Source organism: Empidonax traillii, unplaced genomic scaffold, assembly GCF_003031625.1.
Source record: "Empidonax traillii isolate 1590-97213 ecotype Southwest subspecies unplaced genomic scaffold, ASM303162v1 scaffold47:size1546949, whole genome shotgun sequence".
In the NCBI taxonomy this organism is placed as follows: domain Eukaryota; kingdom Metazoa; phylum Chordata; class Aves; order Passeriformes; family Tyrannidae; genus Empidonax; species Empidonax traillii.
Window position 1 is genome coordinate 1,148,743 of NW_020955240.1, and position 72,089 is coordinate 1,220,831.

Genomic DNA, 72,089 nt, shown 5'->3' on the forward strand with positions numbered 1-72,089 from the left:
TTCTCTGTTTCTTAATTACACACTGTAGCTTTTTGACGTATGGTAAATAATCTTTGGAAAGGTTACCTCCGATTTCCCTGCACAGTAAGCCAATTCACTACTCAAACATAAATACAAATCACGTATCTCAGGGAAAAAAAGAATTGGTTTTCTTGCAAAGTGTTGAAGAGAGGAGCCATTTTTCCCATGCTTGGTGGGTGCACTGGCAGCAGTGACCCCAGAAGTGACCCCAGCAATAGCCTTGTGCCCTGCAATACTCCTCACACACGGAGAAAGCATGCCAGAGGGACAGACCAGCCTCCCCAGTTGAAAGAAAATTGCTCAACAAATTTTAAGCTAACATATGTTTTAGTATATAGTGAAAAGCAAGTGGCCAACACAAGAAGTATCCATTGAAGAGATGATGTTAGAGACATCTGCAAGTATTAAGCCTGTACAGATGCCATCTGCAGGTTATTGAGCAGGCAGGTCAGGAAGGAGACAGCATAGTTACACCCAATCTGCTCTTCCAGATCCTCATTTAGACTTACTCATTCCATACCTACCACACTTGAAAATAACCTATGAGCACTCAGGCCTTAGCAGAGAGTTGGTATTTTGCTTCACTGAGGCAGGATTTTAATCAGTAACAAACATAGATGTTATTACTCTTAGGAGGTAAACCAAGCCTGGAGGGAGGATAAGGGCATATTCTGCTTACACAAAACTGCAGTCAGGTGCTCCTCTGTACCTCCTCCTGTTGTGTCAAACCAAGCACTTTCAGCAAAAGCTGCATCTCTGCCCACTGCATTAACCTATGTACCACTGGATACCTGGGCCTTTGTGCCTACAACAGTGTTAAACTTCTAGGCATTGTATCCTTTAACAGAGAAGGCAGAAAAAACAAAACATTCCACAGAAAATGAGATGGGTCAAGAAGAAACTAAGGACCAAAACACAATTTGTTCTCAGAGTCCTTATACAACATAAAAATTTCTATATATATGCATATACACATACATTTATATGCATTGGTTTTAAAGAGTTTACTGTGGGATAACAAAAAAGGAATCAGCAAACTTAAAATGTATAAGTATTTTTAATAGATTTTATTATGTTCTCACTACACCATTTCCAAAAGAAAGTTATAAAACGTTTTACTAGAAAAAGACTTTGATAATTCAACTGAAGAAAAGTACGTTTCCTACTTTGTCTCACCTCCAGAACCTACTGCATGCTTACATCACATCTTGCAGTGACATTTATGAGATGGTTAGTTAGCTCTCTTATATTTCATCTTGCTCTATTGTCCATCCACTGCACACCCAAGTGTCTTCTTCAAAGCACCTGCCTTCAGTCCTAGCAGCCTAATCCCTCATGTTTTGGTCTGCTCTGTTTATTCTGTCTTTACCAGTAGAGCAATATAGACTACAGAATGTTCTTTCCTATAAAAAGGAATTATTTGGGCCTGTCTTACAGGCAATGAAAATAATTTTATGGGTCTGGAGCTCTCAGAATTCCCTGTGCTGCACAGTCCTGCCTCAAGCACTGCTACACAGCGATGTCATCTGCTTACAGTGCATGCAAGGCACCGTGCACGCCCCAACTTGTGCACCATCACTGCAAACATCAACATGTGAAAGATATAATCTGCTCTGCCTCTGGCATAATCAGGAGAAATCCTCAGGTTTGAAACACTGCAGGATATTGCTGCTGAGCGAAGGGAGAATTGAAATGTTAAAGATGTTTTTAAAAGGCAGAAAAAGTAATTGAAGGAGTGGAAAAAGATGAGGGCAAAGGATTTCTTTTAAATTACTCTTTGCAAGTGTATTTTAGGGTATTTTTGGTTTTTTAAAGGAGCGAAAATCTGGGCTGTGATTTAAATGGTGAACAAAGTGGAGACTTGCATGAGAGATACAGCAAAAACTCTTGTGTGGGCAGATGAAGGAATAATTCCACAACTACAGAAGTAACAAGAACAAGACCTGTGGATTTAATTCTACATTCTTGGATGGATACCTGCTGTTTTCCAAGGAGCTGGAGACAACAGCAGGCAGCTTTATTTCACTTGGACCTCCATGAATCCCCAAAGCCCTACCATAAAAGAGCTTTGTACTGTGTAGGTGCATGACCTCCATTACACATACAGCCCTTGATTTTTATTTATAGAAATCCTTAAGTAGCTTTCTAGCCCCACACATCCCTATTCCCTACAGCAGGATGTTTTGCTCACAACTACAAACAAATGTGATCAAGACACTAGAGGGCATTTAACTGAGAACACAAACACCTGCAGCATCTCCTTCCCAAACAGTGTGATTACAGAAGAAACTGGGGAGGAGTGCTGTCCATCTCTCGAGCAAGAAGCAGAGTATCACCTCTCATCCCAAACACAGGCTAGCATGCCAATACCTGTTATTCCCTAACTCCCTTAGGTCTGGATAGCTAAAACAAATTAGCTTTTAATTAGAAGGCTAAAATCAAGCTGTGAAGTCTTGTTTTCAGCCACAGTATCTGTTACTCCCATTGGTGAACAGGAATGGAGTTGCTCTCCATCTTTGAAAAATGAGGCAATTACATGTCCAGATAAAGGCACTTAATGCTAGGAACTCAGATTTAAAGATTTTTGTCCAAAAGCCACAAAAACTTGTTGTGCTTATGGGTTATTTCCAACAAGAACCAACTCATTCCCATCAGCACCAGAACTGCAGGGCAGGACAGAGATTAAAACTTCTTACAAAAATCCAGTGGAAAAGAAAACTCCTTGAAGTGAGCTGCAAGTTGCAGACTATAAAAAGCCTCTCACGCTAACTCTGAAAAGAAGCAATCTAGCTGCAAATACAAAAATGAGAGCATGGCTCAACTATATCTTTTCTGTCCTCTAGTGTCAGCTTTTTGTAATGAACAGAATCAGAATAAGCCTTTTTCTGTTGTCCATTTTAACTGCCTTTTTTTTTTAAAAAGCAAAGAAGTACCTGTCCTTTTTGTGAACACTGAACACTGTTTAGTACATATTTGAAAAGAGGCCAAATTCTGACTGAAAAACATCAGTCTTCCCCAAACCTAACTGCAGAGTTTCACACAGCATCATTGCAGCACAAGACTGCAACCAGCAAACCTCAAATAGGGGATCCACTCTAGGGGAGAATCACAGCAGAACAGATTTTGCTCCCATCTTTTCTTTAAACAAATGTTCTTGTACACAGAGTTTTTGTAGCTAAAAATATGTCAGAACTGTTGCTCTCCTCGATCCACAGTAGATCTGTACATGCAGACTGTTGTGCTTAAGAACTTCTCTAGCAAATCTCCAGCGAACAGCAGGCAGCCATTTCAGGCAGACATTTACATCAGACTACAGGCATAAATTGTACCAAAATAGAGCAGTTCTATGAACAGTGCAATTTTCTCTGCATTTAGATGTTGGTATTAAAGTATTAGAAAAGCCTAAAATACGTAGTTACACTGGTTCAGAAAAAACGAAACCAGATTCACAATAGTTGCATGAAACTGTAATAGAGCAGAAGCAAAGAGCAGAGCGAGCCGAAGATCTCCAGCACCACCTCCTGGAGCCTGCAGACACCTGCACAACTAGAAAACCTTGTGGTAAAGTGCCATCGGTGGACCCAGGAAATTAATACACACGTAGAGGGGAGCTATGGGATGCTAGTCCCCTCAGCAGCACTGACCTGTATAGGATATCTATATTCTATCATGATAAAATTTTGCCTATTGCTCCTCAGTCTGTACATGCACTGATACCTGACATCGCTGCTGCTGGGCACCCCCAACGTGAGCAGTGTTTGGAAACACCTTTCCCCAGTCCACACACACACACCCCCGCCACAGGGCTCACTGCATCCCTGGTGGGGCAAGGGCTCAACCCAATCACCATCCACCTACCCCACGTCAGCTCTTCTCGAAAAAGCCAACACTACTAGGACCCTTATCACCTCGCAGTTCTGCCAAGATTGCCACTGCTTCAAAGATAATCAACAAAGTGTCTTCTTTGCTGAGGCTTTCTACGTATTAGTTAACCATGTCCACCCATTCTAATTTGGTAAATCCTAAATCACCTCACATAGCAGAGATGGGTTTTATGACTCTTTATTAAAAAATTAACAATGAAGCAGTTGCAGAACCAGGCTCCCCTGCTTAACTCCCCTGCGTCCTCCATTCACACACCACTGAGCAGCTCACTGCTCAGCCAGCACAATTTCACCCACATTTCCTCCACTTGCTTCCACATTTACCCTTTGACTGGGCTTGAACACCATTAAAGTACTCAGACACCAACTCACTCACCTGCAGGTATTTGCTGCCTACACCAGGTATGGGCTGCCCTATGAAACCCTCCAGCTCAGCCTGGAGCTTTAAGTCCCCACTTTCCATCGGTCTTCATCCTCCTCCTTGCAGCTTCTCCTCCCTAGGCATATTTCTGAATCCCCCTAACCTTAGTGAGCCTCCAACCCCATGGCTCCTGTTGCTCCTGCAGCCAGCACAGCACTAAGGAGTCACTGACTACCTCTCCCCCAGGGTGCTCCCACAGCCCCACCAGGCAGCTCAGTCCCAGCTTGTGACCCACAGCTGCAGCACTGCCAAAGCCCCTCTTCAGCAGAGCCAAGTTGACCATCCTTCACTTTACTCAGCTGTTTCTGCAGAGTTCTCTTCACTCTTGGTTACTACTTTTCTTTTAAAATTGTTTTTCTCTTTTGATTAGAGCAGTTTTTGCTCCAGCCTTCTCTCTCCACCCTCACTGCTTGAGGCCAGCTCTACCTGTAGTTGCTACCTGCTGCTGGTCATGCAGGGGAAGAACCCAGTGAGTCCTAGTGGGTGAAGGTGTCATGTCTATGTCCTGCTGCCTTAGCCCAAGCGAAGCAGCTTCTGGGCAGGTCCTTTTCCTATGGACTCGCTGTTTCTGCACCACAAAATCTACCAAAAATTTGAAGGTGAGGCAATCTGCCTTTCAGAAGTCTTAATAGCAGCCAGACAAAAAACAAACCAAACCAACCAAACAACCAAAACCCCAAAACACAAACAAAAACCCACTAACAAAAAAACCCAAGCACACACACCAAAAAAACCCAAACAAACAAACAAAACAAAAACAAAACAAAAACAAACCAAGAAACCAAACCAACCCAAAACCTTAAGGAAAATGCAGATTTAGTCTACACTGTAGCTGCTCTCCCCTAATCTGGCTGCCTGCAGATGCATCCTTTAGGTCATGGCACTTCTGCACCCTGGGTTATTTGGTGCATGTACTCTCATCCTCAGAACCCACAGGTTCCCTTCAGGATTTTGCAGAAGCTCCAGCTCATTTCTAATCTCTTTTTTCATACAAGAAACTATTCTAACATCAGGACTGCCTTTGTTAACTGGCACAAGAAAGGTATTCAAAGAAAATTAAGGTCAACCTGATAAATACAGAACCTTGCTGAAAGCCAGGAAGCACAAGCCTGTGCCACCCTCAAAGCCTTGCAGGCATGTGTTACCTGTTAGTCTTTAATTGCATAAGCACACAGCATTCACCTGGCAGAACACCTGCCTTGCAGTATTTTGTTTTTACCTACTTAACACATCATCCACGCTGTGCATAGAACACAGTACTACTCCCCTCCTCTTTAACTGTGTCTGTACTCCTGTACTGAGTCCATCAAAATTAACGTATTTTTGTATCCTTGTGATCAGCCCACAGCGTGGTCCATTTTCTTCATGTAAGTAAATTACTAAGGTTAAGATAAAAATTCTCAGAAACATCCACTAAAATCAACACCTTGCTTGATCATTGTTAAACCTCACATGTGCTGACCAGCTTTATGTTCTCTCAACATTAAAGCAAAAAAAAAAAAAAAAAAAAAAAAAAAAAAAAAAAAAAAAAAAAAAAAAAAAAAAAAAAAAAAAAAAAAAAAAAAAAAAAAAAAAAAAAAAAAAAAAAAAAAAAAAAAAAAAAAAAAAAAAAAAAAAAAAAAAAAAAAAAAAAGACAAGAAATAAAAGAACCATGTCAAACCCCTATATGAACCACCTAAGATGTTGACTTTCTTATAACAAAACTGCATAATTTGGGATCATCACATGAACCAAGTGTTGGTTGTATCTTCTTGCTCAAGACAGGCCCCTAAGAGGCAGGGAGGAACACTTCCCTGGCATCAGAACACAAGACTCTCACTATACGATCAGGACAGAAACATATTGCAGACCTTTCCTTTCAGAATTATGAGCCCATGTGCTCCCATTTATCCTTGTCACTGAAATTTCCTTTCCCTCTTCTGCCATTGAGTTCTCCAGGGCCATGGCTGCCTTCAGCACATCTTCTGTGCTCTGCCTCCCAGCAGCTGCACCCCAAGTGACTTGGTCAGCCAGGGAAAACTGGTTCCACAGCATATTTGGCAGTTAAATGACAGAGAGCAGATCCTTCTACTGGAAGCAAAAGGTAGCCATAACCACAGACAGTATCACTATTTTCACCTGCAATAGTGTGTTTGTTGTTCAGCAGTTTATAAAATAGAATACTAAGAATTAAATAATACTAATTTATAGTTTACCTGAATCATTCAGATCCTTCCAAATTGCATTTTCAGAATAACTAATTCATTCATCTCAACTATGAAAATGTATTTATTCTGTACAAAGATTATTTGCGCACTTCCACTTTGGAGACAGACAATTAAAGAAATTGAAGCAAAGAAAAATAAATGTTCATGTGAGGATTTAGTAAAGTATCTGTGTAATATACATTCATACTCGAGCTTCTATCTGAAACAGCCTTCCAATGTAGACAGAAGTATTTCTCAGCTTTTGGTAATGAAACTTTGCATAAACAGTGGCTTGATTCAGCAGGCTACTTACACTGTATGTCAGTTCCGTACAGATCAGCTCATTTCCAACATTATACTTTCAAACATCATGCCTTGTTACCTAAAGTAATGTTGTAGGGAAAACAAGTGAACCTGATAATTGAGGAAAAGGCCCTTCAGCCTGGCTATATTTTAAGTCCTGTACACCCTGGGCAGGAAAGAATGTTACACTCCCGGTAAGAGCCACCAATAACACCACCAGGTACAAATGCCAAGTACAGAAAATAGATTATTGCTGGCAATTCTACAATGTCCCCTTCTATTGCATTCAAATTGTAGCAGAGCACATGTATGCAACACAGTGTGTGAACGTGTATGCTAAATTACTTAAAGCTCTATCGTATTTCACCCATCCATGATGCACTGAGCTCAGATAGGATGCTCTATGACTTGATAAAGATGGTAAAACTTCAGCAGTCTTCAGCAGGAAGCAATGGGAGATGCAAAGATTACAAGAGCCCCCAGACATCAAGCTATCACACAGGAGGAAAAAGAATCCTAAGGAAGCCACCATACCAAAGACACCACGCTCATATAAGCAGGATCAGAGCTGCATGTCAGGACCTGCTATTTGCTATACCAAGGTTACTCTCAGGTAAGAAATTTCAGAAGTGCATGTCACTCTAGGTCCTGTGAGAGCTCACACATCCATCAGATGATCTGATCTGCACAAGAGACTGTGACAAAACAGACTTTGGTAGGCACTGATCTCAGAAACAGCAGTACCCTCTCTACTGACCAACTGGTTTAAGGTATCAGTTTTTATTGAGCCTGTCTGAAGATCTTTTCCAGACTGCAACCCACCAAGGGACAGACCCTAGCAGTTGCTTACAAATCTCTGAGGAAGTGCAAACCTCCTGAGACAGAAGGGTTTTTGACAGTGCCCTGTGCCTCACCCAGAGACAGATTGCTTTGCAGATCACTGCCAGTGCTGGTTTAGCAAAAGCATTTCCGAGAGATGTGGGGAACACACCTCAGGGAAGGCTGCAGATATCCAGGGCATGAAACAGACATCATTCAGTTTGCAAAAAGCTCACTGATTACTAAAAACAACAGCATGAGGAAAGCTGACCAGCTAGTCAACACATTTATTATCCCAATGAGCCAGTAATTCTTGGTGCACAAGAGCAATAATTCTTAATCAGAGCAAAAGTTCCCTGCAGCTGACTATACTGCCTCAACCGGTGCCTAGCAGCAAAGAGAAAAGGGAAAACAAAGACATCCTTGACTAAACTCCTTCAAGTTTCCAGCAGCCAGCAGTTTAAATGTATTTACTGTAGAACAGATATTCCTTAAAGAAGAAACACTAAAGTTGAGGTCCCCCTCACAAATCAAGCAGATTTTTTTTCCTCCACAGGCAACTGCATGGGAGAATAAAACTTAATTTCCATCACATTTGGTAACATTTCTCAAAGAACTGGGATGACCATAAAAATCTTCTTCAGAATTTTGACTGGATCCAATATGAATCAGTGAACACTTCTACTGTAGTTAACACTCTTTTCAGGAAAGATAACTACACCTCTTCCTCCTTAACAGAGAGGAAGACCCTGCACAAGTCGTGATGGAGGTCTCTGGTCATTCTGGATGAAGAGTCCCAGTTCTCCACCATAAACACAGGTACCCTCGACACCAGCAGCAGGCAGAGGACACATCCCCCATCAATAGCAGATGAGAAAAATCCATGACTTATCACTCCTCTTCACTTTTGAAGAGGGTTGGAATGGGGAACCAGGAACAGATGCTTCCCTGCCAATAAAGCCAGGAGATGAAAAGAAATGGCAGGGACTGCAAACCATACAGCAGTGCCGTGTCTGCATGCAGCAATCAGCCATTACCATCAATAACGTTAAGCTCTTTCAGCCCAACACTGACAAACTATCTCCAACAGATATTCTTTACCATTCAAAACTTACCAGTAGCTACCATGGCAATGGGCAAGCTTTGTCACCACCTTCTTAAGCCTTTAAGGCAGACATTTGCTCAAGCAAAAAAAACAAGAGAGGATTTATCCTGGGAATGGGTCATGGTTTACATATGAGAGAAGAAAAAGTCCAATGAACTACTAAAATTGCCCTGGGAAAGGAACAAAGTCAAAGATGGATAAAGTTCCATTGTTACATGGTAGAGCATCAGATTTCATTCTGCTTTATCTCATCAAGCACTGAAAAAAAGGGAGGGGAACAGTGCAATAAAATGCTTTCATACATTTTATGGAAATAAGATATGAAAATCAAACATTGTTTCAAGTGACATTTCCCAGGAAAATAAAAAACTGATAAGAGTTCCACAAAGAGTGACTAAAGAAAGAGTTTCTTAAAGTGGCCCAAAGACGATGAATATACAGCTTTGCCAAAAGTAAATATAACATAAAGTTATCCAATTCCTTGGTGGAAATAACAAATCTTACCCACTTCCATACTGCTGTGAAGGGAAAACAGAAATAACAGAGCAGGCAGGCAACCACTTAAGCTAGGGACTACACAGACCTCTGCCAGGTCTCTGAACTGGCAGAAAAGACCACTGTACAGGACTAGAAATTAATCCAAAAGTATCAGCACACGCCAGTGAAGAAGCCACAGCCACACATAACAAAAAGTTACAAAGGCTGTAAAGGTGTTTCATTCTACAAAGCAAAACCATGGCCCAATTCCTGTTACCTCCTTTGCTCACAGCTCGTTATAACCATTCCTTCCATTACCAGTTTCAGGATATAAACTAGCAAAAAAGAAGTACCAAGTGTAACTAGTATTTCTCCTTTCTCTGAAGAGAACTTCCTCAGTTCCCAATTTTAAGTTTCCCAAGTCTATAAAATTATAACACAATTCTTCTATAATTACATTACCTTCCCAAAAGGTTAATTACAGAGGTAACACTTGTTACTAAACTGAATAAAGAGGGAGTGAAGGGTCTACATCCCACTCTGAGAAAACCAAGGCAAAAAAGTTTTTAGTTAGTATTAAAAGTAGCGCGTTCATATACTACTACATAATTAGGATAGGCAGAAGATCCTGTTGACAGTATGTGAAAACCAAAAAGTGAACAAACTACACCAAGGTGTCAAAGTCAGTAAAAAAAACTGCAAGAGGGAAAGAAGAAAGGTGTGTAGAGCACACAGGTAGGAAAGACTTCATTATTGATATGGCAGTTTTCTCTTTAAAGAAGAAATATTTTTATCCTATTAAATTTAGATTAGAAAATGGAGTATTTCGATACACTATGCCAAAATTAACTACATCAACATTTGCATGCCCGTTCTAATACAAAAACTGACCTCTTGAATAGAAATATCCATTTAAATTAATAAATAAAAAGGGAAACATACCAACTTTGGCCTAAATTTGATGCCACCTTATAAAAAAAAAGTAGTTTCCTAAAGAAGTATGGACAGAATTTCAACTTTATAAATATTTTTGCTTTAGAGTTCTAGATTGCAAATTATTTACTATAAGAAATAGTACAATTTAAAAATATCTTTAAGGGGAATGTCTCTATATATATGAGCTATGTTATAAACATGTGACATCACTGAGAGCAGCTGTGCTTATGAATTAATGCTACACAGTCTGTAAAACTGTGGAAAATATTTAAACAGCTAAAATAAACCAAATAAAACTATAAATAATACAATACTGGTTTTTAAATGTGCAATCATAGAGAAAAAGTTTGACACAAAATAAACAAAACGGGTGGTTATTGCACAGATATTCTTCTGCTGCTATAAAAGAAAGATCTGTGATGAAGGTATTTTCACCTCGTTCTGAAAGGCAGCCATTGATGCCAGGGTACATTTAATATAGATGAAAACAAAACTTAGCAGATTTAAAAACAATACCAATGATGCTATGCACTGAGACAATACTCTGTAAATCAGTTTATTTCCCAGGTAGTGGACAAATCCAGTCAGTGTAATGATTTCTCTGCATGTTGAATAATAAAATCACACTGATTATTTTCCCATAAGAAATGTTATCAGTGTGAGAATAAGGGTCTTACAATACCCTTTAAAGCTTTCAATTCAAAGGTTAATTCTAAAAATTTGGAACTGTAACATCAGGGTCTTTTGCCATTAATAACAACAACGACACTACAAATGGCTAAAGAGCAGTTATTTGTGGAAGTAGAAGAGTTCAACAGCTCAGTTAAGGAAAAGAGGTTTAGTGCACTTTGCTCATTTTAGCCAACATGCTACATTGCCCCTTTTGTGTACAAAGTAGACTCAATGATTTCCACTGTAAGAAAGAAATGAGTTGGAAAGCAAAACGCTGTGTCAAGCTGCCCTTTTTTCTTAGACATTTTAAGACAGAAGCTTTGCAAGACATTACACAATTCTTTGCTTTTGTTATTGAGAAAGTCTGATTTTTATCATTGTCACAATGCTAGTCAGAAATGCTTCAGTGATGAAAGTCAGTGCTGGGTCAACCCAAGGCCTCATTCTACAACATTTGTTTACAGATAAGTTATAGTGATTTTCAACACACCCAATGAAACATTCCTTGCTTCCTTCAGAGGAAAGTCCCCTCATTTTTCCTCTATTGGGCATGTTATTACATAAATTAGATTTATGGGTTTTTTTGGATAACACATCCCCAGTCTCCATGAGAACAAAACGGGCTTCCACAGGCGTTACATAAGTCTTCACACATCATCATCATCTGATGTATCACTGCTGCTCGTCTCAGAATCCTCATTCTCCAGAGCAGGTTTGAAAGTGCTGTTTTTCCAGGGGCTAAATTTAAAATTACAGATGAGGCCATTTTTCAAAATGCCATTTTTCCGAAGGCCATTTTTTTGTAACTGAAATGTGAAAACATTACATATTTAGAGAAAGAAAAAGCCAAACATAACAATATGCTGCAATTCAACATTCTCTACATCTTCATTCCTGGGCTACACTGGATCCACAGTACTACCTTTTCATATACACACAAAAAGGAGAACTCCCCTGAGCACCTTTACTTCTGGGCCAGCCACCTGTATTCAAGTACTTCCAGTTGTGCTAAACTCCTACAGTCAACAAGAGTTCACCCACTTCCCCACCCAATTTGCCCCAAAGATGCCTCCTCCCAAATGGTGTCTTATTCAATGCAGTCCCCTCTCCCACAGTGCTGCAAACACCTGTGCCAAGAAGGGCAGGGTCTGCAATAAGAAAGGGGCCTGGAAGAGGAGCAGCAGGGAGGGTTGAGTATCCCAGTCTGTCTACCTGATGCCATTGGAAAGCAAAAGACGCTGAAGAGAAAGTAAACAACTGATTCTACAGTAAAAAAGGAATCACTGCACTTCCACACATAATGCAGAAGGTGGGTAATAAGACAAGCACATGTGTAACTAGACTTATGGAAATATCAAATGTTCAGGTTTAACACCACACACGATTCTCCTTTCCAGTCCTACTCACTGACCCCTCCAGGTATACTCAACACTGCTAATAAAAAAAATAATAATAAAAAAAAATTAAAAATTAAAAAACAACAACAACAACAACAACAACAACAACAACAACAAATTAAGAAAAAAATCTAGTCTAGATTGCCTTTTCATACTTTGTTACTAATGAATTAAATGTCTCTCGATTCCCAAGAAAGAAAAATGCAGATCTTGGAGTACTCAAGGAAACTGCATAAAAACCTTGAAAGAAGATTCTCTTTCTTCAGGCTAAGAAGAAGAGCTGGAAAGCCTGTGCAATTCTACTACCAGCAATGCTGAAACTGCTCAGAAGCACTCCCTTGCCCTTCCCTTGATATTTTGTGAATAGGCCTTAGCTACAGTCAGCACTGGCACCCTGTGTTTTTAAAGCAATTTTATTTCCAAAAGCACAGTACTGAAATGATACTGAAACAGCAACATTACTGCAGATCCTCCTGAAGGTAGGTATTTAGGGTAGCCAACCACAGGTTTACGATGCAAGTTAGTGTTACCTGTTCACTAATGACTTGGAACTCCCTCATCTCATCTTCTGTTAGTGGGGCACATGTCTCATCATTTTCACTGTCTTCCTGCCAGCCCATCTCCTTTAACAATCTTTAAATTAAAAAGGACAACGTAAGGAATTTATCACACACACTCATTCAAGCTCTGCCTATATATATATGTCTAAAGAGCTGTAACAAATGCAAGGAATAATCAGTATTTTTTTAAACAAACTCTTACATAAAAGTGGGTTCAAAGCCTTGCAAAAGATACGTAAAAGTGCACAAGTTGAGTTCTCAGGTCCCTCACAGATGACCATGTTTTACCACTACATATGGTGAAAACTGCACATTCATTCTAAGGTACTTTTCCACCTGTGGCAGGTGGAAAAGCAAGAATGTATTTCTTTAGCAGTACTTATAACTCTTAATGGGGGAGCAGTGTATCCCCTTGAGAACAGAATGAAAAGACAAAGACTGACGCTGAGGCAATCTACAGCTTTTCCAGGATAACAGAGCAGTCATGAAGAGTATTGGTCGTGTCCATCAAAGGGTGCCAATTCAGGATGAAATGGCCTTGTATAATTTCTTTTTTATAGCACATGATAATGTCAAGAGTTCTGTCAGGCTTCCTTACAACTGAGTCTCAGCTAACAGCACATGCTGATATTTCAGCACAGACTACCACTAAGACTGAATTTTGGGATGAGGGGAGGAAATGAAATAAGAAAGATTCCTCTTGTAACTAAGCTTGAGATATGCAAAGGCACAATAATCAACGTGTTTTAGCTAGTACCAAAAGAGGGACAGCAGTATCTGAGCAGGAATAAGATGGTTTTACATGTGAAGATGCTGTGAAAACAGGGAGCTATCTGAGGGTGAAGACACCATTACATTTTACAGTGGCGATACTGAGTTTATTTGCTGTGAAGTTTTTGGCAAAAGAATTAGCACCTTCTTCAGGCAAACCAGGCGTCTGTTGATCTTAAACATTAAGGGAGATTAAAGCTATTTCACAAAAAATAAAGAGGTTTCTAAAATATATGCCAGAATGGACACTTAAAACTGAAGAATAGTAAATATATTAAAACAGGAAAGTAAGACAAACTCACAACTGATGTCATGTGCCAGGCATTTCATTCAGCCAGACATCAGCAAAAAATGCACTTTAACATAACCCTTCCCCCAAAAATCTTCACATCCCAATACAATGGATGTGCATTGGGCAAACTTGCAGCTGACCAAAGCCACTAATGACTTTTGTTAAAACCAGAACATAAACCTGGAATTGTAGAAGAAGGAGAATAACACTACTCTGTTTTTAAAAAAAAGTCAGCAGGACAATAATAGAAATGGAAATTGCATCCTCTGTAGCATTTGGACCAAACTGAAGTGTAACAGCCAGAAATAATTAAATCATCAGAGAGCAGCAGAAATAATATGCAAGTCATCCAAAATTCTAAGAAAATACATGCATTTTTATAGCTATACAGGAAAACACTCACAATGCCAGTTTCAATGACAGCTAGTTGAGACAAAGTTTTACTGCAAGCAAGATCAGATGTTAACATTGCATTTGGTGAAGTAAATAGTTACAGAGCTCCTGTTAACGTAAGTAAAATTTAGGGCAATGCCTAAATTAATTTTTACAACATTGTATAAACTTAGCAGTACCACTGCTGCTTTAAATTGACACTAGGCTTCTAGAATGGTTGAAAGTGTTAACTACGTCAAAAAATTAAACTTTGCATAGCAAACTTGATACCAACAGGATTACTGCATCTTGGAAACATCCCCATCCTTATCAAGTTATTTCTGGTCTGCATTTTGCCATTAACATTTTTAAAAGCCCTTTTAATTGTCCCTCACAGTACTGGCCAGCTCCATCTGTAACTGAGCTTTGGCCACACAGATTTCCTCCCTTCAATTGCAAGCAGAATCTCTGTAGACTTCCCATTTCCAAGGTATTCCCAGTTAACATCTGGCAAGTTGAAATCCCCCATTAGGACAGGGGCAGTTGATTTAGAGGTGTCCCAGTTCCTTAAAGGATAGTCAGTGTTATCATCTTGGCTGGGTGGCCTATAGCAGTTGGCTCCACCAAGTGGAGTGTTTGACATACATTCCATGCATTTCCATACATTCCAGCCCCTCCATGAGAGTTGACATCCCTCCCCCACCTCACCTGCCTGTCTATGCCCCCTGAAGGGCCTGTAACCATCCACAACGCCCCAGTCACAGGACTCATCCCACCGGGTTTCACTTATGCCGATGACATAGCATCTACAGGACTAAGCCATGGTTTTCTGTTTCCACAGCCAATGGTTTAAAAAAGGAACAGAGCAGGGATCATTGCACTTCTCATACTGATGAGGAATAAGAGGAAATGAAAGTTTCTTCTGCAGGTACTACAAAAGGGAGAGTTCTTTACTCCAAGTGTACACATAGACTCTATCACTAAAAAAGAGAAAGATCTGTCTAATCAATCACTGCAATTCTGTAGTTGCCAAAAAACATAAGAATTTGACAGAGCTCATGACAAGCTCATCTCCAGACTGAGTTTTTTCCAGTAGCATTATTCTTATCTCTATCGATCACTAGTGCAGCTACTTTAATAACAGAATAATTTAAATCCTTATAGTGAAGTTACACCAACAGTGTCAACTAGTCACCTGCAGAAATAATTAATTATTTTAATTATGACAACAAACTCAGTGGAGCTTTACATAAGATGCAGCATTTAAAGTATTACTAGTACAAATGGCAATTACGTGCACTGTTCCTCCTAAACACATTTAGATCAAAATCAGAGGGATGAAGTCACTATGCAGTTTGCCTTTTTTTTAATACAGAAATATATCAAATTTTTAGTAAGGCAAGTTTACACAAGTCTAATAGAAACAAAGTATATATTCCATGTTAAACTGGTATTGTCTGAAAGATAAATCTGACATTACTCATGAAACATTTTGTGTTCTCAGTTTTCAGATTCTGACTTCTAAACTAGTAAAAATTTATGAACATGCTCACCATGAAGGAACACACTTTATGAAACAAAATACATACCTATGCTCTGCCTCAAGTGAGCTTGAAAGAACATTTGCCTGAGGGAAAGTTGAAGACTGAATGATCTGTTGAGGTGTAACTGAAGCATTGCCATTCTCCTGTGGAATTTCATTTTCAAAGTTTCGGTTTATATCTCTCTCATGATGAGGACTGTTGCTGTTATGCAAGTTAAAGGACTCATCGTCCTGTTAAAAATAATATAACATTATGAAGTTTAAAAGTGAATTCCATCCACAAGTAAATATCCAGAAGTGCTGCAATCCAGTGATTCCATTTAGATTAAAGGAAGTTTAAACAGAGAGACTCTAAACTACTTCAAGGGTAATTCAGTTCACACAGAATCAGAGTTTGCAATACCTGCATACTACAGAAATCTTACAGTGTGCTATTGATCAAGTAATGTAGAAATCAACTTCCATGCTTTTCCTCAAACATTTTCCTGCAAAGTTTCAAACACACCTTAAAAGTCAAACTTGCTTAAGCTGCCCTTCACACTTACAGGAATAACAGGCTATTGTATGTTGAACTTACAAACAATGTTCCTAATTAAATACCAGAGCCATTTGTGTCAGGAAAAGTCTGAAAGCAAAAGAGCTTTCAAGTTTACTTAATGTAAGGGGCAGGTCACACCTACAATATGTCACCAGCATTCTCTGCCATGAGTTCAAAATGACTGGATCCTGCTCTTTAAATTCAGACAACTTCCCCTACGCACATACACTCACCGCAGCTTCTCAGGCTGTTGTGAACAGCAACTGTAAATTACTAGCCATGAAACAGGATTTAAAGAAATGTCTCTTTTTTTCTCTACTCATTCAGCAACACCTATTTTTTATTTATTAATGAGCTAAATAGCCTCAGAAATCTTACCAACTGTAAAAGCAAAGAGAAGAGTATTATTCAGTTAACAACAAAATCCCCAAATGGGGCATGTAACAGCATTATCCACAGCAGGACACAATCATGCAATTCAGTGAATTCTGCATTTGTAAGAAACCATACTTCAGAGTCCAGAATCAGGACCATCATTTCCCTCCCACTCACAGTGTTGTCTGCTTTCAGAAATTTTAGAATGCTCAGCAAGAAATTGTTAAGAAATGTATCCCAATAAACACACATTCAGCTGTTACATCATACACCTAAAGAATGCATCTCATTTACTATCAAGAAAAATCCATAAAAATATTAAATAATTTTATTTTTTTTCTGGGTCGGAAAGGACCTCTGAGATTATCAAGTCCAACTCTTGATCCACTACTATCACAGTTTCTAGACCATGGCACTCAGTGCCACATCCAGTCTCATCTTAAAAACCTCCAGGGACGGAGAATCCACCACTTCCCTGGGCAGCTCATTCCAATGTCTGATCACTCTCTCTGTAAATAATTTCTTCCTAATATCCAACCTAACCCTCCACTGACACAGCTTAAGACCATGTCCTCTTGTCCTGCTGCTGGTTGCCTGGGAGAAGAGACCGGATGCCCACCTGGCTATAACCTTTCAGGAAGGTATAAAGAGCCTCCTCTTCTCCAGACTAAACAATCCCAGCTCCCTCAGTCTCTCCTCATAGGACATATGTTCAAGTCCCTTCACCAGCCTCGTTGCTCTTTTCTGGACCTGCTCCAGCCCCTAAGTATCTTTCCTGAACTGAGGGGCCCAGAACTGGACACAATACTCAAGGTGTGGCCTCACCAACGCAGAGTACAGGGGAAGGATCACTTCCCTGCTCCTGCTGGCCACACTGTTCCTGATCCAGGCCAGGATGCCATTGGCCTTCTTGGCCACCTGGGCACACTGCTGGCTCATGTTCAGCTTCCAGTCAATCCAAACTCCCAGGTCCCTTTCTGCCTGGCTGCTCTCCAGCCACTCTGTGCCCAACCTGTAGCGCTGCAGGGGGTTGTTGTGGCCAAAGTGCAGGACCCGGCACTTGGCCTTGTTGAACTTCATCCCATTGGAATCAGCGCAATTCTCCAGTCTGTCCAGGTCCCTCTGAAGAGCCCTCTTCTCTATATAGGGAATAATAGCTTCTTTCAAGCATGATTCAGCATCTGAGCATGATTTGTCTCATTATTTCAGAATTCTGAACCTCTAGAAGGTATTTCCCAGTATCTTTTTAATCTTATAACAAAGTATTTGTCTATTTCTTGAACACATGAACAACACTACCCCTATTACCCACCTCAGGGTGCTCAGCTCCCAAATGCATAATGAAAGGATGCAGACCTTTCTTAACTCACACATACAGCTAAGTTGTACAGTCCCATTACAACAAATTTTATTTTGCCTGAAACAGGATCAGGGTTAGACAAGTCAATCTTACTTTTATAAAATGTGCACTGGCACTGTTTCTTTTTTTCATATCTCAGAATCCTATTAAAGATTCCACAAAACCACTCGTTTATCTGGCTGATTTGTATTTTATGATTTTTTTTTAATAAAACATTTTCCACCACTCATTTACAGCAAACATGCTTATAATCACCTAATTCTGAATAATAAAATATTTATCTTCACTTGGACTATGTGTGATAACTCATTGGTGGCTGGTAGCATTGACACAAATGTTCTCTGGCATCAGTTAAGCACTGCATCAATCAATTCAGCTTGAAAGAAGCCTGATGATTATTATACACAGAGATTATAGGCCTCCACGTTCCCACTTAGGAAGTAAAAACTGGTGCTTCATTTATGCATATATTGAGATATTGCTCCTATGATTAGGAGCAAGAATAGAAAACCTCTGGCTATCTAAATGCTTATTACAAAGGAAATGCTTTGAGAAACAGAACTGAGTTCTTTCACTGTTTTGTAAGATAACTAACAGCCAAGGTATGAAACACTGTCCTCTACAAGTCTATGAGGCCAAGTGGGATCCACACAAGAGTACTGAGGTAGCTGGCAGAAGAGACCACTGAGCCACTCTCCATCACATATCACCAGTCCCAGATAACCAGAGAGGTCCCAGGTGAATGGAAGCTGGAAAACATGACACCCATCAGCAAGAAGGGTTTGGAAGGAGATTCTGGGGAGCCACAGGCCTGTCACTCTCACTTTGGTACCAGGGAAGGTCATGGAACAGATCAGTGTGAGTGTTGTCATATGGCACATACAGGACAACCAGGAGACAAAGCCCTGTCTGCATAGTTCTGCTTGACCAACCTGATACTCTCTTATGACCCAGTGTCTTGCTTAGTGGATGAAGAAAAGGCTGTAGCATTCTCCTGGAGAAGCCAGCAGTCTACAGTCTGGGAGAGGTGCACTCTTTGCTGGGTAAAATTTGTCTTGGTGGCCAGGCCCAGAGAGTGGTGGTGCATGGAGTTACACCCAGCTGGCAGCTGGTCACCAGTAGGGTTCTCCAAGGTTCAGTCTTGAGGCCAGTCTTGTTTAAAGTCTTTAGTAAGGATCTGGACAATGAATCAAGTGCACGGTCAGTTTGCAGATGACATCAAGTTGGGTGAGAGCATCAATCTGCTGAAGGGTAGGAAGGGTCTGCAGAGGAATCTGAACAGACTGGTCGATGGGCCAAAGCCAATGATATCAAGTTCAACAAGGCCAAGTGCCAACTCCAGACCTTGGGTCACAACAACCTGAGGCAGTGGGGAAGAGTGTCTGGAAAGCTGCCCAGTGGAAAGACCTGGGGTGCTGGTCAACACTGGCTGAACATGATCCAGCAGTGTGACCAGGTGGCCAAGAAGGCCAATTGCATCCTGGCTTAGATCAGCAATAGTGTGGCCAGCAGGATCAGGGCAGTGAAAGTCCCCCTGTACTGGCCATTGGTGAGGCCACATCTCAAGTCCTGTGTCCAGACACACACACACAGACAAACAGACACACAGACGCGCGCACACAGACAGAGACACAGATAGAGACACAGACAGACACACAGACACACACACAGACACAAACACAGACACACACACACAGAGATACACACACAGAGGTGCACAGACACACGTGCACAGACACACGTGCACAGACACACGTGCACAGACACACACACAGACACACACACACAGGCGCACAGACACAGAGGCGTGCAAAGACATGCACAGAGACACACGCAGACACACGGACACAAACATAGAGACGCGCACACGCGCACCTAAGTCATTAACATACATTAACAGTTACAGTGGAAAGGTAAAACAAAACCACTAAGTGGCACTGGAGGAAGATTTGAATCCATCCATACGTAATTCCTTTCCCTCATTTAGAGATCCAAGACCATGACTTAAGAGCTGCTTGCAGCAAAATAAAAAGTAGTTGATGGTATGTCTGAAAACTACTGTGGTTGGATCTACAAAAGGCATAAACAAAACTACCTTCTCCTGCACATCATGATTCTCATCTTCATGTTCCTCTTTCATTTTATCTCGTTTCAATGCCTTCAGAAATTCACTCTTCTTATCAGTTCGCATTCTTGTCAATTTTGTTAAACGAGGCTGACCAGATTTGTCAACAGGGGATGAAGAATTTGACCGATTACACTAATGTAGGAAGTCAGAAAAAGAAAGAATGTTAGATCACAGTCAAAAGCAGAGGGGAGATTTACGTTTTGGTATACACAGTTTGTACATGTAAAACTCAAGATGCAGGTTTATGAAGCACTGCTAATGAATAGTGGACCTTCTGACCATGTAATATCATTAGCAGTTTTGAAATTTAAACTTAGCAGGTTATACTTCCTAATGCAGGAGGTTACTCCATAAAGACATTGCTTTACCTCTTTCACTGAATTTTGTGTTACAGCAAATGCCTTGACAGTTGATTTGAAAGGACTGAAACTGCCAACACCATATGCAGATTCAGGAGGAAATGCATTCCCAACTTTATTTTCTTTTGCTTGGTTTTTCCACTGTGTGGGTTAAACAGAAATATAAACAGAAATTTAAAGAGTCATTCTTTTCAGGAATCTTAAAAAAATGTTTAAGCAAAAGCAAATCATAACTACAATCTAAAGGTAGAGCAAACATCTGTTTTCTTTGGAAAATAGGCTGTTTATGAGCAATTCATATGCTCACAAATACTGTTTACACTATTTACGTAAAGAGTAAAAAATTTCAAAACAGTTAAGATCTTCATAGTTGAGGTATTAAGAATGAAAATATAAGTCTTCAACAGCTGAAAGTATTCTTTTTAAATCCAGAATATTAGATTTAAAAACTAATCCATCATATGCTTTTAAGAGCACAGAAAAATACCTGAAACAAAAAATTAGAAATGAACATGGAAAGTTGCAATTAGAGAGATACCAGAATGATACTGATAGGTTACTACATCATTTCTGTCTATAACTGAGATAAATTCTGAAGGTATTACTATGCTGACTATAGCTCTCCACTAGGTATTTCTTTTTTTTTTTCAGTTACAATCATATATACAAAAGGCACGGTTACTTTGTTAGTTAAAAACATTATTTTCACTCACACTTGTATAGGTCCTGCACTTCTCAAAAAGGGTGAGAAAAAAAAAGAGGGATCCAGTTACAACATAGTTTAAAAAGGAGAAAAAGTGGTTTCTATTCACTTTCAAAGCATGCTGCACTTAGCAAGAATGGAAAGCATAATAACCTAGAAACAGAGGGGAAGTAAGCATTTTCAGAATTACAACGTGATTTTTATCAGCATGTTTTTAATGCCACCAGTATCCAATACTCACCTTCACAGGTGGAGTGACAGGTTTGGGGACTAAGCCTTTATAAACACTTGTGCTGTTTCCATTCCTCACTAGCTGTGAATGAAGATTTCCCACTGCTGGGAATCCAGATATACGAAGTTCTTTCGTATTGCCCTTTTTAATGACCAGCATTCTCTGAGACCTAGATTTAGGATTCAAAGGGTACTCTGGAAAAAAGGAAAAAAGACGTGTGTATGTATGTGCATGTGTATACACTCTTTCTAGGTTCTATTTCATAAGGTACTGGATAGCCCTATGGTCCAGAGCAAACAGGCATAAATCAGAAACATAAAACATAGTTCACTATTAGTTCCAAAAATAAGACACTGTATAAAACTTGACAAACACAGGTTCTGTTCCATTCTCTACAACCCTTATTTGTAAAATATTTCATTTGGCAATGCAGGAACTGCACTTTTTGAAAGTCAAGATATTCTTTAAAGAAGCCATCTACACAGTTCTACCAAATGCTACACAGCAATTCTAAAATCAAATTGTTGATAGTTACCCAAACTTCAGAAGAGATTCTGGCTTTCATATTCCCCCTAAGGTTTCTAAGTGCTCCACACAGAGGCTCTCTAAACATGAGACAAGATATGCACTACTCCAGACCATGGCAATGATCAGTTTCTCTAGTCTCATGCCTCAGATGGGCATAACAGGACATCTGAAGCTTACAACACTTTCATGTTAAATGGAGCACTAATTAAGAGACATACAGTCAGCTGTCATACTACAGAAACTGACATTTAGCACTTTTCTGGAACACCCATTAGAAACAGTTTTAAAGTTTTCAAAAAGTGAAAAAAATACATGCATTCCAGTGCTCTGTTAAGAGTCTTTTCCAAGATTATCACCTCTCCCTGGAAGCCATTTTATCTCACAGGCAGAGTTACTGTATCATCCACTGAAAAAAACCAACCCTTATCTTAAAAGTGTATGTAACTTTAGCGTTGTTTAGTAGGTAGATGTCACAGAGCATCTGTCATAACTGTAAGCTTCACTCTCATTAAATTTCATGACAAGACTTTTCATAGTACTTGCATGCTGCCATCACATATACAAATGGTAAAATGGAATCCAACAGAAGCACAGATTTTTAGCAGGTGTTAGAAAGGATTGTAACATTCTTCTGTCCTGAATATTGTTTCCTTTAAAAGGGAATAGTAGCAGCCTTAATTCCAGTTTTTCAAGTATAAAACAAGGTTTTCAATAGCAGAGCTGAAAAGCTGTAACAAGCCACTGCATAATAGTAGCTTGCAAGTTGGACTAGACGATCCTTGAAGGTCCCTTCCAAACTAAGCCATTCCCTGATTCTTTGTGGCTAACAGAACTCTTCTTTCCTTTGCTTGTGAAGAGCGGTGTCCAAAGAGCCTGTAAAACTTGCCTTCTCTCAAGTTTCTACGTATTTTTTCCCAACTTGGTTAGGAAAGAATTTAGTTATCACTTGTCTTTCACTGAAAGATAAGCATTTTCACGTGAAAGCTGCTAAACACACAAATCCAGAGAGCTGTTCAATTGTTTAGGATTCTGCAAAGGTTCATAGCAATTAGGTAATTTATACTGAGGGGTTGGCCTAAATCTAATGTTACTTAAACATGCAAAGCATACTGGGGAAGTATAATTAACAAGAATCAGCAAGTTAAAATACCATTTAAAATCTCAGTGTTAGCAACAGTTTAAGTAATAGCCTTTATGTTTAATTAAAATTATTTTTTTAAAATAAAGTGTTCTTATTTTAAGTACATTTATTACTTTAAAACCCCTGCAATCTAAAGCTAACACCTTCTTAAGGGTAAACAATTGACTACATAGAGCCCATAGCATTGTAAAGTGATAGACAAATGCGATCAAATAGAGATGAGTAAACAATTCCAGACTACAGTTCTGCCCAGTGCCTATCCTGAGCATTGGATTTGATACAAATAATTTATAAACACAAGCAACAACTTAAGGCATTTGCTTAAAAAACTCTTAAATCTCTGCAAGCTAATCTACCCTCCCAGCTTTCCCAGGTTTCTCTCCAAACTCTTCCAACATGTTTAATCACTCAGAAGCATTCTTTTACAAAGCCTTCAACTAAAAATCACATCACTAGTTTAGGTGACGCACCTTCACTGCATTTCTTCTTGAAAATAAAGATAAACGTCAATATAAATTCTTGACACCTTTACAAAAAGATGTATACTTGTTCTAGGAAAGAATCCTAGTTGTAGCTACCTCTATTGATACTCAAATAGAAGAGTTACCTCTTTCACAAAAAGATATCTACATTATAAAAATATTAAAGTTTTCTCAATTTCAAACAATACCTCTATAAGTCTTTAAAAAAAAAAAAAACAAACAAACGCCTGTGTTTCAAATAAAACTACTCCAGATCTCCACCTTTTTGCATTTAAAAACATAAAAAATACTCACCCCACACACCTGCAGCTAAAGATTTAATCTGGTTTGGTTCCTTCTCATATTCAGGGTTTAAAGATGGCTGAAAGAAAGTTTTATCATTGTTAAAAAAATAAGTCTTGAATTCTGGGATGAATGAAATAAAGAATCATGGTAACACTGGCAGTATGACCTCTGCTGACAAAATTGTTTAAATGGAGACAGACTAGACACTTCCCCCTGTGATCCAAACAGGTCAATGCTCACTTCTTCCTCTTCTCCAACCAAACACCTCAAGCAGCAGCCAATAACATTACATGAACTGCCCAGAGAAAGCAAAAAACAGTGTATGTTTCTTTGAAGAAGAAGATCACCCTCCCCCTTACATCCTACATTCTAGGTTGAAGCATGGGATCCCAAAATGCCATTGGCATAAAGATCACTTTGTTACTATTTCAGATTTCCAGTAAGGTAACTGTGTAGTATTTAATATATATCAGTTAAATCTCACGAAGTAGCTTATAATGGGCAAAGTGGTAATTGCAGAGAAAATGAAACCTTGTTTATCATAATTACAATTAACTTACAAAATCCTCAGCCTCAAACTGGTTGGGTACTTCTTTGTCTTCCTTTTTGTGGGTCTCATTATCAGGCACACTGATATTGTCATGGAGTCCTTGCCCTTTTCCACAATGGACAGTGCTGGCACGAGTACGGGAACCTCCACCATAGTATCCCCCACGATGGTTTATATTTTCTGGACCATTTCTGACTTGTGAACGCCAACCATTCCTCTCTTTTCTCCCAAAATGCCCTAAGGTATTTAAATTTTAAAGAAATGTAATTACAAACAATTTTAAAAGAACTTTCTACTTTTGTGTAATTGTTAGGCTAAGTCAGCAGCTCTATTATTCTGGAGTATGATAGCATAGTAAATAAGTTTTCATTGACATAAGCAGCAGGGAAGAATTTACAAAACAGTGCCAGAGAAAGAGGATAGTCTGCCACCATTAAGACAAGTCAACCTCCTTTTTTGCCTGCTCATTTATATGCTGTTGGCTAGTGTACTAACTCGAAGTTCTTACTCTTCTCAAGAGCGAAATACACCTGGAATCACATTACTTTAATCAAGGCTTAGTGCCTACATCCTCTCCCAGAAGATCTGTCTTTCCATTAGCTCTACTTTAGTGCAGAAAAAGAATTTAGCATAGATGAGCTATCATCATCAGATTTCTTTTCTAACTAGAGTGCTACAGAGCAGTGACATAAACATATTCACAGCATTCCATAAATTATACCTCCATTAGGCCACCCAATATTAGGGTCAAACCCCTCCGAAGAGTTGTGTCTTCTGCGATTTGCCTCATAACGATTCTCTGTCCACGAAAAATTTTCAGAATGTTTCTCAAAATTCAGCGATGACTGTAAAGGAGCAGAAGTGGCAGACCTGAGATCTGCTTCATAACAAAACTGAATCATCAGAGCTGTAACATGCACATTGTTCACAGTAAATACAATCAATTTTTTGAGGAACTCTGAATGACAGATAATACCTTGATAATGCAATGCCTGAACATGTGCATACTCAAGGACAGATAAGTCCTTGAGGTACTGAGGACTATGCTTGTGACACAAGGTAAAAGCCCTCTCTCTATTTTGTTTTGGCAGCAGAACAAAGCACAAATTACATGTGTTGTAGCAGAGGAAAAAAATAAGAAAAAAGGTAAAAAAGGACAGAAGATCGCAGTCTGAAAGGCATGAAAAGTATGGCATCTCAATTTGGATTTTCAGAGACTACATATAGAAAGCAAGGCGTCACTTCCACCAGAAGCAGCTGTAGCCAAATTAATTAGTCTTGTAATTATAACTTAATATGGCAAATACAGCCAGTTAAGAAGTACATATAAAACCTAGAGGCAAAAGTGTACAAATGCACAAAGATACTTGAAATTTTCAGCTTATAAGTAGACATACAAGAAGTTTTTAAAAAATTAATCTTTAATGTATCAGTAAGAAGACATTATAAACTCAAACCTTATTTTGAGGAATAGCACTCAGAAATCAAACCATATCCCAACTAGTATTCAAAACTAAAGGGATTAAACGAAAAAACATCTTGTCTTACACAACTCGTTTTCCTTATAACTTCTGTCTGGCTGTACCTTTTTAACACTCCACCATTTCTTTTACTGCTGCATGCTGAAAATTCAAAAGTAATTTCATTCTGCAGAAGTAATGCTGATCCTTACTGCTGTCCACAGATATCCACCAGTGACAGACAGCAGAGGGCTGTGTTACACAGCACCTCCCTGACACACAGCCACCTTTGATGCCTCCTTCACTCCCACAAGACTTACTGTGCTGCACATGTACAACTGATCCAGCACGTCCCAGGGCCACAAGAGCTACAAGTGCATAAAAGCACTGCTGCATGGAAACATGGTTATTGATGAAAAACTCAACAAGAGTTGGCAGTGCACACTCACAGCCAGAAAACCAATGAAATCCTCGGCTGCATCATGGCTAGCAGCTCAAGGGAGGTGATTCAATCCCTCTACTCTGCTCTTGTGAGACCCCACCCTGGAGTACTGCATCCAGCAGCACGCCAAGGACATAAAACTGTTGGAACAAGTCCAGAGGAGGCCCACAAAGTTGATAAGGGGACTGAAGCACCTCCCTCATGAAGGCTGAGAAAGTTGGGGCTGTTCAGCCTGGAGAAGAGAAGGCTGCATGGAGACCTCATAGTAACGTTCCAGTATCTGAAGAGGGCCTACAGGAAAGCTGGAGAGGGACTCTTCAACAGAAACTGCAGTGATACGACAAGGGAGAATGGCTTCAAACTGAAAAAGAGTAGGTTTAGATTAGATATTAGGAAGAAATTCTTTGCTGTGAGGATGGTGAGGGATTGAACAGGTTGTCCAGGGAAGTTGTGGATGCCCCATCCCCGGCAGCATTCAAGGTCAGGTTGGATAGGGCTTTGAGCAGCCTGGTCTAATGGAAGGTGTCCCTGCCCATTGCAGAGGGCTTGACCTACATGACCTTTAAGGTCTCATCCAACCTAAACCACTCTATGATTTCAGGAAGTTATCAACTTTGCCACACTCAAAATACCAACTCTGCTGCCTGAAGCTCACTCCCCTCTCCTCAGCAACATTCAGGAGAAAAGGTACAAAAGTAATGGTGAAAATGAAAGCACCAGCTTTATTTCAACAGTTATTACCCAGTAATATCTAATCATGCTATATTAGTATTAAAAGCACTCCACTGATCAAAGCGAGCAGGAAAAAAAAAAAAAAGGAGAAACACACAAAAGGAAATCACAGTAATAGGCTTCACCACTTTGGAAAACATATTGAAGAAAATTATTTCCTTCTTCCCATCTCCCCCCCAGAGACAATCACACACACAAAAAAGCATACCCAAATTCTACTGACAATGCCCCTGCAGAGCTCAAGATGTTGTTCAAAATTCTCTTCTTAAAATTCAAACTCAAATAAGCAGATATGCTGAAAACTCAAAGCACGTATTTCCAAATGGAACAGAATTCAAATGTAAAAGGACTGCCTGCCCAATCTGAGGCCTGGGAAGTGAATTACTTGACAAACTTGGAGAGAGAAAGAACAGAAAAGAAACTATCAAAATATTTAAATAGTTCAAAAATTATAAAATTAATCTAACTATTTAAGTAAAAACAAATCCTTAAACAGATTTTGAATAAGCTGCCAAAAATTTCAGAAAGTTCCATATCTGCCAATCACAGACGAAATTTTAGAAGATAGCTTCATGTGTACATTTACATACAACAACAATCTAACACTGCCTTTGGAGTTTAATTTTCATTTTTTCATAGTAATTTCAAAGAACATTCAACATTTTCATAAAGTATAACCGACAGCATTTTACATGTTGTACATGATAAAATGAATCCGATGCCTCTAAATTGTGTGCAAAGATCATGCAGTTTGCGTTTTCCCCACACGATGGAGGTACCAGGCTAGGAAGCCTCTTGTGGCAGAGATAACAGTAAGCTTTGTAATCAACAGAAAATCTACTGGTAATTTCTGGAAGTTGAGAAATTGTATGACCTGATTCAGCCAGCCAAGAAAACTGAAAAGAAGCAACACAGATTTTCAGAAGTATAAAAAGTCTTACTGCTCAACAAGAAGTGAACTTGCAAAAATGGAGTTTATCTGTCTGCAATTTCATCCTACACTCTTTACAGCAATACTTTTCTTAAAAGTTTTGTCCATATCCCAAGACGGCTTCATTATTCACAACACCTTCCAATTTTCACCTGCTCATCTGCAATTGTGCACCGACACAAATACAGTAGTTCCAGACCTGAATGAAACCTGCTGAGCGATGGGTACCCACCTGTCTAGGTGGATTTTGCTCTGTCAGCAAAGAGATGACAGAAAAGCTTGCTGTTAAGAGGCAATCAGCAGCAATACGCAGGATGGATTTCAGTCGAGCTGTAATCTGTATGTCACATTAAAAGCTCCTTCACAATCACAGCTTCCTGGCATTGGGATTTTACAATGCTAGCCTTAAGCTATGTAAGGAAAGAAGTCTCAGGTACCAAGGACTGAGGAAGGAAACCAAGCTTCTGTAGGTGCAATTCCTGAAAGTGCCTCTTCGGGACAATAAAAATTAGTTGAGAAGAGTTCACTTTCTCCTCCTCAAGTTTAAATGTTGTTGATATCATAGATTCACTCCAGCTCTATTCTGCATGCAACATGAGACACTCTGCCTTCCTCAACCCATCCTTCCTCTTCATCTCCATTCCTCTTATCTGCTCCTCTCTTCTGCTTTGTTGATATAGAAAATCAATCTATTTTAGGAAATGGAGCAGACAAGGGGCCACAACATTTGAGACCTGTCTTATAGAGAGCAATGTCAAGACAAGTCTTATTCCGTAAACTAGGAACTACTACACATCAGATAAGAACAAACATACCTATCAAGTGCTTATTATCCAAATGTGCTGTATATAATGGAACATTGATCACTGAGAGAGGAGTTAGCGCAGGGAAATAAGGTGCACTCCCAACAATGACACATAAATACTACAATAGAGTAAGCATACAATATGGAATTTCTGGAAGAGAAGGAAGTCTAACTAAACTCCTTTAGGCAAAGAATCATGGAAGACAACAGGATCCACAATATACACTTTTAATGTAATTTCACACAACTCAGGAGTGAGGTGACAAATACAACCCATAACTCAGCTATATTCTCGTGGCACTGGAGTAGTTCTGAAAGTTACTTTTAGCCTGCTATATTGACACATAAAGCATGCAGGTAAAGCTCTTCCAGCAGATTCTTGAAATAAGTGATGAAGATTGCCTTGTTATTGTGATACCGTATTAAATAAAGCTCCAATTACTTTTCCAATTTACAACACAATAAATTGAAAAAATGGGATCAAAAGAGTTGAAAGCATCAGAAATTACGCAGAATGAAAACAGATGCCATGAACCATCATGGAACAGACAGGCCTGATGTTCCCAGAAAAGCAACTGAGTTGCTAATAAATTATCCTAAACCAAGCATCTAGCTAGGTCAGGGTAGAAGCACATAAACAGAGGAAAAGAAATAAGGACATTCAACAACCTGACTAAAAAATGCATAGGTGTTAAGTGCATGTAGACATACATAAGGAAAGCATTAGGAACACAACTGATGCTGCCAGCTATCCTTGAATTTAACAACACCATAAGCCTATTGCCATAAATTTTATCAATGCTTACATTTTCCATGAACATGAAAGATTGCATGAAACTTCATATAAATACACTAAAGAAAGGCAAACTCATTCTCATAGCTGAAGATATAGATATTGCATTCAAAAGATTATAATGAAGACAGGGCTAAAAATAGGGAAAGAGATGACAGAGTTTTAATACCCAGTGCTGACTGCTTCTGCATTTGCACGAATTCAGAAAGAGTAGAAAGACAGGCCAGGAAAAAAGAAACACTCCCAGGACAGACATACTCAAGATTTCCTAGAATATGTACAAATCCTAGCAATTCAGAGGCTGCCATTTCCTGTTTCCAAACTAATTGACCCATTATATAAAGTAACAGTAGTTCAGATGAAACAACCAGAGTGAAGATGCACAACAGGTTGAAAGGGCCGCACTCCATCAGTAGCAACAAGCATCCCACCATGCAGAGCCATTTCAGATCTAAAAAATCATTTTTTTTAATCCCTTGGATGATAGAATAACAGTTCTGCAAAGTTTACAGGACAAAGAGAAAAGTCAGAAGCAAGAATATCAAGTACATGCCTCTGCCTTGGTACTTCTCGCATGGAATACAGTAATTCATTTTAAACTCCTGATGAAGGCAATTCTAACCCAACCACAGGTCTGGCAAGGACAGGCATGTGCTTCTATCCACAAACTCAGCTGCTCAAGCAAAAAACTCTAAGATATAACTACTTAAATCATAACCACAAAGCTTGCTAGATATCATCGGTCATCACACTTTTCATGAAGAGGTTTTTACTGTGATTGAGGTTATGACACTGACTTCCCAAATAACAGGGGTGCCTGTTCAAAAGAATAACATAGAACATACCTTTGTTGATGATGGTGGAGTAGGAAAATTAAGCCAGGCTGGAGCAAAGTCATGCTGCGCCATTTAGGTCCAGTCTCATTGAGTCAACGGAAAAAGGCTTAGCACCTCATGGCAAGTCCCTGCAATCAGAAGAACAAGAAGTTACTACTTCCAGATGTTACAAGAGGAGTACATTTCTAGTGCTTTGATCTATATTTCCCTTCTGTTTTCCAGTGTTACTTTGTCACACAGATCTGGTTTAGAATCTAACAGATTCTAGAAACTACCCTCATCTCACTTATAGTATCACATTTTGTGGTTTTATTACTGAAGTGTCACACAAATCAAATATATTACAGGAATCATGAAAATACAACTTTAACATTCTTTTCTTTATTTCCTCTAATAAACTGGATGAAGTTTCTTGTGTAAGGTCTGACACAGAGTGCTATGGCAAAATTAGCTTGTTACAATACTTCCTGGTACTGTCTAGAATGGCTTTCAGGAGCTATTTCTTCAGCTTCCTAGAAGCTGATTTTTTTATTAGTCCCTAAAAGTTAGTCTCAGAGGCCATATTAAAGTTCCTTATTAAAAAACTATATGCTTGAGACAACCACAAACCCCTCATTGTCTCTAGATTCAATGGAAACAGAGTCTACACATGCAGAGTGTCCAGTAAAATCCAGGAAAATTATCCAGTTTGAAAACGGGCAAGAGAAAGTAATGGCTTAAGATTAAAACTCAAGAATACTTTTTCTACCCTTCCCACAGGTAGAAAACGTTTCTTAACAAGCAAGAAAATGTAAGGTAATTTGAACACTATTACCTGAAGCTAAATGATAGCACAGATAGGAAAGAAGTGGATGAAACACTGCCTGAATTATGTGAGGGTAACTGAATCATGCTCTGCAGCTACTCATTCCAAAATGGTCAATGATTCAAAAATACTTTAAGTATGATACATACTATTAGAAATTCATATGAATTTGGTAAGCAACCAAACACATCTCACAGGGAGATCCAAATAAACATGAGTGCAAATCTGTTAGTCAGAAAGCACAGATGTAGCGTCACCGTTAAGTTGTGACAGTCCATAAAAAACACACAAGAAGGCTGATTCAGGGCAACATAAGAAAAGGGGGTTTTTTAATTAAATCCCCGCTCCTTTTATATCATTTTCAAAAAGCAGCAAGCAGGCAGCAAGCAAGCAGCAAGCAAGCAACAACATCCTTATTGGCCACTCATCATTACTGATACACTTGGCAGCAATCGTGAGACACCTGGAGATGCCCAAGGACAAGGTTCTCACATACCAAATCTACGGACTCACAGTCTGCCCTCGCTCCCCAATCAGCCTGTGCGGAAAACTTCCTTATCTTCAAAAGTTTCTCGAAAGTTTCCCAAGTCAGTCTCCTCTTCCAGGGAGCTACAGACCCGCTGCTCACCCCTACAATATAGTTCACTTTAATCTATGGCTGCTGTAATGTGAGTAAGAGCTGTGGAGTCTGGTATACAGTAACACAGAGTTGTTTTTGTATTCTAGCCTGAACATGCTATTGCAGATTTCCAGTGACAGACAGGAACGTTGCAGCTTTTAATAGATTTGTAAGACTTTACCTAGTGTTAAACTGCACTTAGTTGAGCTGCTGATTCTTTCTGATGACATGAGCTCATACTTAGGTTTTCAGGTACCTCCAATATCAGAGTTAAACTGTAAGGTAAGACAGACAATTATTGTCATTAAACAGAAAAGACAAGGTTATAAAGGTATGTCTGACGCAAATAACTCACTATAAATTACTGTGTTAAAGTCATCCAACACTTACTTCGAAACTAACCTCACAAAAAAATCCAGAGAAAAATATTCCAGTTACATCAAACTAGTGAAAAACAAATGAAGAAAGTTCTAGAGTCAGTGAATATCACAGAAGTGGTTTCTCTTTCTCATAGGAATCATGTTCACTTCTACTGATATATGCTATTCAGCAATAGTATAGAAAACCAATGAACCAATTAACAAATCTGAGCAGATTACAGGAAGAAAAAATTTTCTTCTCCTTCCCTCAGACACAGTTCTCATCCCCAAGCAGAATCATGAAATCTTTATAGAGAGGATTAAGACAGGCATCAATACCAAAAGATCAGCACAACGACGACAAAATCTTCAGACCAAGTCCCTTACAGTCCAAAAAACAATGAGTAAGATCAGATTTATGCCAAGTAAAAACATGATGAAGATTCCATGAGGTACTACCAAGTTACTAGTGCATCAGCTATTAGGTACAGGACAACAAATGCCCTAACAACGTGATTTCTTAAAAGACTGTTCTTACTGGTTTTAGAAAACTAGTCAAACCTCCAACACTGACATTGCATGTCTATGTCTTCATCCAACAATTACTATAGAAGCAGATTGAAGTCTTCCTCACACTTTCAGCTAAAAAAGCTCTAAAAAAGTTTTTGATAGTCCTGCTCTGTCAGAGAAGTTAATCCTTTACCTACAAAGCAGTATAATGAAATGGTAAAGACAGAGGCCTGCACCAAAACTCACACTCAGAGCACAAAGCAGCAGAATATCTGGAAATTTCAATAAAAGAAAAACTCTTCTAGAGCAAATTCTTTCAAATAGTTTTGATAAGAGAACCTCAAGAACAAAAGCACAAATTTATTTCTAGAACATTACCTGACCAAATTCACAGATTTACAGTAAAAGACTAATAAGAAAAACAATTCCTATGAATACTAACCTCCACACCAAAGTCAAGAAAACATTTTCTTTCATCTAATTGTACACATAATTGGTCTGGCAATTAGACATGGGAACACAGAGTACTTTTATTATTAAACCTTTCTAACTTTAAAAAGGCACAAACCGTAATTAAACTGGGAAACAGCAGGTCGGGAATAGTTATTTCCTTACAACTTCTCTAGAGTACATAGCCTACCCAGCTTGAAGTTGCCAGTTCCATGTTTTACCAAGCTTCATTAACAACTCTTACAAATGCTTTCTGAGATTTCCAACAAGTTCATCCGAGAAGGTCTTTTAATAAAAAACAGTTTCATTACAAGCGTGATCTCTGTTAAGATGATCAGAAACATTTTTGATAGCTCTGGGATACTCTTCGTTCTCAGGAAGGAATTTCTGATGAATGGCAAACAGATCACAAACTGTGAGAATGGGAAGTCAGCAAGGAAACTCTGCTCCCACAGACAGAATTTACTATGCTTAAACCTCTCATGATCAGCTTAGTTGCCCACACTAGTTGTTCCTTGCTTGCTTTCCAACTTAAGTCAGACCAACAACCTAGTCTAGCAAATTATTCTGAAACACATTCCAACACTAGTGAAGTTCCTTCTACCAACTGAGCCAAGGGGGTTTTTTCCTGTTATTCAGGTCCGTTACCTCAGCTACCCCAAGAAGTCAGAGATGTCTGCATTTTGTGTCCTCCAAAGCACTTGCAACCTTTATTCAGATTCATATTATCAACAAATTTAGTAAGTGTACACTCTATGTAATGACTGAGGTTATTGCTAAAAATACTGAAGGGACTTGTTAAAAAATTTGCTTGATAACATATTTCCAGCTTGACATGAAACAACAGCTGCCTTTACAAAGACCGAGGAGACACTAAGGCACATTACTAACACCAATCAGCAGTTTACCTCTGAAGAACACCCTTGCCTTGCAGAAACATAGAACATAGAAAAGACCTCTGATATTATCAAGTCCAACCCTTGATTCACTATCACCTCAGTTACTAGAATATGGCACTAAGAGCCACATCCAGTCTCATCTTAACAAACTCCAGGGACAGAGAATCCACCACCTCCCCAAGTAGACCATTCCAATGTCTGATTACCCTCTCTGTAAAGAATTTTTCCTAATATCCAACCTAAACTTCCCCTGGCACAGCTTAAGACCATGTCCTCTTGTCCTGATGCTGGTTGCCTGGGAGAAGAGACCCGATGCCCACCTGGTTACAACCTCCTTTCAGGGAGTTGTAGAGAGTGATGAGGTCACCCCTGAGCCCCCTCTTCTCCAGACTGAACAACTCCAGCTCCCTCAGCCTCTCCTCATAGGACTTGTGCTCGAGTCCCTTCACCAGCCTGGTTGCTCTTCTCTGGACCTGCTCCAGCACCTCAATGTCCTTCCTGAACTGGGGGACACAGTACTCCAGGTTTGGCCTCACCAGCACTGCGTACAGGGTCCTGCTGGTACAGGTCACTTCCCTGCTCCTGCTGGCCACACTATTCCTGATCCAGGCCAGGATGCCATTGGCCTTCTTGGCCACCTGGGCACACTGCTGGCTCATGTTCAGCCTCCAGTCAATCCAAACTCCCAGGTCCCTTTCTGCCTGGATGCTCTTCAGCCACTCTGTGCCCAGCCTGTAGCGCTGCAGGGGGTTGTTGTGGCCAAAGTGCAGGACCCGGCACTTGGCCTTGTTGAACTTCATCCCATTGGAATCAGCTCAACTCTCCAGCCTATCCAGGTCCCTCTGCAGAGCCCTCCTGCCTTCCGGCAGGTTGACACTCCCTCCCAGCTTGGTGTCATCTGCAAATTTGCTAATGGTGGACTCAATCTCCTCATCTAGATCATCCATAAAGATGTTAAACAGGACTGGGCCCAGCACTGATCCCTGGGGAACACCACTGGTGACCGGCCGCCAGCTGGATGCAGCCCCGTTCACCAGCACTCTCTGGGCCCGGCCCTCCAGCCAGTTCCTAACCCAGCACAGAGTGTCCCTGTCCAAGCCATGGGCTGCCAGCTTTTTCAGGAGTATATTATGGGAGATGGTGCCAAAGGCTTTGCTGAACTCCAGACAGACACATCCACAGCCTTCCCCACATCCACAGCCTTCCCCTCATCCACCAGGCGAGTCACTCGATCATAAAAGGAGATCAGGTTGGTCAAACAGGATCTGCCCTTCCTAAACCCATGTTGGCTGGGTCTGATCCCTTGTCCATCCTGTAGCTGCTGTGTGATTGCACTCAGGATGATCTGCTCCATAACCTTGCCAGGCACTGAGGTCAGGCTGACAGGCCTGTAGTTTCCTGGGTCCTCCTTGCAGCCCTTTTTGTGGATGGGCATGACATTGGCCAACTTCCAATCATCTGGGGCCTCCCCAGTGAGCCAGGACTGTTGGCAAATGATGGAGCGCAGCTTGGCAAGCTCTTCTGCCAGCTCCCTCATCACCCTAGGATGGATCCCATCTGATCCCATAGACTTGTGAGCATCCAAGTGGCTCAGCAGGTCGCTGACCTCTTGGATTACAGGGGACTATTCAGCTTCCTGCCTCTGTCTATCAGCTCCAGAGGCCAGCTGTCCTGACAACAATCTATCTTACTGAGACAAAGAAGATGTTAAATACCTCAGGCTTTTCCTCATCTCTGGTGACTATGTTCCACTCCATGTCTAACAAAGAATGGAGGTTTTCCTCACCACTCCTTTTGCTATTGATTTATAGAAGCATTTCTTGTTATCCCTAACAGAAGTGTTCAAATTGAGTTCAAATTGTGCCTTTGTCTCTCTAATTTTCTTTGTACATGACCTAACTATATTCCTAAACTCGTCATTAGTAGCCAGCTCTTTTTTCCATAGTCAGTAAGTTCTTTTTCCCCCCTAATTTCCTTCGAAATCTCCCTGTTCAGCCACGCTAGACATCTTCCCTGCTGGCGTGCCTTTTGGCAGACTGGGACAGACTGCTCCTGTGTGTTCAAGATTTGCTTCTTGAAGTATGTCCATCCCTCCTGGACCCCTTTGTTTCTAAGGGCTGTTTCCCAAGGTACCCTCTGAACCACTTTTCTGAGTAGGCCAAAATCTGCCCTGCAGAAGTCCAGGGCTACTTTCAAATTAAACGAAAACACCAATATTTAAAGTATATGAACAGAACGCAAGTTAGTAGAGTACGACAATTCTTTATTACACTGACACGAAGAACTCATATGTCTTCTAGAAAGTTTTCTTAAGTGCACACCACACAACAGACAATCCCTGTTCAGTAACACAAAGCAGCTGATGTACTCCCAGCATTAACAGAGCTATCAGAACTAAACTTACTGAGACAAATACCACAGATTTGAACACAATTCCAGTGCTTTCAGAAACTCTCTCGGTAACAAAAGGGTAGGCGCAAAATTTATCATGGACCATTTAAGCCACCAATCTCCATCAGCACAATCTGCCATTCTTTAACCAAACTGGGCTCAGCTTGTTTGCTACTGCAGCAGAGCTGCACAGTTCTAGTAAGGTAAGAAAAAGATACTGAAATACTGCTATCCTCATACTATTAACACTCATGTCTTTAATCAGACTAGCCAAAATATTGTCTCATGTCAGCAACACCCTCAGCAATACCCAATTCAAATACTGTGTACTGACTTCAGTAATAAAAGTCTTCCTAGCCCATGAAGTTAGATAGAATTCATGTGTTCCTTTGTTATGGATAATAGTTTACAGGAAAAAATATGGTTCTTAAGTTTTACATCTTGGAAGGGTAGATCTGAGAGAAGTCTGTAAAGCATTCCGTTTTAGGCAATATGAAATAATTAATATAATATTCAATTGAATAAAATTTAATTCTGCAGTTTTGTGAAGTATGATCAATAAGGTTGTGACTGTCATGTGTCGTGGTTTTGCCCACCAGCCCATCCCTAGGGCTGAGGATGGTTTTGTCCAGGTGATTTCTGGACAAAAAGCCAATCAAAAAGTTCAGTGACGCCTTTGCTAATTACATTTTTAAGAAAACGGAAGAGAAGATTTGTTGTGCAGTTGTAATTAGGAGCAGCAGCCATGTAGAAGCAGCAACAAGGCCCTAAGGAGGGCCAAGGCCCCCTCCTCCCCCGGCTTGGGCCAGGGGCGGGGCAGGTGTAGCACTGAAGCCGACCTTTCTCTCTTGTAAGAGAATGAAGAAAAATAACTTTAGAAAGACTGACTACTTGGACAAGAAACCGCTGTGGAAGAATTCCAGCTGAGAGATAACGGAGCCTTCAAGATCAAAGCTGGCAGCTGAAGCAGCAAGAAAAGTAAAGTGCGAAGGGGGGGGCTTGCTTCTTCCCCCCCTTTTTGCTCTCTCCCTTCAGCAGGGAGAAGACTGAAAAGTAATCCCTGCTACCTGTGGAAGTTTGTTGGGGTGAGAAGACTCCCGTTGCTGCTTGTGGAAGAATCTACACTGAAGTAAGTTAATGTATGAAGAAGCCGAGACTTCATGAGAGACCTGAGGTGAGGCAGAGTCCTGTTGAAGACTTTGTGACCCTTGAAGGGGATGATGCTTATGCTCGGATAAGCTTAGGATCTCAGTGAGAGATCCATGCTGCTAGTGCTGAAGACTTTATGACCCTGAAGGAAACCCACGCTGGAGCGATGACAGCTCAGGTGGGATATTGGGATCTGTGTGTGGGATCCATACTGCTGTTGAAGATTTTGTGACCCTGAGAAAGCCTTACGTTGGAGCAGAAACGGCTTGGGTAAGGGTGTTGGGATCCATGTGTGGGATCCATACTAGACTCATGCCGGAGAAGTCTATCAAGGACTGTTCTCCCATGGGGAGGGACCTCCATAGGGAGACAGGGGTGGACTCATAAGCCATTATCCCCTGTAACCCTGTGGAAGAAGATCCATAGTAAGCAAGTGTCCCCTTGCAAGCCTATGGAAGGAAGACCCTTCGGGACCTGGGTAACCCCCAGCCTTCGGTCTTAGCCCAGGAGGGGGGTAGGCCCAGCCCTGGAGGCCGACACAGAGCGAGAGAAAGAGATGAAAAAATTCCAGCTGCGACGAGAGTACTGCAGAGTTATTGGAGAGAGAGCTGGAACTCCGAGAATGGAGAAAAGAACTACTTCTCCTCCTTGGACTGATATATAAAGGGGGGAGGAGTATTTCTGTAAATACATAGTACCTTTACTTAAATAGAATTATTGTAGATGTAGTTCTTTAGTAGCTTTTATTTTGATTCTGCTAAAAATAAATACTCATACTATTTTCCCCAAAATCAGGTCTCTTTTGCCTGCATAAACCTTCTCTCAACTAATAATAATTGTGTGGGGGGTGTGAAAACAAACTGACCCAGAGCAAAACCACGACATCATGGAATAATGAACAGCTGGTTCCAGGTGATGTACAACGAAGAGATTTGTCATAAATATTACTTAGTCATCTAGTTGGAGCCACATCTGCAGCTGAGGAAAGAACACCGAACCAAATACACTTGACCAACATACAAAATATTTTGGGAAAGGGTTTTTTATGGTTGAGTTGATAAGGTGAAACTATTTCTCATCAGGTGTAAAGCAGTACAAAACACTACTTTCTAATCAAATCTGTGGTATCTGAAGAGCATTTCAGAAAATATATTGCCTCTCTTTTAGAAAAGAAAATAACATGATAAGACAAGGGTATTACAAAACCACTGCATGGATTAGGAGTCAAGACTTCTGTGAAAAGGCTAAGAAACAATACCCAGAGTCAACCCCCAAACCCTGCAAAACAACAAAAATGAAACTAAAGCAACTATCATTAGTTTAGCTCATGCTTACCAAATCAAATATTAAACAATATAATCAATTTTCCCTTCACTACTACATTTTTCATTCACCATAGAAAGAGATACAGGTGAAATAACACTTTGAGTATCAGGACAGAAATTCAAAATTTCTTTTGAAAAAAGAAATTTATTTGTGCAATTAATGAACTATTTTGGCGACGATCGGGGACAAGAAAAGTCTAAGGAAATTACCTGGCTTGCTTTGCCTCACAAAATGAGGACATGAGATGTATTTAAGCGTGGTTATGGATATCTTAAGGAGTCGATTTCATCAAGAAAGGAGATATCTGAATCCAAAACACCATCAGAATCAGAAGAAGATATCAAACTTAGCAGATTGAGGCTGAACTCTGAAGATCAAAAGAACAAGATTTTGAAACAACTTAAAAACTTAAGACAAATATTTGAACCTGTCAATTTCTGTCACGCTTGTAAGTCAGACACTAATAATTGCAAGTAAAGAGTTTAATGTGTTGGATGATGCATGTACACAAGGGTAACACTTCTAATAGTTAATCCACTTTTTTCCCATCTTCAGTGGCAGCCATGTAAGAATACTATCTCCTCAGCAATTATTTCCCCTCTCTCCCTTACTACTTGAAATCAATATACCACTTAAAAAACAAACTTTTTAAACATGAAGAACACGATTACAACCAAAGGATAAGTGAACTGCTTTTTCTTGCAGTAACACAGACAGAATTCAATATGGTATAAAAACATAAACCACTACATCTTAATATTACAAATTACACCTTATCTGCAACCTTTAACTTACTACTACTGGGACAAAAAGTGGAACAGCCAAAGTTATCAACATTTAAGTTTCATTTGTAAAGCTTGCTTGTAAATTAAAACCTCCATGTAGTTTTTACACTAAACAGAGAAATGAAATATCAAGAAGATCCTGATGAACATACTATCCAAAACAGTGTTATGAAATACACCTCAGTTTTAACAAACACAATTTCTCACATTCTAATAAAGTTCGTGGAATTTCTTGCAGTAAAAATTAATTTTTTTAACCCCCTCTTTTTTCCTTCCCCTATGTTTATCAAGAGGAAGAAAGGGGGGAAAAGGGAAAAAAAGTTTGCTCATTCTCACTCCATAATGCTAAATTAGGGACTGCTGCCACCACAATAACTTCCAGATTTCACCCTCCTTCACTGTGGATCAATTTCACCAAATAGGCAGACTGGCTGTATGGGGCAGTATTTTCCAACCACTAGTGAAGCCTGAGAGTGCTACAGGCTAAGCACAAAGCAGAACTCCAGCAACCATCTGTCACTCCAGCTTGTATCTCTGCGTAGCACATCAAAAATGGAATACACTGCAGTCACATACCAGACTCAGTACCGACAGGACAACTGCAGAGTCACTACAGACAGAGAAGGGTGCATTTATTAACTCAGTTTCAGCACTACACCAGGAAGCAGCTGTGCTATCAGAAGTTAGGAAGCAAAAGGATAACGCCTGAAGAAAGACCTAGACTTTTTTTTTTCTCCCATGCCAGAGACAGATAAAATTAGCCCAGACAAAGCTCTAAAAGAAATAAAATTAAAATTAATATTAAAACAAACAAAAAAAATATAACAAAATAAAAATAAATAACATTAAAAATAATAAAATAAGAAAGTCTCCAGCTCAAGTTCTGCAGCAATTACAAACTAAGCAGCCTATTTTCATATAGTAGAAATTTATATCATGTTTTCTGTGCTGCTCCTGCTAATAGCGGAACAATAGCAAACTCCTTTAGAAAAGTCTTTAATCTGGCCTTAAACATATCTTAAAAATAAAAGCTACTGAGGTCTGGAATAAACTGGTTGTACAAAATGTAATTCACCTGATCACTCCTGCTCGCCCATAAAGATGATCCTTTCACTAGAATTTCTTTTAGCTTTAATCATATTCATCAGATCTTTCCAGCATTAAAAATCTTCTCTCTCTCTATTTACACAAGACTAAAAATAGCCACACAGCATCTCTGGAAGAGCACAATACTCTTCAGGAGTTGAAAAAGTGACTCCCATGAAAACTGAGCTCGAGGCAATCTCTGCACAGTCTGTCAGTGGACATGCGAGCCCACAGATAGGGAGGCAAAAGAAATCATCTTCTGGAATATTGAAAGGGCAGAGAGCAGAGCAAGCAGATACAAGCAAAGCATTTGTAATTTCAGTTCCATTTTTTTCTATAAACAGGTCAAAAAAGAAAAAAAAATAGACCTAGTTATTAAAACACAGAATCCTGAAAGGACCATGGAATATAAAATAATCTGCATTGACATTCAACTGCTGTGATTTTTTTAGATTTTCATTAGTCAGTTTAAGTAGCTCTAAACAGAAGAAATACATTTAACAGGACTTTTGTAATATACTTCACTATAAACACGGTAACAATTTCACAATGCCAAAGAATCAATTGTAAACATGTAACCCTAGCTTTTTTTCTCCCCCCCTCCCCTGAGTCCACACCCTTCACAGACTACAGAAAGAAACTCTCAACAATGCAGCTCTTTAATTTATGACAAACAGGGCTATGAACTTTAAGCATCACCTTGTAATATCCCTCTGAGGGCAACCTCTCTTACTCTTGTCCTAACAGTCTGTAGCATTAACAAAAATAAAGTTTCCATCATTATTTTCACCTTCACACAATTCTACATGAGAAACACAAGTTTAATAGCTTACTGATTTTATATGTGGAAAGTACCTTCTGAAAAATTAAAATATAGCATCCAGAGATAATTCTGAAAGACTAATGATCATCTCGTACTTCCAAAAAAGTTAAAAAATCAGCCTCTGCCTATAGGAAAGATACTGCTGTCCCTCTATCACCTTTGTGGTCCTTTGCTGAACTCACTCCACAAAGTCCCACTTTTTTTTTATCAGGGAGTCTGTAACAGTATTACGCAGCCTGTACTGTGACACAGTCCTCTTCATGAGGCCTCAGCAGGGCTGTACAGGAGCAAACTGAACTCCCCTCCACCTCCTGGCAACACTCTTCCCAGTGTGGTGTTAGGAGATGTTGGTTTCAACATGAGGATGGTTTGCTGACTCATGGTTGGCTTGCTTTCCAATAGGACCCCAGGCCATTCTCTGCAGCCGGCATATGCAGCTACTACTCACCAGATACAGGATTTTGCATTTTCCCTTTTCTTCATGAGGATCCTCCGTTCAGTTCTCCAGCCTGTCCAGATTTCTCTGCATGGCAGCACAAACATCAAGTATGTGTGTGTGTGGGTAACATCCCGTTCTCACTTTTTATCAGTTGCAAACTTGCTGGGGGCAAACCCCACCCCACTGTGCAGGACTTCAGTGAAGATGTTCCGTAGTAGAGGCTCCAGCACTGAACCCTGGGATCCCCAGAAAGAGATGCTTCCAAATGATCTGTGTGCCCTGATCACAGCCCTGAAGTGCTGGGCCTGACCATTCCGCCAGTTTTGGATACACCTCACTTCTCTACCCATACTTGTCAGCTTCTCTATGATGGTATCATGGAAGACAATGTCGAAATCCTTACTGAAGTCAAGACAAACACCATCCATTGCTCTCTGTTCATCTACCAAGCCAGTTACCTCATGTATTAGCTTGTTTAAATGTGATTCCCTGTCATAAAGCCATTGTGACTGCTCCCACTCACCCTCCTGTCCTTCACCTGTTTGGAAACAAGTTTCCAGGATCAGCTGTCGTACAATCTTCCCATGAACAGAAGTGAGGCTGACTGGCCTGCAGTTCCCTAGTTTCTCCTTCTTTCCCTTCCTCATGACAGGGTTAACATTTGCTCTCTTGTCATACTCAAGAACACCTTCCAATGACCATGAGACCTCTCAAAGATAATAAGGAATGACCTTGCAATGACATCAGCCAGATCCCTCTGCATTCATGGAAGCATCCTGTTAAGCTCCATGGACTTAGAAGTTACCTCATTTAAATGATCACTAACCTGATCCTTTCTACGCTGAGGGTGTAGAAAAAAAGCACAGCAGAATTAAGACGACAAGGATGTGAGATCAGAGACTATCCCTACCCAATTTTAAGGGCATATTAACTTGTCTAACCAGTATTCAGAGGGCAAAGACAGTCCCACTGGTACTGAACAGTCCAACTTCAGGGAGGTCTCTTCAAGTGTATAAAATAAAAATATGTCCCTAGCTTAAAAAGACGTCTTCAGTATTTGAGAGAGGTTTCATTACTGTTGATGAGACATTATTTGGTAACACTTTACTATAAAAACAACTTTTTTTTCATTATACCCTAGCATGAAGAAACTGATAAAATAGCAACATCACTATAATAAGGAAAAGACTAAGCAGTATAATAGTTAAAACGGCCAAAAAAACCCTACACACTTTAAAAATTAGATTTACTAGAAGTTTGTGTGCCTTTGGCCTTATTACTAACTACATCCTGTTTAAATAGAGCTGACCACAATATTGTAGGGAAAATAGATTTTAAAATAATGTTCAACATTGGGGGAAAAAACCCTGACAGCTGAATCCATCATCAAAAGACAAGGAAAAACAGTTCTGTATTTTCAGCTTCTATAGTGTCATGCTCTGTGGACAGTCTATATCATTTTACAGGAAACAGTTTCCATGGCACTTGGGTATTTCAGAGATTGTCAGAAGACCATTAAAATAAAAGGCAATATAAACTCAAATAGCTAGGCATACTTGAAGCTTGTGAATGGAATAGCAAATTTAGTAACAGGGAAGAAAAAAAAGCTTCAAGCCACAAATTCACAAAGTTAGAAGGCAGATACAAATTTAAATATCCTGATGCTCCCTGAAGACCAGTTTAGAAGTTCAGTCTATTGAATTGCACAGAGGAAACCATGAACAGAATAGAAGAACACAGATATATCCACATTCATATCTTTCAGGGAAGTCTAAAATTACCGTGCATGCATATGTAAGTGGCACATTCCTATGATCTTTTACCTAATGCCTCACAGATTATTATTAAAGTACAGCACACCATAAACTACACGTGGAAACCTTAACTACACACTCATTTGACAATCCACCCTCATCTTGTCATCATAATTTTTAGCATAATTTTTATAAGTGTGGCAAAAGAAGATTGTAAACCATCAGCACATTGAAGTATACTATAGTGTTATGAGAGGAGGAAAAAGGTTACATTCAGCATCTCAAGTTTGTAGCTATTGCTGCTTTGCTTCCTTGGTAATGACCTCTGCAAGTGTATCAAATTCTTATTTCATCAGAAGGCAAACGGAGCATATGTCTGAATTTCAGAAGGTCCAACACATTAGTCTGTGTGACACTTAGAAAAGACTGACCATCTAACAAGAAGGGAAAAGAGGCACACAGTTTTCTAGGATTAAAACTGAATGTTTACTATCAAAGACATGCCAAATACCAACTGTACTGCATTTCATCACAACAAAAAGATAAAGGCATTTGCCACAGTAATTTTTTTTTTCAGAAGAAGCATCATCACAGTAAACTTTTCACTAAAACAGAGCAATTCTAGAATAACCAAGCTACAGAATAAACTTTTCCTTCAGTCCTCCCATCGTGGGCCAGCTTCGAATGTTTACTTCAGCTATTTAGCATGAGCCACAAAAAACACTAAGTGTTGGTCTGAATTAGGCAAATAAACTATGTGCACAAGTCTCAGCCATCAGACTACGCTCTCTCCATATACAGAAACATTCAGCACTTTTCTCAAACTAAGCAGCCTTCAAAATAACCCACTTCATCAAAAGCTTTTTCTTCTGCCATGAAACACACCTTCTGTCAAAAAACCCCACTTCTCAAGTGGTTTGCACCACTGTTATCACTTCCTATGATAACAGATTCTCCTTCTCTGTTATCTCTAGTCAAGATAGCATTAATTTGAAGTTGCCAAGTGTATGCTCTAAACAAAATTTTTGTTCAAATCCTGTAAGTCTCAATTTTCATTCCCCTTTTAAAGACACATTTTATTAGATATCTTCATTACTACTCTGCAATTCATGTAGTTCTAACAAAGCAAAATAAGCTAATTTCAAGTTATTTTGCTATCCAGAATTTGCATATTCATAAAACAGAAAATAGTATTCAAACCTTACAGAAGCTTCATGAGTTTTTGAAACTAGAGGCATTTCTGGGCCCCTCAGTTCCGGAAGGACACTGAGGTGCTGGAGCAGGTCCAGAGAAGAGCAACCAGGCTGGTGAAAGGATCCAAACACAAGTCCTATGAGGAGAGGCTGAGGGAGCTGGGGTTGTTCAGTCTGGAGAAGAGGAGGCTCAGGGGTGACCTCATCACTCTCTACAACTACCTGAGAGGAGGTTGTAGCCAGGTGGGGGTTGGTCTTTTCTGCCAGGCAGCTGTCAGTAAGACAAGAGGGCATGGTCTTAAGCTCTGCCAGGGGAGGTTTAGGTTGGATATTAGGAAAAAATTCTTTACAGAGAGAGTAATCAGACATTGGAATGGACTGCTCAGAGAGGTAGTGGATTCTCTGTCCCTGGAAGTTTTTAAGATAAGACTAGATTTGGCACTGAGTGCCACATAGGGCATCATCATCAGTTGCCATGCAGTACTTACTGCTCACACACAGTAACAAAAACCAAAACAAAAAGCATGCCAAGTCTCAATCACGTTTATTTATTTTAAGGTCTGCAAATAGTTCTCCTGTCCTGTCCTCCTCCTAGCAGGACAGAATTTAGTCCTACTACTAGAAATATAAGTAAAAGGAACTTCCTCAGAAGTTATTGATGAACTGTCACTGTTTTACGGTTTTATCCATCCATTTTAAACAGAATAACCACATTAGAATGGAGAGGGCAAAAAAGGCACATAGAGTACATTAACTTCTACAAAGCTAAATATCTGTACAATATGCCTTTAGCATTTTAGAGATCTAATTCCACTTTAGCTTTGCTACAAGATTAAAGGGTGCTTATTCTCAAAAGTTCCCACCAATGTTTTTTTCACAGAGCAGAGCAACCTGTACCATTCTAAAGAATTAGCCAAAACACATATACTCATTTTACAATTCTACCAGAATAAACACTTCAGTAAAAGACAAAATCTGCTGACAGTTATTTCACTACAAAAACTATGTTTACATCAAGGCTTAAAGTATAAGTTCTTGGAGGCAAGAACCTTATCTTCAAAGTTGTCTGCAAACCACTTAACAGACTGTCAGCACTTAAAAAATAAAATCCTGAGGAAGAAATTAAAGTTGACCACCAGGCTTGGCATTTTCTCCTCAATAGGCTTCATACCCACGTATGAATTTTGTTTAGGATACAGGGCACAACTGTAAAACGTGCCTGAATCCACATAGAACACTTATGCACACAAATAAAATACGCTCCCATAGGATCCCAGAAGGGGGTAATGTGTCTCAAACACCAACAGCTGGATGGCTGTGGAACCAATCAAGGATTTTTGGTAATCACAGAGTTTGGTACTAACACTCCCGAAAGAACGGGATGTGACTGGAGAAGGGGCCATGCAGAGGTAATGATGTCTTTTTCTTCCTCTCTCTTGCCCTCTCTTTAGTTCATCTCTTCCTTTCTCTTTCACCCTTTATCCAAACCCCACTGCCATGTGCTTTTATAGTAGGAAAGGACTAACGTACCAATATCAATGCCAAATGTATAATTTACTAACAAAATCTTGTGATTTTTTTTTGTGGGACTTTTCGTTGTTCCTTTTACCGATGAGCATTTACAAATCTTGGGTGCTTCCTTCCTCTCAAGCGTGGGTCACAACCTCTCAAGTGTAAACATGGTGAAAAGAATAAAAGAATTACCCTAGCAACACACAGAAAGGTGGAAAACCAGAGTTAATTACATGAAGCTAAAAAGCAAACTCTTCAAAACTTCCAGAAGGGAAAGAATCTAGATAAAGGTGTCACCCAAAATAGTAAGTCAGGGAAGAAGCTCCTGGATTCCAGTGAGAGCCTCTTGAAGAGTGATAAAAGTACCTCACAGCACTGAAAGTAGCTTGAAGAAAAGAGACACATGACTTTTCCTATGAGTTAAGAAGTGAACATCTAGGCTAATATCACAAGCCTAAAACAGACAACAATCAAATGAAATGGCCACTTACACCTGAACTCTCCATTTACCAAACGCTTTCAAACAAAACACATTGATCCAAGCACAGGAATGAGGAAGATCCCTCTTTTCTATTGGTTTCACTCCTTCACATGTGGCTTACCTTACTAGTCAATTCCCAGCCACGCCAAGACTCAACACAGAAAAATCACAAGTCGTAGTCAGAGATCACAAAACAGCCTCCTATTCATGCTCCACAGTTTCCATGTTTTCAAAACAACAAAACTGAAAAAGAAGTTAAAATGACAACACTACCCAAAGCTAGTTCAACTTTTACATACTCACAACATATAGAATACAACTTTAGTGAGCCCAAGAATTTATAAAACTAATGTAAACGCAAGTCCTTAGTTTGTGGTCAAAATAACCTACAGAAGGAAAAAAAAACACTGTAGTAATCTTTACATACAGTTTCACATGCTTAACTTCACTTTTTGTACAAGGTTTTAACACAAGCAATATTCCCAACATCTTTGCAGTGCCCTTAGTGAAAACCTTTCTTTTTTTTTCATTAGCTCACTACTACCAATACTTCAGCATTGCAGAAGCTTTTAAAAATATTTTAAAAGGTGACAACTAAGATAAACATGTCACGTTTAGCAGACTGTCATTTTAAGGCCTACCCAGTAACACTTTAATTATTTAAAGCTTTATGAATCATCAAAAGGGGGTAGAGGAGAAAGAACTTCAGTAAAATTACACTGACTTTTGAATTAAGTTGCTCTGTTCATCCTTATTTTCTTTGAGGCAGTGGTAGCTCAGGTGAATGCAAACCTACAAAAAAATTATTATAAACATATTAATTTCAACATTGACATTTTATCCACAGATATACTTAATCACCATAGGAGGAAGGTAACTGGAATACGTTTAAAAATAACATATAAGATCAGCCACTTCATCACTAGATTTTGAATTCTTCGAAGAAGATGGAGTGTTTTTGTAATGCTGTTCTTGCAGACCAGCCATACCCATTCATTCCTATCACAAAATAAGAAAATACACTAAATCCAAATATAAAATATCAACACAGTAAAAAGCTAGTCTGCATAGAGAGTAAAATACTTTTAGGTAAAAAATACCTGGCTTTCACAAGTCACAAAGACAGTGGAGAGGAAAAAAAAAAAAGTAAAGAAAACACTTACAGTACTACTACCTTGATGCTGCAAAAACATCTAATACAAATGCGAAGACTGAGATATGCAAGCCATCCAGCAGACTTGTTCAGATGTACGTAACAGCTTATTGCTGAGATTACAATATCATCATGAAGGTTAAGTTCCGTATGGATTTAGTCTACATGTATCTACTTTTTTATCTCCCATAAAAATCCTACCTATGCGCTTCTCCTTGCACACGTATTCTTCAAGTTCATAAAGAAGTATTCCATTAATTATAAAAACCAGCAAGTAAAATCAAACAAGTTTATTTCAAGGCTCCCAGAAACAAACCCCAAACAACAACGTCTAGGCAGTAAACATTACCGTTTTAACTGTTCTATTGATAAAAGGTTTATTCAACTGTAAATGGATTTATGAACACCACAAAACTTACCTAATCCAAGAGGACCACACCAGGTGTTAGTACTGCGAGATTTGTATTTTTCCAGTTTGTTCTCCTTGAGATAATATCCCGAGTTCCTGTTGATACTACATTCGTAGCACTCTGACATATATTTGACCTCACAGAAATCAGCTACCCATCCTTCTTGTTTACAGATCCCACAAGGCTATTTACGAAGTTTGCCAAGAGTCTGCTTTAAAAAGCTTTTCTTGTCTCTGACAGCTTCTTCTCTTGTCTATTCCATGTAAATATAAGAGGCATCAGCTCCAGGTAAAATAAATACACCTTTTACACAGCAAACTGGGAAGCCAAAAATCCAGACTTCACATACAAATTGTAGAACATTTCCAGCTTCAGGTAACAGAGGCGTTTGTAAACAACAGCTATCTGGATACCTCCATACTGCTTATTGGCAACAACATTTGTCAGCAAAAATATTACATAAAATATAAAAGAAAAAAATTATATATGTCTATTAGATTCTTCATTTAGAAAATGGGTCTCACTGCAAAATGGAAGAAGGTTATGTCAGAAAATCTAAAAAATAAGGTAAGTGGGGGGAAATATCTGCCATGAAACTTTTCAGCAATGTCTACACAGTGACTCAGGCCACGTTTAACCTGGAGCCAGTTCACAAAACTGGTTACGCCTATGACTCAGACAGAATGCTGCCTAGAAGGAAGAGTACCTAAAAACAAGAAAGCACTTTATTGTGGCAGCTGAAGTATTCAGAACTTGATAAATTTAGTAATGTTTCCATGCCACGAGGACAAAAGAATCCCAGGGTGATGTGCTCGGCCCTGACTGATGAAAAAAATCTCACGACTTCTTCAATTCTCTTCTCAGATGCCTACTGATTGTATGAGCAGCCTTTTCAGGACGCAGCACGTAAGAAATAATCCCGGAACAGTGTCCGGTATTTCTCCCCTTTCCCAGGAAGCAACTGCTGCAGGTCAGCGTGAACCTTTTTTTCTTCTCTATCAGCTGAAGAAAAGGGCTGTAAAACATCCAGGACTCACTCTGTCGTTCAAGGCGCCTACGGTAAAAAGAACCAGAAGAGGCGTTCCTTTATGAAATCTGGACTAGCGCTAGACAAACACAAAGCAAAAATACCTCAGAAACCTGAATCTTAAAACCAAACAGAAACCTGGATCTTAAAAAGCAAACACGGATGCAGTCAAAGAGCCGAACCCGAGAGCGGAAGCCTCGGTTACACCTCCACTCACATCCCGGAGAGGGCGGCAGGGATGTCTGACGGAGAACGCAGCCTATCACAGAAACCCTTCTCCTGCTTCCCATCCCAAGAAAACTGGCAAGGAAGGGATGACGAGGAAGGGAAGGTGGGGTTGGAGGGGGGAAGATAAAAAATAATCCAGAGGGAAAGAAAGGGTAATTTCTCGTTTTATTGGGAAAGGTGAACAGCTGTGCAGAAGGCATCAGGCGGAAAACGCTGACCTGGGCCCGGGACACCTCCCGGGAGAGCACCCGGAGCCCCGGCGAGACCGGGGCCGCCTGTCTCGGCCCGGGGGGCGCGGGCACAGAGCCCCGCTCCCGGGACACGGCTCCTCGCTGCGGCCCTGGCGCCCTCACGGGGCCGCTCCGCTCCCCGCCGGGAGCGGCTCCCCCGCCCTCGCCCAGGGCGGGCCCGGCGGCGCGGCTGGGGAGGGAACAGAGCAAAGCAGGGCGGCTCGGATGCTCCGCGGCCGCTGTGCCCGTATCGCGGGGACGTCCTGGTGGTATCCGGGGATTATCCCAGGCGTATCCCGGGGCGCCCCCGGCGGTCGTCGCTGCCCCGCTCCGCGCGCACGGGTACGGGCGCGCGCACGCACGCGCCGCGCGCTCCCCGCGCTCGCTCAAGATGGCGCCGCTCCGCGCCGCAGTGCCCCGCGCGCGCCCTCGCGCCAGCCTCGCGAGACTCGCCGCGCGACACCCGCACCCTTCGCCACCTCCCGGCGCGCGCCCGGGGGCGGGACGGGCAGGACTTCCGGGACCGCCCCCGTTACGTCACGGGAACCATCCCGAAAGTTCCGCGCGGGCCGGGAATCCCCAGCGCGGGCGGCGCCGCGCCCCGCCCCATTCCCCCCCCCACCCCCCCGTTGGGGAGTCCCCCGTGCCGCCGTAATTCACCGGGTAGCGGCGAATTTCACCGTAATTCACCGGGCAGCACCCGCGGCACGGACGCTGCAGTATGTCGCGGCGCCGGTGCGGCCCGAGGCCAGTAAGGGCACCCACAACCGCCATTTAATCCAACAACATCGGGAGGTGAACCGACAGAAACAGCTTCATCTGAGAAGCGCACGAGTGGAATATCCCGGAGATCCGCGCAGTCATTCCGCGCGTGCCCTTTTCGGAGGAAACGCGACGGGATGGATTCTTACTGCTTCTGGTATCCAAACGTCTGATTAACGTTTTGCAATTTTGAAATCCCGTTTCTAACGCATGTAAAAGTGGGGGGACTTTCAATTAATTAGGTGAGAAAGTAAATTCTGGATTTTCTTTCAATGGCAGTTTCCTTTATAAAATTTAAATTATTGTAGTAACTGAGATTATGCACTTTTTGACAAAAATCGTTTCAAAGTCCTGACAAACTGCAGGATTTTATTTTTTAATGTATTTTACAGGTGTATATATATGTGGCCAAAATAACCCATTTCCATAAATTGATAAAATTACTAGAAAGCCACAACTACCAGAAAATTTACCAAAGATCAACAACTGAGAAAATAAAGTAGAAAAACCCATGATGCTTTCATCTTTAAACTGGCAGCAGGATTCCCTGTTCTGCATGACTCAAAGACATGTAATATTAAGAAAGCTCTGACCAAAGGGATCAAGTCCCAAAGGAACATACACAATCCTAAAATATAAAAAATTTGGGAAATATTCCAGTGTCTAGGAAAACAAGAGGTGAACCTAAAGAACATGACAACAAAATGTATAAACTCAATAAACCGTCTCCAGGCCATTTTGACAACACACACTTAAAACTATATTAATGATCTAAAATCACCTGTCAGTTCATTTGAGTGAGTTATGGCTAAAGCCTTCAAGCTGCACAGCTGTTGAGCATCTCATGTCTTTGCAATACATTATATATATATATATATGTGTATTTACCATATACAGTATTTGTGTTGTGTATATATATTATTTACACATTAGATAGATATACCATGAGTACCAAAAGAGAAACAGTGTTTCGTACAAGGAGTTTATCAGTTTATCTGTTATAGTCAAAAGACCATAGATAATTTTAAAAATGTAATAGAAATTTATTGAAGGCAAGTAAACAAAACAGCGCGCTGGGCGACCAGAGGAAACTCTTGTTCCACAAATGGTCTGCAACGCGGTGAGACAACACCCCACTTTTTATACCCCCCCCTTAATCTCCGTCCCTTAAGTCTCTTTTGATTTCTTTATTGGGTTCCATTTTGTGGGCTCCCCCGATATTGGTCCTTGTGTCGCGGGCTCCATCTCGCCTCCTGGGCTCAGCCAATGATTTAGTTAGACCATAGCCCTCAGAGTCTGCCATCTAGAAGCTTCCAGATGGGGGGGGGTAAGTCCTTTCCTTTGGTTTTTGCTGTTTCATTCTATTTTCCTTCCCTATAAGTGTGCTTAGAACAAACACTTGTAAAATAACAAGACATAACATACAAACTCATAACAATCATGTAGTTAATCATCTAACAATTACAACACTGTGGTTTCCTTTTTTGTGACTAATTCATAACTCCAGCAAAGCTCTTGCTAGGCTTATTGCAGCTTATTTTATTAAACTTAATTTAATGATCAAATTATACCTTTTGCTCTTTATCACTTATTACAATCCATATCAGTCTTCCTAGTAGGTTTCTGTTCATATTGCAAGAACCGAGGGAGCTCCATTTTGCTTCTGCAGTGAGAGTCCCTGCATGGCTGCATCCCACCTCTGCTGTCACGGAGACTGCCAGCACCTCCTACTGCTTTTCTGGGCCGAGGGGTGGGGGCCCACCTTGAGGTCTTGAGCCACCCGGCGCAGGTGAGATCTGCCATTGGCCGTGTGGGGCTCGTCAGCAGCGCCCCCTGCCGACCGCTGGGGAGCAACTACAGCCTCTGCTCCTCCGGAGATCCAACAGCGGTCCCTGCCGGCCGTGGCTGGAATTGCGCAGAAAGGCAAAAAGGACTGAACTGGTTTTGGTGAGAACTTGGGTGTGGGATTGTTCCTTGTTTTTTTGTTTTTTCTTGTTCTTTAATTGTGTAACCAAAAATACATATATTCTTTAATAAAGGGCTGTTATTTTTTCTTTTTCCGATTTCCTTGACTGACCCCCTTAATTTTGGATTTACAATTGCTTAGAGGGAGGAGTTTCGTCTTCCTCATAACTGGCCCTCCTTAGCAAACATATCTGTCTCGTTAATCTGAGACAATATGTAACAGAAACAGCTTACGAAGTAGGCTAAGCAAAAGATGTAAGTTTTGGAAACGTCCTATAGGTTAAGATGACATTCATGTCAGAAATTAATGGTGGGGATTTGAAATATTTGTATGAACAGTTAGGCAAGTCATTTGTTAGGCAAACTTGGAAAATGTAAGCCAAGATTTTTGTCTTAAATGCTAACACATATTTTTTTAAAGTTCTTTCAACAAATTCATGTGGAATTTACATAAGAGTTGAGATTTAGGAACAAGCTAAGAATTACTGGTTTTGAATAAATGGGTAGTTTGATGAAAAGAACGTATTTTGCACTTTCATCCAAATTTAGTGTTCTAAATACTATATGTAATTTAAGCTTCTGTTTACATCAGACCACACACTGTGAGATAACTATAAAGAGTTTATTCCATATTCACGGACTGTCTACATCAGTATATGAAAGCAGTGAATAAATACAGTGAAAGCAAAACACAGAGAAAATGTCGAGGTTTTAAAAATAAAAACAATAACATTTTAACTCCCTCCAAATACTACCCATCCATATTTAAATACAAGTCTTAGAAATCACTCTGAGTTCTAAAATATGAAAAATGTATGATGAACTTTTTTTAAAAATACATACTGCACAAACTTGGATCATATAATCATTTACATTGGAAAAGACCTCCAAGATCATCAAGTCCAATTTAAACCATAGTAGTAAGTGCCTCGTCCAGTTATTTCTTGAACACTTCCAGGGAGTGTGACTCCCATCACTTCCCTGGGCAGTCCATTCCAATGTTTAAGCAGCCTTTCAGTGAAGAAACTCATTCTAATGTCCAACGTGAACCTCCCCTGGTGCAGCTTAAGACTATGTCCTCTTTTCCTGTCATTAGCTGGCTGGGAGAGGAGACTGACCCTCCCTGGCTACAGCCTCCTTTCAGGCAGTTGTAGAGAGTGATAAGGTCTCACCTGAGCCTCCTTTTCTCCAAGCTAAACAACCCCAGCTCCCTCAGCTGCTTCTCACAGGACCTGTGCTCCAGACCCTTCACCAGTTCCACTGCCCTTCTCTGGACTCACTCCACCACCTCAATGCCTTTCTTCAAGTAAGGGGCCCAGAACTGGACACAGAACTTGAGGTGCAGCCTCATCAGTGCTTAGTACAGGGGGACAATCACTGTCCTGTTTCTTCTGGCCACACTACGGCTGATCCAAGCCAGGATGCCACTGGTCTTCTTGGACACCTGGGCACACTGCTGGCTCATGTTCAGCTGCTGTCAACGAACACTCCCAAGTCCTTTTCCACTGGGCAGCTTTCCAACCACTCTTCCCCAGGCCTGTAGCCTGCCTGAGGTTGTTGTAACCCAAGGTCTGGACTTGGCGCTTGGCCTTGTTGAACCTCGTACCATTGGCCTTGGCCCATTGATCCAGCCTGTTCAGATTCCTCTGCAGAGTTTTCCTGTAGACTGACACTCCTGGCAAACTTAGCGTTGTCTGTGAACTGACCGAGGGTGCACTCAATTCCCTCATCCAAATCATAAAGACATTTAACAGGACTGGCCCAATACTGATTCTCTGCGGAACACCACTCATGACCATCTGCCAACTGGATGTAACTCCATTCACCACCACACTCTGGGCCCAGCCATCCTGACAGTTTTTGCTCAGTGAAGAGTGTACCTGTCTAAGCCATGTGCTGCCAGCTTCTCTAGAAAAGTGATGTAGGAGACAGTGTAAAGGGCTTTGCTAGTTACAATGTTCCCCTCTGCATCCAGTAAAGTATGAAGATTTTCCTTGGCTCTCCTTTTGTTGTTAATTTATTTGTAAAAACTCCTTTATATCTTTCACAGCAGTGGCTAAATTGAGTTCTAGCAGAGCTTTTGCCTTTCTAATTTTCTCTCTACGTGACCTAACAACACCCTTGTACTCTTCCTGAGCACTTCTTCCAAAGGTCAAAAACTCTCTTTTTTACCCTGAGTTCCAGCACAAGCTCCCTATTCAGACAGGCTGGTCTTCTTCCCTTCTGGCTGTCTTTCAGCACATGGAGACAGCTTGCTACTGCACCTTTAATATTTCCTTCTTAAAGTATGTCCCGCTTTCCTGGACTCCTTTCTTATTAAGGATTCATTCCCAAAGGACTATCTGAACAGTGCCCTGAAGGGGCCAAAGTCTGTCCTCTGATAGTCCACGGCAGAGGTTTTGTTGATTCCCTTTCTTTTTTCACCAAGAATTGAAAACTATCAGTTCATGGTCAGTATGCCCAAGATGATCTCCAACCACCACATCACCCACCAGTTCTTTTCTGTTCACAAACAGCACGTACAGTGGGGTATCTTCCCTCGCTGCTTCACACACCTGCTCCGTCAGGATGTTACATTCCACACACTTTAGGAACCTCCTAGGCTGCCTCCTCTCTACTACAGACATATGCCAAGTAAAGTCTCTCACAAGAACAAGGGCCAGTGATTGTGAAACATCTGCCAGCTGCTTGTAGAATGCTTTGTCTGCCTTTTCATTGTAGTTGGATGGTATATAACAGAATCCCACCAGGACATCGGCCTTGTTGGCCTTCCTTCTGATTCTTACCCATAGGCAATCAAGCGTATCACTATCCTTGATCTCTATACAACTGAAACATTCCCTAATGTACAGAACACCCCACCACCTCTCCTTCCTTGCCTAATGGGATGATCTGTGAGACTGTCCTAATTACAGGGGCCAGGATTAGTTTATCACTATGTGGTATAACCAAAACTGTGTATTCTACACTTTCTCTGTTAATAATGGATTATTTGCAGCAGCTGCCCAGGGCACACCTGACACCTCAGGCTACAAGCTGGGTGTTAAAGAACCCTGCAAGTGGCGTTTCTTTGTCTTCACACAATGACTCAGCTGTGATAACTTCCCTCCAGGGAGGCATTAGCACCTTCACACCCAGCCTGAAGGGTCATCTCTGCTAATGGACCATACTGGACTGGCATAATAGGCAGCTGCAACAACCTAGACCATCAAAGATCCCAAAAATATCCCATGACTCACAAAGTTAAACCACCCACTGTGAAACTCCCCTTCCTGAGGGAGGTTACTGGGCATTCCCACTTGAACCTAAGCACATATAAACTTCAGGTTTGAGACTTTGGTACTGCTTATCGGATCCAGAGGAGGACCAGAACTCCAACAGAACTACGACTGCCACTTTCGACAAGACTGTGATCATTACTTTGACAGAACTGCAACCATCAGCCAGGCCAACAGGTTTCTTTTCGTTTTATTTTGCACCCAGGGGGCCACGTGGTACTCAGCACAGGGGCTAATAAATACCGTTCTGTTCTTGTCCCAGGGTGTTGGGTTATACATCTGTCTTTGGAGGTAAAATCCATTTTCTCTGTATCATTGTATTTATTGTAATCTTTTTAGTAAATTTTAACTCTGACTTGTAATCTCTCTTGAGTTGGGTTCATTTCTCCCACCAATTTACTTTTAAATAAGCACAGAGACCAAAAGTTTAAAATGCATTTTGTCAGACACTTAAAATGTGCTGACTCTCATTTCTTCTGGTAGCAGAATACAAGATACTTTTGTGACTATTGTACACACTCAGATTGTTAAATAAGCAAATAATAAAGAAAAAGATGGAAACATACTTAATTTCTGACTATTACACATTTTTGTGTCACTGCATGAAGAAGTACAAACACTTGACCTTGTACTAAAACCCAGTGTGGCCATTACCTATCTGAACCAAAGGATCATGCAGAAAGCCAAAATCAAAATTTTCATATAACAGGTTTAAATCTGATTAATACAGAATTGATCCAGAAAGCTTCTGATGCAGTGAGTCCAATATTTTAAAAAAAGAAAGCAAATGGCCATCTAATGTTAGTAATAAAACTCAACTCTAATGTATGTTCTTCTCAACAAAGGAGTATTTCTACAATCAGATTGAAAACATAGTGAGAATTACTCAGTACAAGCACAGTTTTAATGAACAGTCCTTAGTGGAAAGTTTTAAATATCTTTCAGCTGCATGTTCACAATATGAAACATTTTAAGCAGCCAAATTAAAAGAATGGAAGCATTATACAAAAGTGCATGACAACTTCTGGTCATTATCATTTGCAGTAACATGATGAACACTAACAGAAAGTGTCTGGGCTTGTCTATTTTTATGTATTATCCCTCTAGAAAAGGAAGATATGATTACTTTTCCAATTGATTCAGGATTTCAGTTGGTCTGTCTACAGAAATAAGATCATGGAATTTGACTGTATTAAATAATCGGCCATTATTTTTTCCACTGCATGATGTATAGCTTCTAGTTATTTGATTTTTCAAAAATTCTGGACATCTCTGTGTTCCATGCATTAAACACGATAAGCAAGTACTGAGCAGGTCTGAAAATTAAAACATAAGTTGACTCATTACTTCCGAAGAACTTTCATATTACAATTACCACTGACTTTGATGGTAGCAAAATTCTAGGGAAAGGCTTCAATAAAGCTGTAGTTAATAGTTCATATTTTGAAGTAATACCACAGTATTAATTTTGAATGTTACCTAAGTACATATTTGACCTACATTATTGAAATTAATCATTATATCGCATTCAAGATAATGGCTGTTTCTACCTCAAAGAATCAGTATCTTGGTGACACAAGTGAAAAGCCAGGATAAGAACTCAGAGGCCATGCTTTTGTTTATACTGATTGGAGATTAAAACATCATTTAGAATCAAGCTTTTAAAAGAACACCTTCTCCGTTTCAAGTTTTTCCACATATATAGTGACTGAAAATAGCCTGATTAGTAGCTTTTTTCCCTTTAACAGTAAGAGCACTGTTCTCCAATAATGCACTTCAGAAACATTATGCAGTATTAAACTAAGGGCTATTTGGAGCTATTTTAATCGGTTATCTCCATTAAGTAATATTCCTTTCATGTAATGAAAGGTAATAATTGAGGTTATAAGGGTGCAGCTGTTTTTCAAATATATCCCAGATGAATGTTGCCTAAATTATATTTATTTTGTTGAAGGATAAAGTCATGGATACATACCTGAGTCCTAAATGTACTGTACTTCTCCCCTGTTCCACCCCAGAAAGTGAAGCAACAGCAGGTGAATATTGACTGTTCTAAATTTTATAAAGAACTCAAAATAATAACCGTTAATCACGAGAAACTATTTAGATGAAAAGGAACAAGTTGGAGGAATTATGAACTGAATGTTCAATACCAAGTGACCAGTTTTCCTAAGATGCTTGCCTTTACCCTATCCTTTTATTCTATAAAGTAAAATTCCTGTGTTTTCCCCAAAAGTTAGCCTGGCTAACTTGTGAACTAAAAGCAGAGACCAGGAAACCAGATGACTAGCATGATGTTACGATCTTGTACATATCTAAATAAAAGCAGATCGCATTTTAATAGTTTTGTTTCCTAGCCAAATCTATTTGATATATCCCTTTTCTCCCTTTCAAAAAACCTGTACTGGCATGAACTTGTGCCAATTTTTATTTCCCCCATTTTTAATGACTAATTTAGAAACTTTTCACATCCAAGTGAAGTCATGAAGAACAGTTTTGTAAGGATTTGCTGCAAGTTTTGTCCACCACCCATGTGCATAGTACTGTTTTTTAAAAATATGTGTATCTTTGTGAACTTTTTGATAGACAATGATGATACTTATTGTAAGCTTCAGTCACAAATTTAAGGTACTGAGGGAGTTGGTGGAAGAGCTCGCTCGCTAAGCCACTCTCCATCATTTATCATCAGTCCTTGCTAAATACGAAGGTCCCAGACAAATGGATTTTGGCAAAAGTGATGCTAATCCACAGGAAGGACCAGGAGGAGGATCTGGGGAACTACAGGCCTCTCAGCCTGACCTCTGTGCCCAGCAAGGTTATGGAACACATCACCTTGAGTGGGAACATGCAGCACACACAGGAAAACCAAGGGATCAGACTCAGCCAGCAGGGTTTAGGAAAGGCAGGTCCTCCCTGAGCAACCTGATCTCCTTTTATGATCAGGTGACCCACTTAATGGATGAGGGAAGGGCTGTGGATGTCTACCTGCACTTCAGTAAAGTCTTTAACATCATCTCCTGCATCATTCTTCTGGAAAAGTGGGCAGCCCACGGCTTGGACAGGTGCAGCCTTCATGGCTAAGAACTGGGTTAAGAACTGTCTGGATGGCCGGGCCCAGGGAGTGGTGCATGGTACCACATCCAGTTGGCAGCTGGTCACTAGTGGTTTGCCCCAGGGCCAAGTCCTATTTAGTTAAACTTTACTGGTGATCTGGATGAGGGGATCCGGTATACCCTCAGTAAATTCACAGGCAGCACCAAGTTGGGTGGGAAGGGTTCAAGAAATGACAGGACATAGCATTTAGTGCCATGGTCTGGTTGACAAGGTGATGGTCAGTCAATGGTTTGACTCAATGATCTCATTTTTTTTCCAACCCAAATGGTTCTGTCGTTCTGTAATTATAATTTGGCTCACAAGAAATAGGCAAAATACCCTCAAAACACAAGTACAGGGTTTCCTCCTCAGTCCTCCCAAAACAATAAAATCTTATTATGCTATACTAACTTTACCAGAATGGCTAACAGCATTTCTTTAATAAGTTTCTTAAATATTTTTCAAATTATAATGGAAACGGTGTATGCATTTAAAATATTTTGAGACATCAAAAAGCACAATGGTCTTCTCCCTTCACCCAGTGTGACATGTATGCCACTGTTATAAAATGAAAATTAGCAACATGCAATTCTATACTTCGGAGAAATTTTTTCTTGTTATGCTTTTCACTGTTTATAATTCCATTACCCACCTACCCTTTCATTAAAAACTTCTACACTCCTCCTTGCCCAGCAGTAAGACATACAGAGGCAATACTTGGTAATCTTATATGGGAGCTCTGGAACACGTCATGACCTGCTCTGACAGAGCTATGAGCTCATACTATTTTATCAGAGGACTGAATTATAATAAGAAAACTCAGTTCTATATCTGATAAAATACTTTAAGTGGCAAATTAACAAGAGATTTTTCTGTAAAATTACACACAGTTGAAAAGTTTAATCATGTTGAACAGGCTAATGACTTGGAAGTAAACTACATCAGAAGTTAGGAAATAGCTACTTGCACACAAACTGGGAAGAATTCCTATTATGAAAATGTATACAGTAGCAAATGTGTACTTCCCTGAATTGGGGGAGTTTCTGCTGCATTTTCTGTGCTATTTTGTTGATAAGATAAACAGGCCTATGTATGTGTTACACATTCTGAGTTCATGAGAAGCAATTTGTCTTACCCAGGCTGAGGCTTCAAGAGAACAGAGAACTGGGGTTGTTGTATCTGGAGGGAACAATACTGAGAAAGGCTAAGGAGCATTAGTGGGCTATAATGGCATTCCAGACCAGTCAAAGGTGGAAAGGATCAAATCTGCTTTCTTAATTTTTGAGTGGAAAGGATTGAATCTTCCTTCTTAATATTTATGTGCAGTGTGTTCTGACATAGCCTGTCTGTCTCTCACTGATCATTTTTACCAGGTAACTTTGAATAAAGGCAAAGGCTGATCAGGTATCAGAGGCTGAGGTACTGATGAAGCTGCTATGACCGTTACAACTTTCCTAAAATGAATGTTTCCACGAAGTCTTGCAATTTTTATGTTGTCATCATCTTACTCCAGGTACATCAAGAGAAGTGTGACTACATTGTAGACTGCTATGTAGTTTGAAGGCATACAAACAGTTTATGTACTGGAATTATACTAGACTCAGCAGTGCAGCACATGAGACAGTTTACTTTACTGTTTCTCAGAGCAACACGTCCCAGCAGAATAGATTAAGCAATACAGAGCTCCACTCCTCAAGTACCTAAACTAGCTTGCGATCTCTACACTGTCTGCAAACGCAACTCAGAACGCATCCAAAGGAGCCGTTCACTTAGTGGTACAGTCTTGAGCCTCTGCAATGCCCTATGTGGGACACAGCCTGGGGCATGAGTGTTGCTCTGACTCACACCACCCCTCCAGCAGAGCATTATTCAATATAGTAAGTATGGCCATCGACATTTTGGCCAGAAGCAGAAACATGACTCCAAAATTAAAAGCATAAGTCTTTATAGCCCGAGATGAAGATATCAAGCGGAAAACAGCCCAGTCCCACTTTATGTGTACCAAAACAAAAAGTACCACTAAGAAATCAGGAAGAGTGTGGCCAGCAGTTCAAGGCAAGTGATCCTCCCTCTCTAGCTGGCCCTAGTGATGCCACATCTGGAGTGCTGTCTCCAGTGCTGGGCTCCTCCACACAAGACAAGGAGCTATTGGAGAGGGTCCACCTGAGGGCCACAAGGATTATGAGGGGTCTGGAGCATCTCTCTTATGAGGAGAGGCTGAGGAAGCAGGGCCTGTTTGGTCTAGAGAAGAGAAGACAGAGGAGATCTCATTAATGCATATAAATATATTGAAGCCAGGTGCCAAAGGGATGGTACCATTCTTTTCAGTGGTTCCCACCAACAGGACAAGGAGCAAGGACCATAAACTTAAACACAGAACATTTCACCTCAACATGACGAAGAACTTCTCTACATTGAGGATGGCAGAGCACTGGCACAGGCTGCCCAGAGAGGTCCTGAAGTCTCCCTCTCTGGAAACATTCAAAACCTACCTGGGCGTGTTCATGTGTCATCTGCTCCAGATGACCCTGCCTTGGCAGTGGGGTTGGACTGGATGATCTCCAGGGGTCTCTTCCAACCCTAACAACTCTGTGAAATGGAGTAGATATTACTTACATGTAATAGACGTTAAACTTTTAGATTTAAAAAAAAAAAAAAAAATTCAAAAAACCCCAAAGCACTGCAAAGTAAACTTCACGTTCCGCGTTTAAGCCAAAGCAGGCGACGTGCAGCAGAACGGCTGAAAGCTTTGGAGTTCTGTTTCCTGTTCCTGACACTTCGGGCGTGGGAGTCAGTGCAGCCGCCAGCGCTCCGCACACCGGCACCGGACAGGGACTCGGTACCGAGGTGCCGCTCCCGCCCCGGGCCGTCCGAGCCACCGCGTCCTCCCAGCCGCGGGGCGGACGGAGAGCGGCGGGCGCCCTCTCCGGGCGGGGCCGGGGCGGGCCGAGCGCCGTCGCCGGCCGGGGCGGCGCCGCCAGAGGAGGGTCCCGGCGGGTGCCGGCGCTGCTGCCCCGCCTCCGCCGCCCTGCTCGGCCCGGCCCGGCCCGGCCCGGTCCCCTGCGCCGCACGGACGGTCCGGGGCCCGCGGCCGCCATTGGCTCACGGCGCCATCCGGGCACTCGGCGCGGCGCTGCCGCTCGGCCCCATCGTCCCAATATGGCGGAGGTGAGCGGACAGAGCGGGCCGGGCGCGGGGCTCCCCCGCTGCCGCGCGGGGCTCCGCGCCCGCGGCGCCCCGCGCCGCCCCCGCATCCCCAGGGGGAGCCCCCGGCAGGGCCGGCCGGGGCGGCGGGGCCGGGGCGGCGCGGCCTGCGTGGCCAGGCCGAGGGACGGGCGCGGTGCCGGTGCGCGGCCCGCGGGACGGGCCGGCGGTGTCGCCGCCGCGGAGCGGGCGGTGGAGAAGCGCTCGGAGGGAGGGAGGAGGAGCGAGCCCCGGGCTGGGAACAGAGAGGAGGCGGCGGCCGGTCCGATCTCTGTCACGTCCCGCCCGACCGGAGCCGGAGGGAGCGGGAGCGCCGGCCGGGCCTGGCGCGCCTCCGGGGGCCCTCCTGCCAGGGGAGGAGGAGGGACGGAGAGTCGCGGGCGGGAGCGAGGGAAAGAGGGGTGGGAGAGGGTGAGCAGGATGGAGGGGCCGGCAGGGATGGGACGCGGGGGCCGAGGCCGGCGAGCAGCAGGGGAAAACGGGGTGCCGGGGAAAGGGGGCAGCTCTCAGGGCTTCGTGAGATGGAGAGCGCTGCCTGCTGCCGAGCCGAAGGGAGTCTGCTCTCACCTCGCTCTTTCTTCTTCCCTGCAGGCTTCATTTGGGAGTTCGAGCCCAGGTTCGTCCTCGCCCACCTCCTGCCCTGGCACCCGGCCTGTCGCCCGCGCGCCGCTCTCTCCTTGCTGCTCCTTCCCAAATTAATCCTCTCGTAGTTTTCCTGAGGCTTCGTGTACACGCTATTAACCACCTTCCAGGTTCTTAAGTGGAGATGTGGGCTGCGGAGTCCTTCTCTTAACTCCAGTTGCAGTTAGAAATTGGCTGCTCGGAACGCAAAACGAAAACAGTTTTGTGGCACTTTTAAGTCTGCATCTCAGTAAATCCGTGTAGCCTGGAGAGACCACCTTCTCTTGTTGCTGTTAATTAGAGGCTTGTCTAAATGTTTGAATTCTTGGTAATAACAGAAAATGTTTAAAATCATAACAATAAGTAATTTTTAGGGCTGTAACTGCTTTTAAGGTTCTTTGGAATACTTTACACGAGCAAACATAATTAACATCAGCAGGGCTGTTCTCAAATACTTGGGGAACGTATTTGCTTCTGTGCAACTGCCTTCTGCACTGGCTGCTTGTCATCCTTTTTAACTACTCCTATGAAGTTCTTGAGCTTGTGTTTTTCAGTATGGTTTTAAATATTCCTAGTGGGATATTGAACACTCAGAACCACTGAAGAAATGGGACTTTTTAACGTAAAGTCAGCCAGTGAAATAGAACTTCCCCTTGTGTTAAATGCCAAATGAGTTAGAACAGCAATTAGAAGCAATAATCTTGAGCCCACACGTATAAATACAGGTTTAATAAAGACAGCTGACACTTCTGTGATTCCTTAAAACTGGAGCAGGATGGTCAACAGTGGGGGAATTAAACACATAATGTCATTACTACAACTGTAGGACATTGTCAGCTGAAACTGAAAGATCTGGGAGACCATAAATGAATATGAATATGAATATGAATATGAATATGAATATGAATATGAATATGAATATGAATATGAATACAAAAGCATTTGTGGCCTGAATGTTTCTCTACAGCATGATATTACAAATTTTCACAGTCTCGTCTTAAGCAAGCTAAATGAAGTTTAGTTACCTGCGTATAAGGAATGAACATTTAACATAATTGCTGAAAAATTAGATGCTTTAGGGTTCAGAAGTGTTAGTACATACAGTTGTCTCTTTCAAGGCTGGAAGCAGTGCAAAGAGGATTTTGAAGGGGATTGAACATTTGTAGCTGTTTCCTTTGAAACTTTTGAAGAAGTTGTTTCATAGAAATAATTCTTGATAAATCTTTTCTTTGCTGCTTGTAAGCCAAGGATTGCAACAGAGAACTAGTATGTAAGGGGAAACCAGAAGTAAAAGAGAAATATCCTAATCTGTTTATTTTGTCCATCCAGAAAGGCATAAGAAAGTGAATATTACAGACCAAAACAACCCTATTTAGTCATGAAAAACTGTCTGTTGCACCACAGACGTGTCACAATGGCTTGTTAATTAACGTGATTCATTAGAAGCATTTTGTTTTTTCCTCCATATTTCTTGAAACTCTGCTATATGTATTTCTCTAGATCAAGTGCTATGAATTAAATTAGTTGTATTAAACGTTGTATCTGTGAGGCTAAATTGATTGGAAGTGAGTCTCACTTTATTTTGTTGTTAGTAGAAGTGGATTCAGAACCTAAGTTACCTGTTTACTAGTGAAAAACTATGGTTGCTACCATGTAAATCACATAAATAGAATCAGGTGCTGTAGATCACAGCCTTGCAGCATCTAAAATCTTGTGTGTGCTTTGTGCCTTAGTGATCATTTCAAGGGTATTTTGAACAACCTTTAATTCAGTAAAATATTAATTTGGGATTGTACTTTCTGGAAGTTTGTCCTTAGGTACTTCTTCCAAATACTCTATACATATCAATAGAGAAATCTATGTTTATTACTTGAAAATATGAAAAGGGAAGGTCAGCTGAAACAGCTGATTTTGTCAAGTAGTTAGGGATTTGTTACTCCACTGAGAGTTCTGACCCTTTTTATAAAAGAATTCATGCAAATTAATGTGAAATTTTTTCACAGTTGGCTCTTTATCATCTGAGGATCATGACTTTGACCCCTCTGCAGAAATGCTGGTACATGATTATGATGATGAGAGAACTCTTGAAGAAGAGGAAATGATGGAAGAAAGCAAAAATTTCAGCTCTGAAATCGAAGATTTGGAAAAGGTAAAGAGTGACTTGCTCTCTCATGGGTGTCCATACATACTGTAACTTTCCTAGTGAAAAGCACATTCAACCTGTCCTTCAGTGTGTGTAGTGCAGTATTCTGCAAAAATGCATTTGCAACTTGTTTAAAAGAAAATCAGATTCAGCTAGGATGTAGTAGTGCATCATCATAAAAAAGGCTGAACTTAGCTTCTCAAAGGTTTGCATTCTTTTCATTTAGTAGTCCATTTTCTTTGGTAGAGAAATCACTGTTGAAGTTTTTAGAGGCCTGTCATCTAAGATCACTTAACTTTTAAGTTGAAACTGTACATTTTGCATACTATTAAAGTGACATCTAGCTGTATTTCATTCTGTTGGTCAGGTTTTGCTTTTCTAAACAAACAGTCCTGTTTTAGGCATGATGGGTCATGTTAGTTTACTGTATAAATGATTCTTCTGTGTCTTAGTTTCATCAGTTTGGCATTCAGTGGGTGTACAAAATCATCATGCTCCTTGGTCTTTCCTGTTCCATTTTACACTTTTTAATTAGATGTTTTTCATATTTACACTTCTTGTTCATCTGTGACAGCACATCACCTATTCTAAATGCCTGCTGAACACTGAACACCCACAGATTGATGCTGCTTGAGTTACTGTTTGGTGACCCACTTACACCACTCAGCTTAACTGCGGGTTTTGGTCAAAAGACTTCCAGGAAAGTGTAATGTTTAAGCATCAAATGCAAGGCTGTGTTTATATACTCCATGTAGAAACACATTTTCTGAATGTGGAATTGACAGTGTTTATATTCCTAATTTTTTTTCTTCCTTAACTACCTTAATTACATTTTTGCTGATGATGAACTTGCAGTTATAGTGTAAAGCAGCTTGCTGGGTCTAGTGGTTAAAATGGAGTTGTTACTCCACAAAATTCTCTTACTGCTTCTATAATTAAAGAAGGACTGAGGGCCACTCATCTGAAACACTTTATTATTTTAGTTCCTGATCTTGGAAAGACTTGGACATGAGTTTAGCTTTAACCATTGTGAAATGTCTGTGCAGAAGTAAGACCTTAGCTGAGTAAAGAAAGTAATTTAATCAGTGTATGAATTCAACAAATTTTTAGAGGTATAAGTAGTGGAAAATATTTTTAATACTTTGGTGGCTTGAATCAGGTGACTAAAGAAAATCTTCACTGTTTATTGTTTTATTAATTGTATTAGGATGCAATTATGATGATACTTACTAAAGCCACTTGATAAAAGCTGTTATAAATCAAGCCTTTCTCTTGATTTTTGCCTTGTCAGCTGTCTTTCTCCTGTTACCTTCTGAGTGGTTAATATAAAATACATTGTGCAAGAGATGAAAAGGAGGGCTTAAAAGTTGTTATATTGGTTTACTTTTTTAGGGGTTTTCACATGTGCAGCTGTAGCTATATAGGAATTAAGTCTTTGAGATTTCTGCATTTCTCTCTTGAAGTATTGACAAAACATACCTTACAGTATGAATCAGATAATGAGCACATTTTTAATACTTACTCTTTACCTTCATCCAGTTAACAGTTTTCCCCAGTACCCTGACAGGACTTCACTGTATGCCAAGAGACATGTTTATGAATTATTTCCATCACAGAATCATGATTTTCAGTCCCATGCCTTAAAATATTTTAAACCTTTAATCATTCCTGCTTTCATTTGAATTTTGTTTGTTTTTTACTTTTGTTCTTCAAAACGTCCTATCCTCTCAGGCATGAACTGTTTACAAGTACTTGGCAATATGTTGAAATGTTGTAAATCTTATATTAGGAAGGAAGCATGCCATTGGAAGATTTGCTGGCATTCTATGGCTATGAACCCACGATCCCAGTTATGGCAGGTTCCAGTGCGAATAGCTCTCCAAGTGAACTTGCAGATGAACTTCCAGATATGACTCTAGATAAAGTAAGTCAGAACCATTTTCCCCTGAATTGTTATTTAAAAGCAGTAATCTGGGCAACCTTAAATTATATTTCACTATCTCTTTATGCACAAAATGTGTATCTCTGTTAATTTCAGTATATGTTATTACTCTGAATTCCTACCTTTTCAAAGATATTGAGGACCTAGTTCTAATAATAATTATGACAGTTTCAAATAGCTAGCACCTTTAGTGGCACTATATTAATACAAAACAGAAATGAGCATGTAAACAGTTTTTCTAAAAAACATGCAAAAGAACTTTGAAGTAGGTGGCTTGTTGTTTTGTTTGTTTTTTTTTTTTTTGTTAAGTGAGATTTTTCAATAATATATGCAATGTCCAGAAATAATTCTGAATTCCAGCACACATCAAGTACCAAAATGGTTGTGTGTATAACTTGAAAATGCAATCATGAATGCTCTGGAATTTTGTTTTCAAATGCATATCATTTGGGAAGGTCTCAGCTTTGGGGAATGAGAGAGAAATTGTTATATGTGCGGTGACTATATATGTTGCATTGCTGAAGTAAAAACCTAAAATTGCAGCTTTTGTGGTTTCCGAGTTAACTTTAAATTCTGAGATTTTTGGCCACAAAGCATATGCAGCTTGTAGTTAAGCTTATAAAGTACAGAAGTAGTAAGTATGTATCTTGTGTTTTTTTTTTCCTGTGAGTATGATGTAATGGTAAACTCCACAGAAAGAAGGGTATAATGATGGCGCTGCACATCTGATTCTCATTAGGATTCACGATTGTGTTGAGGCTACAAAAATGTAGTTGGCTTGTTGTCCAATACAGTTTTTTCCCTTCCAAATCTCTATCAGAGGGGTTCAAACATGTCTGCTCATGAAGGAAGTGTGATGTTTATTTCATAATATCTTTTCTTTGACGTGCAAAAACATCAACTCTTTTGTGTTTTGGAAAGTTGTCTATTATCTGTAACTGTCCTCTCAGCAAAAGTCTAAAAAAACTCTGTCTGTTTTTCCCCAGAGTTTAGGGGGCTTTTAAAGCTTCAGTGTATCTGTGATGCAAAGAATGACAGAATGTTAAATATGTGAGGCAGTTTACACTGGTGCTTTTTACTGGAAGCAGTTGGAGGAACATCTGAGACTGATGCTTGCAGAAGTAAATTCTTACATGTTTGCCATAATAGGGGTTAATTCCCCCTTTGTTTTCTACGTTTCACTCTGAAATGAACCACTATATTTGTTCTTAGATTTAGGAGGAGCAAACTAGCTTTTAATTAAGGGAGTACGGTCTGCTACATTTTCTTATGGTAAAGTAACTCCATTAAAGAGACTTAACAGTTTTCTGAATCTAAATGCTCACCGGTCTATACTTAATAGTTAGTCTGAGGTTTTATTTTTTTATTTTAATGATACAGGAGGAAATCGCTAAAGATCTCTTGTCGGGTGATGATGAAGAAACACAGTCCTCTGCTGATGACTTGACACCATCAGTTACTTCACATGAGGCTACTGACTTCTTTCCTCGGCCATTAAGATGTAGGAAACCTAAATTTATAATAGTACTCAAAGAGTCTTAGCATTATATATAGCTTTGTGCCCTATAATATCAAAATTGCAAAGTAGTGCTCACTGTACCAAGAGTTGAGAAATAGTGCTATGCAAGATATTGTACATGCACTTTGCCTTTGGTTGGTACTTAGGCTGATTACCTAGAGGACTTCTATTTGGTTCCCTGCTCAAAGCACAATTAAAATTAGTTTCTCTATGAATAAAATATCTTCATAATCAATAGTTAATACAGTATTGAGGAACACCCTTCATGATTTTCAGTATGCTAGTGAATTGTATGAATATGTAACCCATTCCTTTTAAATTAGTGTTTCTCTACTAAGATTTTTGCTGCTGCTTTTAAGCCAGTGACTCCTTCGTGCTGCCTGTGGATGTGAACTAGGACACAGTGTCTTTGTAATTGTTTCCCTTCACACATTGAACACTTTTCCATAGGACTTTATGGGGTGAACCAAAGTAGTTTTATATGGGATGGGGCCTGTAAAACCATGACCCCCAAAATTTCACTATCCAGGGAGCTATGATGGGAAACATCTGGGAACCAGCGGTTCAATTATCCAGCGCGGATGAGATACTCGTCATTACCTGTTGCATCTCATTTGTTCACTGGTGTCCTTGAGTTAGAACAATGTGGAGAATTTTTATCACAGTTTTCATTTGGCAAGTGTCTCAAGCTATTCCATGGGGGATTTCATTGCTCTAGAGAAGGAAGGGATAAAGGGAGTGTACTGCCTCAGTCACCAGCAACTGTAGCCCTTCGCATGCTGCTCTGTGATAAAAGTAAGACATTGGTATTGAAAGAGAGATACAAAAAAACATTGTAAGGCCCCTTTTTCAGTTAAGCAAACTCCAAAACTTGCCAGCGTTTGTGAACTGTTAATTAATATGACATTTAAAGTGTTGCAGGTTTTTGGAAAAAAAGTATTTACCCCCTCATCTTACTGAGGATTAAGAAACTGTTGTCTTTGTTCTCAGCTGTCATGGTTTTTTATCAAAATGTTACTTTGTTAGAACATTAGGCTGGACATTTTAAAAACAAATATCCACCATTTCAGGGAGGGAGATGTCAGTTCTCTTTACTGTTGGCAGTTCCATCTTTTTTCTGATTCCTTTCTATTTCTCAGATACTAAGATAACATTAAGTTTTAAGATAATCATGTCTAATACATAACATAGGCTATCTCATAAAATTTACATTAATTGGATAGAATAATTGCCTCTCGTTGTCCAGGCATATTATTTCATGCATTCAGGTTAGCTTCTTTCTTGCTACTTGTAAAACCAAAAAGAGATAGACTGATGATTGTAGTAATGGCTACAGAAGGAGAGCCTCAGTCCATGCAGTCTTGGATATTTTCTCTGATGTTTGTGATTCTTTTTATTTGTGGTGAAGCTAAAATTTATTAGTTTTTCAATTTATGTTTTCTCTGAAGTTGGAGGATACAAAATAGCTATAATCATATCAGAACTGTAGATTCCATTCTGTTGGGGGTTATACAGTTGTAAAAATAGAATTACTTCAAACCTAGTGCCACAACGTTCCAGGTTCTAAACTATGAGTTATTCTAATGGAGTACTGTATTTGAATTGCTTGGAAAGCTCTGCTGTATTTCTTCCTAAGGGAAGGAAAAAGATTAAAGAAGAATAAGCAGTGTTTTGTTGTCTTTTACTTATTCTGCTTGGTGTGTTCTCTCCTGTATCTTCACACCATGCTAAGGCAGTCATGTTTAAAGGAATGTTTTGAGTGCCCATTAAAACTTCTGATGAAGGTTTTAGTAGGTGATAAAGACATGCCTTCAGCTTTACTCTTCCTCATTAACCTGAGGCTGTGTCATAGCCCTGGAAGTTTTCTGTTTTTTCTCTAAGGTATAAGCTTTTATTGAGAAAATTGATGAAGAAAAATTATCTCATTTCCTTTTGACTGTTGGAAATATAGTAGATTGTCTCAGTTGCAGTGATGATAAATGTTTCAGTTCTGCAGTATACAAGTACCAATGCATTCTGACTTCATGCTAGTTTGATTTTTATAGAAATGTGGATGAACAGACTCACAGCAAGTGTCTCCCTGCATAAAAGCAGGTGCTCCTTTCAGAAGTAAAGTATATCTTGTACTTTTGTGTTTGAACCGAAAATTCTTCCTAGCTAAAAAAAATTCCCCTCTTTCTGCCTGAAGCAAACACCACATGTGATGGAGATAAGGAATCAGATGGTGAAGATGTAGAGGCAGACCATGGTAATTCATCTGAAGATTTGAGAAAGGTAATAATTATATTTTTTAAAAGTAAAAAAACCTTTACTGTTAAGAAAAATCTGTTAAGAAAAATCTATTAAGATTTATAGCATGTATCAGAAGTATCCTAATTCTAGAACTCTCTGTCAAATGCCAAGTTAATGACACTTAATGCTTCCATGTGCAGAATATTGTTAATAACTTTTCATTGTTACTACATTTTCAGGAAATAATGGTTGGTTCACAGTACCAGGCTGAAATTCCAGCTTACCTTGGCAGATGCAGTGATGATGAAAAGGGTAAGTTCTTCTGACTGTCATGCTAGTTATTTTATGTTTGTACATAACACTTGATGGAAAAATGTTATTTAGATTTTTAAGGTAAATTCAGTGACTTAGCTGAAGGCTCAGGGACCTTTAAAAAAGGCACTAGAAAACTAAAGTAATGCAACCATTAATTAATCAGTCTCAGAACTGTTACTCTTAACCTCAGAGAGGACATTCTCAAGACAAAATTGGAGGGTTAATTCTGAAGTATTTGGTAATATTAGGAGGCAACAAGCTGTGGGTCAAGCAGGAAATACTTTCATCAAAGAACCACTGCAAGGCTATGAATATGTGACTTAGTTCACGCTGAAGATCTTACAAGCAGTATTTTTATTTGCTTGTGTTTTGGCAAATACTGCCATGTGAGTTACAAAACTGACATAGAAAACAATATTTCCTTGATGGTCCTGATACACCATCTCTTAAAAAATATGATGTTTTATGTATGATGGTATTCCAGTGCAGATTTAGGTTTAAAACTGCAGTTGTGCTAGAGTAGAAAAAGAACTTTATTTAATAGAGTTTTATTTTGTATGTTTAAAAACCTGGCACATATAGCTGTGGAGTTAAAAAGGCAGATAACGAAAAAAATTTGTTCATGGGTAAAACAGCTATGAAATTAAAAAGCAGGGTGATATAATAAGAAGAAACGAAGAGCATTCTAGGTTTTCTCTGTAAATTTTTTTATATTTTGTAAGTTACTTGTGTTCTGTTACTGTAGCTTTAAATGGGGATATTATTTAAGTGAATTATATCAAGTCTCTTCAACATTACTACCTGCTTTTTTGAAGAATACTCCTTTGCAATACGGAGTAAGAATGTTTGGTATGGAAGGAGCTGGCAGTGTTAAGAAGTGAACATCTCTGATGTTGCTTAAGATCTAGGAAAGCCTCCAGTTTTCAAAGATTCAAGCATGATGCTG

At 40.3% G+C, this 72,089-nt stretch overlaps 2 protein-coding genes across 8 annotated transcripts in view; one reads left to right on the top strand and one right to left on the bottom strand.

Moving 5' to 3' along the window:
- Positions 1-10,695: 10,695 nt before the first annotated feature.
- GPBP1 (GC-rich promoter binding protein 1) lies at positions 10,696-50,147 on the bottom strand. 6 transcript variants are annotated; one of them, XM_027878930.1, is made up of 14 exons: positions 49,750-49,935; positions 48,594-49,638; positions 47,746-47,813; positions 47,143-47,264; positions 30,450-30,568; positions 25,163-25,286; positions 24,452-24,678; positions 23,901-23,967; positions 21,465-21,649; positions 20,530-20,670; positions 20,129-20,293; positions 15,807-15,991; positions 12,753-12,855; positions 10,696-11,631 (listed from the first exon to the last, which is right to left on the bottom strand). In XM_027878930.1, the coding sequence occupies exons 5-14, from the start codon at positions 30,510-30,512 to the stop codon at positions 11,473-11,475; spliced, it is 1,419 nt and encodes a 472-aa protein (XP_027734731.1). In that variant the 5' UTR covers positions 30,513-30,568; positions 47,143-47,264; positions 47,746-47,813; positions 48,594-49,638; positions 49,750-49,935; the 3' UTR covers positions 10,696-11,472. The 6 variants fall into 6 exon arrangements, with proteins under 6 accessions (XP_027734731.1, XP_027734729.1, XP_027734727.1 ...); XM_027878928.1 differs by lacking the exons at positions 47,143-47,264; positions 49,750-49,935 and adding an exon at positions 50,058-50,147; XM_027878926.1 differs by lacking the exon at positions 47,143-47,264.
- Positions 50,148-62,214: 12,067 nt separating this feature from the next.
- MIER3 (MIER family member 3) overlaps positions 62,215-72,089 on the top strand; it is a 21,034-nt gene continuing 11,159 nt past the window's right edge. Inside the window, exons 1-7 of one of the 2 annotated variants that reach the window (XM_027878934.1) lie at positions 62,215-62,335; positions 62,963-62,987; positions 64,996-65,141; positions 66,925-67,059; positions 68,458-68,578; positions 70,785-70,870; positions 71,068-71,140. In XM_027878934.1, coding sequence (XP_027734735.1) covers positions 62,327-62,335; positions 62,963-62,987; positions 64,996-65,141; positions 66,925-67,059; positions 68,458-68,578; positions 70,785-70,870; positions 71,068-71,140 — 595 coding nt within the window. In that variant the 5' untranslated portion in view covers positions 62,215-62,326. The remainder of the gene's footprint in view (positions 62,336-62,962; positions 62,988-64,995; positions 65,142-66,924; positions 67,060-68,457; positions 68,579-70,784; positions 70,871-71,067; positions 71,141-72,089) is intronic. The other variant, XM_027878932.1, reaches the window with a different exon arrangement.

Bases quoted from the DNA above. Each gene is read 5' to 3' on its own strand.
- GPBP1 (XM_027878928.1), bottom strand. From the start codon at position 30,512: ATGGCGCAGCATGACTTTGCTCCAGCCTGGCTTAATTTTCCTACTCCA. The intron at 25,287-30,449 runs GTATGTTCTATG...GCTCCTTTACAG, and splicing joins CTCCACCATCATCAACAAAG to TCATCGCTGAATTTTGAGAA. The intron at 15,992-20,128 runs GTAGTTTTGTTT...TATTTTTAACAG, and splicing joins ATCATGATGTGCAGGAGAAG to GACGATGAGTCCTTTAACTT.